The sequence below is a fragment of the Megascapheus bottae genome, chromosome 2 (genome assembly GCF_031878675.1).
Source record: "Megascapheus bottae isolate mThoBot1 chromosome 2, mThoBot2.hap1, whole genome shotgun sequence".
Classification (NCBI taxonomy): domain Eukaryota; kingdom Metazoa; phylum Chordata; class Mammalia; order Rodentia; family Geomyidae; genus Megascapheus; species Megascapheus bottae.
The window spans coordinates 60,610,634-60,682,722 of record NC_143510.1 but is presented as its reverse complement, the minus strand read 5'-3'; the positions used below and the strand labels follow the sequence as shown (position 1 = coordinate 60,682,722).

The window sequence follows — 72,089 nt, the reverse complement described above, 5'->3', positions numbered from 1 at the left end:
GTAAATTGACCTTGGAGGATAGAAACCGTTCTAAGAGATGTGTAAGCAGTAATGAAATTAAACTTGTCCACATTCAGGTGGGCTCTCTGATGAGTTGTACCAGACTTTAGGGAAATACAAGACTAGTTTATGTACCAGTACATAAAATAGGAAAGGAAGAAAGACTGCCAAATTTATTCTATGAAGCCAGTACAGATATGTACAGATAGGGAAAAAACAAAAAGAGAAGTATTACTTACCAATTCCCTTCATGAAAATAAATGAAAAAAATTTTCAATACTTGCAAAACATGGAAGCACACAACTGTGTATGTGTATACTTTGTGAGACGTGAAGGAGAGGTTCAGAGTTCAAATAAAAGTTATTGAGATCTTCTCCCCCAAAATACGCCAGTTATGGTGTCTGAAAGTTTTCACTATAAAGAAAATGTTTTCTAACATTCTCCTCCAATGACCGGTAGGTTGTTATTTTTGTTGTCATTTTCTCTTGGTTTCATGACTAATTCATGAGCTTCAATTATTATTATTATCTGAGCTCGTCTGTTAAATGCTAGCACTCTAATCTTTGGGCCACGGTGCCACTTCTGGTTTTCTGGTTGTTAATTGGAGATAAGAATCTCACAGACTTTTGTGACTGGGCTGGCTTTGAACCATGATCCTCAGATCTCAGCCTCCTGAGTAGCTAGAATTACAGGCGTGAGCCACCAGCACTTGGCCATTTAAAATATTTTTAGATCATGTTTTCCAATTATTATTATTATTTTTTTGCCAGTCCTGGGCATGAGCTCAGGGCCTGAGCACTGTCCCTGGATTTTCTCAAGGCTAGGGCTCTACCACTTGAGCCACAGCACCACTTCTGGCTTTTTTCTATGTATGTGGTGCTGAGTAATTGAACCCAGGTCTTCATGCATGCGAGGCAAGCACTCTACTACTAGGCCAAACTCCCGGCCCCATGTTTTCCAATTATTTTGACTTGGGTAATTCAGTTTAATTATTTTGTTGGTATAATTGTCCATGGAAAAGAAGATAAATGTGATATATATATGTCTTTCCTTTTATAATATCTTCTAGCCATGATATTTAATAACAACCTCTATATAAAATAAGGAATAATTTTAAATATTTTTGTAAGCTTGAATACTATCAGTCTTCAAAGGAACCTAGCAGTTCCCTCATTGGAGACATTTGCCTAATTGCTGTTGATCAAAGTTGAAACTGAAAAAAAAAATCCCAATAGCTTTCAACATTTCTTTATTTACTTTAATTGACATTTTGAGAGCCTGGAGAAGAATTGGTAATTAGAAAGACACATTTTTCTCCATATTTATTTTGCGTAATTACATTGAAAAGTATGATGTTTTAGCAAATAGGGTATTTCTCTATTTCTTGTAGGCAGCCTGATAAATAATTTGTATCATCAATTGCAATTAGCGTCTTAACTTGTGAAACACAGACAAATAGTCATCCTTGTAATTAAAAAAATTTAAGTTCCAGTTTCCTGAGTTGTTAAAGCAAGAAATAAGAAAATGAGATGTTATATTCTTGGATTAACTACAAAGTCCCAAACCCATGTTCTTTTTTATTTTATTTTATTTTAATATATAGAGGGGTTACAGTTATATTCGCCAGACAGAAGGTACATTCCTTCTCACACATTGATACCCCTTCTCATGTTTTTGTCCCCATTTCTCTCCCCCTCTCTCCCCTCATAAACCCACGTTCTTATCAGTAACATTGAGCCCATTCTGAGGACTGAGATTTTTCTAAATAAATAATGTGAGCTGTGATTACCTATATCAAATAATTCTTATAGTTATGGGGAATATAAAAATTAGATAATGTTGGCTGGGCACTGGTGGCTCATGCTTATAATCATAGCTACTCAGGAGGCTGAGATCTGAGGATCATGGTTCAAAGCCAGCCCAGGCATGAAAGTCCATGAGACTTTAACCACCAATAACCACCAGAAAACTGGAAATGGCACTGTGGCTCAAGGGGTAGAGTGCTAGCATTTAACAGAAGAGCTCAGGGACAATACCCAGAGTTCAGGTGCCACAACTGACCCCTGCCCCCCAGAAAAAAAGGATAATGTTTTAACAACTTCCGTTTCATACTTAGTGGATAGTTGAATATTTAATAAGCCTTTGGTTTGTTGAAATAAAAAAAGTCTGATTTGAATTAAGTTTTGCAAGAAAGACAGTTGTTTAATAGTTCAGTCATTCTGTTTCTCAGGAAAACTTGGTTTAAGTAAAGTCAAGTTTTCTTTGAAAAATGGTAATTTTCCTTGTTCTTTCTGAGTTGCTCAGAGACCTATATGGTCTCGATAATTTTGTATTGGATTTTTTTTTTTTGCCAGTCCTGGGCTTGAGCTCAGGGCCTGAGCACTGTCTTTGGTCTTTCTCAAGGCTAGAGCTCTACCACTTGAGCCTCAGCACCACTTCTGGCATTTTTCTATGTATGTGATACCGAGGAATCGAACCGGGTCTTCGTGCATGCTAGGCAAGCACTCTACCACTAGGCCAAATTCCCGGCTCTTAGATGTTCTTAAATCAAATTGCTGGCCTTTTTGTTCTTCAGTCGAGTTTCAGCAATTCAATATGAAGAAAAGGAAATCATTAAAAAAAATTTCCTCTTAAAAAATTTCCTCTTTGCAGAAAGGGTATCAATGTTTGTGAAGTAATGCACCTTCTATCTGGTGAATATAATGTAACCCTTCTATTAATTACAATAAAAATATATGAAAAAATTTCCTCTTTTCTAATAACGTAACTTGAATTGCGGTAGTAAATGCTAGTTGCCCAATTGTTGGATCCACAGACATTTCTAACAGTTCAGGAAGTGGAAAGCTTCCAGGTCACATCTTTCTCTGGGGTTTTTGATAGCATATGGACCTCAGGACACCAGAAGGTATTTCACAAATCACAGTGGCTTCAAGGGCTATGATGGAGTATTGTTATTGTTTTGTTGTTTTTCAACAAACCCTCATTTTCTTCCTATGACAGCACACTATAATTTCATTGAGTGAATTAGTAACCACCAGCTAAGACCCAATAGGACACACAAGTCAACTAAGTACTGCAATTAACTACAAAGAATGACTTAGACACATAACCCAGGCCCCAAAGATCAGAGGTACCCAAGTTTGGTGATATGTCTCTTGCCTGTCTCCAGGACAATAAGTTGACAGAGGACAAATTACAGGAGAGAGATGCAGCTTAGATGTTACCATAGCTAACCTGGTTGTCAACCCTTTACTGAAAATTATATCCTAGCCATTGTTGTTGTTATTTTTTTCTTGTTTGATGAAAAGGGCTCTGTGTCAGTGCCATGGGTTTATGTCTTAACAAATTTTGTCCTGTGATTTGGTCTCCTAGGGTGTGAGTGGACAAATCTTTCCTGAAAGAATATAGTTTTAGATATAGATTTTAGACTGTCAGCCCTTTCCTCGAATTAAATGATGTAACCCTATGCTAGCCCCAGTTCCTGGTCCTGGAACTGCAAGTACCTCTAGCCCCAACGGCATCTGCAGAATGCTGTCCACTGACATCTGATCCCATTGTTGACCTTCCCTAGGCAGCTGTAGAAGTGCCCTTGCGTCCAATGGCTCCAATAGGTGACCCAAGACTAACTGCAAATTTCCCTCCTGCAAACCAGCTTGCTTGTAGACAGGATCAGGGAATGTAAGACCTGCCCCCCGCCCTCCAAGAAGGCCCTGTGGAAATATGGAAGTTCTATGATAGTAAAAGAAAGGAATGAAGGAAACTGAGCATAACTACCTTACTATGACCTTTACACTTAAATGAATAGTTTTTAGTCTGTTTCCAGGAAATTCCAGAAAGAACTGAAAATACAACAGTAGGAATGTGAAAGACCCAGCATGGGGAAATTATGACCTGAGCCTAGAAATGGGCCATTCCAGGTGGTGAGAACTGAAAATGACAGGAACCAAAAAGTGTCATGGCCAAGGCTGGCTTGACCTTGCAAAGGAGAGTAGAGGAAACTCCAGGAATAGAGAAATTTAAGGTAGATCAGTCACATGTTTTCATTTGTTAGATCAGATACAAGTTCTAGTTAGTTGCAGGGAAGATCAATCAAGGAATAAATTGTTGAATGAATGTCAGCTACACCCAGAACCAAGAATTGAACAAAAGGAGGATAGTCAAGAATTTAAACCTTTTCTGGTCCATAAAGTGTAATTGTAATTGCTATTTGTAATCAGTTAACTCCTAATTTCCACTTCTGTGACCTTGCTTTCCTGCGGGTACACACACCACCTGTGAGTGTTTTATGCCTTAAAAAGATCGTACCGAATGGTAGGCTGGCACTGCCCTCTACTATCCGATTAGTGCGTATAGGGACCACACAGCTTACTACAATTCCTAGCTACTTTAACCAAATGATGGGGTGTCTCTCTGTTTTCCAGAATACTTCATTCCCAGAGGACTTTGCTCTTTAGACTGTGTGCTTAGCAACTCTTTCTTTCCCATCATGTACTTTTTTCCCATATATTTTTATTGTAATTAATAGAAGGGTTACATTATATTTGCCAGTTAGAAGGTGCATTAATTCACATACATTGATACCCTTTCTCATGTCTTGGTCCCCATTTCCCTCCGCCCCATCCCCACCCCTCATCTTGTTTTCCCCCCTTCCCTATCCAATTTCAAATAACCAAATACTAATATATCCAATATATCAGATAACAAAGTGAGATACTGTAACAATATGAGATAACCAAGGGACGGCAAAAGAGATGAGAGATAACCAAGGGACAGCAAAAGGGATGAGAGATAACATAGTACATTAAGGGCAACAATCACTCATTATATGGCTTTTGTTTCTATATCCTAGAGGATAGCGTCATACTATATGGCCTTATGTGTCTAGGTTTTGCTCTATTGTAAATCTGTGCTAGGAGGGCCCAAGGTTTCTACTGATTATGACAAATGAGGGAAACCATTGAGCCTATGTTCCTTTGAGTCTGGCTTACTTCACTTAATATGATTTTTTCTAAGTCTTTCCATTTCCTAACAAATGGGGCGATGTCATTCTTTCTGACAGCTGCATAGAATTCCATTGTGTATAAATACCACATCTTGTTGATCCACTTATCACCAGGGACATCTGGGTTGGTTCCACATCTTTGCTATGGTAAATAGTGCTGCAATGAACATTGTTGTGCTAATGGATTTAGTAGGTCCTTGTTTCTGGATGATTGGGTAAATGCCTAGTAGTGGAATTGATGGGTCATAGGGGAGCTCTATGTTTAGTCTTTTGAGGCACTGCCATACTGCTTTCCATAGTGGTTGAACTAGTTTGCACTCCCACCAACAGTGTAGTAGTGATCCCTCCTGGCCACATCCCCTCCAGCATCTGTTGTTATTAGTTTTCTTGATCCTGGCCACTCTAACTGGAGTGAGGTGGAATCTTAGAGTTGTTTTGATCCCATCACGTACTTTTAAAGCAGGTGCCCCATTCTCTCTGCCCTGGCTTTCTATTCAGCAGCTACTTCTTCTGCCGTTCTCATCAGTATATATGGACGCAGGTCTGATCTCTTAAGGGGAGTTGAGAGACCTGGCTGGCTTTCCATCCACAGGGAGGTTATAGGGAGTCACATATAAACTGCCACCTTTCCCCCAGGGCATCCCTCCTTCCTGCTTCTCTTTTCCCTTAGCTTCCTTCCTGCTAACATGCACTCCTGTTTATCCACTGTCTTCATCAAGTCAGTGTATTGACCATGGAAGGCAGGAGTTGGTTTGCTTTATTTTCAGTAAGGTCCAAATCACCTGAACACAGGTTTCAACATAAATTCACAAGGAAAGGTAGTCTAGGTCTGCTTGCTCTTAGGATATGAAACTTGTCTTAGGAGCTGTATCCGGACCATGTTTGAAATAGTTTCTGATTAAAATTAGCCATCATACCTGAGGATCAATGGAATAGAACTAAAGACCCAGAAATCAACCCGCAGACCTATGGCCACATAATCTTTGACAAGGGAGCCAAAAAAAAAAAATTAGAACGGAAGAAAGATAGCCTCTTCAACAAAGGGTGCTGGCAGAACTGGTTAAGCACCTGCAAAAACCTAAAGTTGGGTCCTTCTATGTCACCCTACACCAAGATTAATTCCAAATCGATCAAAGACCTTGCAGTAAAAGCAGATACCTTGAAAACTTTACAAGAAGGAATAGGAGATACACTAGGTCTCCTTGGCACAGGTTGAAACTTTCTTTTTTTTTTTTTTTTGCCAGTCCTGGGCTTGAGCTCAGGGCCTGAGCACTGTCCTTGGACTTTCTCAAGGCTAGAGCTCTACCACTTGAGCCTCAGCACCACTTCCGGCTTTTTTCTATGTATGTGGTACCGAGGAATCGAACCCGGGTCTTCATGCATGCTAGGCAAGCACTTTAACCACTAGGCCAAACTCCCGGCCCGGTTGAAACTTTCTTAATAAAGACCCAGAAACACAACAAATTAAAGAAAGTTTGGAAAAATGGGAGTGAATTAAACTGCAGAGCTTCTGTATGGAAAAGGACATAGCTAACAAGTTAAATAGAAAGCCCACAGAGTGGGAGAAGATCTTACTAGCCATACAACAGACAAAAGCCTCATATCTAAAATATATCTACAGCTAAAAAAATGGAATCTCTCCAAAACAAATCTTCAAAGAAACAACCATCCCTTTAAAAGGTGGGCTAAAGCCTTAAGGAGAGACTTCTCTGAAGAAGAAATATGAATGGCGTATAGACACATGAAAAAATGCTCGACATCTCTGGTCATAAAAGAAATGCAAATCAAAACAACTCCAAGATTCTACCTCACTCCAGTTAGAATGGCCAGGATCAAAAAATCTAATAACAACAGATGCTGGAGGGGATGTGGCCAGGAGGGATCACTACTACACTGTTGGTGGGAGTGCAAACTCGATCAACCATTATGGAAAGCAGTATGGCAGTTCTTCAAAAGACTAAACATAGAGCTCCCCTATGACCCAGCAATTCCACTACTAGGCATTTACTCACTTTTCCAGAAACAAGGACATGCTAAATTCATTAGCACAGTGATGTTCATTGCAGCACTAGTTACCATAGCAAAGATATGGAACCAACCCAGATGCCCCTCAGTAGACAAGTGGATCAACAAGATGTGGTACTTGTACACAATAGAATTCTGAACTGCCATGAGAAAGAATGTCATCACCCCATTTGAAAGGAAATGGAAAGACTTAGAAAAAATCATATTAAGTGAAGTAAGCCAGACTCAAAGGAACATAGGCTCCATGGCTTCCCTCATTTGTAATAATTTGTACTCATCTAGGACTCTCCTAGCGGAGGATTACAATAGCTCAAAACGTAGGTACATAAGGACTTATAGGATAAAACTAAATGAAAGGATCTCTAGGATATGGGAAGAAGAGCTTTATCTTGTGTGATTGTTGTTCTTAATGGACTATGTTATTTTCCTTTTCTTTTTTGTCCTTATGGTTAATCTCATATTGTTACTGTATTAGACTTTGTTTCCTGGTATATTGTATATGTGTTTATTTGTTTATTTGAAATAGGAAAGGAAAGGGGGGAAAACAAGATGATTGGGAGGGGGTGGGGGAGAGAAATGGGGACAAAAACCATGAGAAGGGTTATCAATGTGTGAGAAGTATTGCACCTACTACCTGGTGAATGTAACTGAAACCCCTCTATACATTACCCCGACATTAAAAAATAAAATAAAAGCATTAGCCACCACATGTGGTCTGTATAGATATCTGCACAGTGAATGATGGAGATGGTCTCATGAATCCAGTTCCAATGGCCCTCTCATGTCTTGCAAACTATTCCTAGCACAGCCTTCTGACACCAGCCCAGTCCCTGTTTTATCTGGCTCCTTTCCTATGGTCCTTGAAGATTTTTATCCAAACTTCTTGCTGTGAATGGTTTTTACAGGACACAATCATAGTCCCTTTTCTGGTTATATATTAGTCTGTCTGTCTCACTGGACCATTTCTTTGATTCCCAGTACTTCTGCCTACAATTTTCTAAGGTGCAAGTGTATAGTAAATATTTGTTGAGTAAGCGAATAAAATACTGACTTGAATTAGTCTTCAGATTTCTTCTCCCTTTGCTCTTCTCGTGCCATAATTTCAGAGGTTGGCAGAAGTTTGATGCATAGAATGTAACAGTGCCACCCACTCTAGTCTTCCACAATATCGAATACTGTTATTTGTACAACAATAAATTGAAATCAATAATTGGTAAATTTCCCTAAATAAAAGATGAAGAATATCCTACTAGAAAACCACATTTCCTAACCAAATATATTCTTAACTCAAGCACACTTCCAGGCAACCAGTGGAGAATCATCTTACAACCCTCTGAGTAGAGTGTGTCTTACACATTGGGCAACGCTGCATCTTAATGAATTTCCACTGCCTCATTCTGGTCCAACTTAGAAAATACATGAAATTGGAACCAGGCTATTTTAACCTACCCACAGATACCAGTTTAGAAAAAGTCAAGCCATGATGTGCAGGTTTCAGACTGGTTTCAGAGCTCCTGTCATTTTTTCCAGATGGCTGAGGGCCAAACCTCACTCACCCCCTCAGTCACTCCACCCAGCTGATACAAGCAGTTCTTGACAGTGGATGCCAGGGAAGTTGTCTGTCCCTTGTACTTTTCTATCACCCCGCCAGGGTGCCATGGCAAATACCATAATCCTACAGGAGACCAGCATCCTACAGCTTCCACAGGGAGGGAAACTGTAGGAGGAAACTTCTGGAATGTTCAGACATGTATATGGTATTAGGAACAAAAAGTGAAAGTCCAGTCAGCCAGAGCAGGAAGAGCATGATAAAAATCGCAAAGCAGATGGAGAATGGTGCCTTGAATGACTATACATTCTACAAAATGATAGGAATGGGTATCTTTCACCAGGGCTGTGAGTTGAAAATTAGCTGATTGTGTATTCATTTTACTGAAAGCTTACAGCTACAGTCTCAGCTGAAGCAGTAATGATACATGAAGCTCATTATTGCTAGCAATTTGGAACAGAGGGAAGAAGATATTATGAAGACAGACAGTGGAACATAAGCAGTCAAGGACATAGATACAGAGTACTGTGAGGTAGAGGGTAGCACTGTTTTTCTGAAGAGGTGAATTTGAGATTAAGTACCACGTGAGACTGAGTTTAGGGTTACAATGCCCAATAAGCTTTCCTTGATCCTTCCTGTCCTGGGGTAGGTGACTCTTGAGTAGTTTATTCCCCGGCTTACATTATCAGGGTGGACTGTAGTCTTCCATTTACACCAGGCACATGCTTGAGTCATTCTCAGCACAGTGTCATCTGTGCTTGGCAGAGTTTGCTACATTGCTCTATATTATAAAGAGAGCAGATCTATTAAAGTAAATGGGAAAGAATGCGAGTAAGTCTGGAAAAGGGAAATGGATTTGAGAGATACTTAGAAGATAACTGATAGGACTTGATGAGCAAACAGTTGAGAAGTGATTAATGCTGAGCAAATAATTTAGGGTGACTCTGGGTCCCACACATTCACTTCTTTATCATAAATGAGGACTGTGAGATTCTACAATCTTATTTTGGTCCATCAGATGCGCTGGAGTTTGGACTTTATGGAAGCATAGAATCTCATAATTTGAAAGCTTATATTGTCAGCTTTCCATCTGGTATTAACATCATTACAACATTGATGCTATCCAGCATATATTCTTTTTTTTTTTTTTTTTTTTGCCAGTCCTGGCCTTGAGCTCAGGGCCTGAGCACTGTCCTTGGACTTTCTCAAGGCTAGAGCTCTACCACTTGAGCCTCAGCACCACTTCTGGCTTTTTTCTATGTATGTGGTACCGAGGAATCGAACCCGGGTCTTCGTGCATGCTAGGCAAGCACTTAACCACTAGGCCAAACTCCCGGCCCCTCCAGCATATATTCTTAACCACTTAAAATTAGGGGAGACTAAATACTTCTCTAGCTCTAAATAGCCCTGTTGAGTAGGAAATGGCGTGAATTTGAAATCAATGCTCTTGAAATTTGTATTTTTCCACATTTCCAAACTTAGAGGATGAGGTGAATATGCTTCATTGTCAACCCAGGCAAGTAGATTTGCTTGGGAAGTCAAGGGCTTTGTCACATTGAATGGTTAAGGCCACACAGAAAGAAAAAATGAATTAATCTGGCCATGCTAACTTATTCTTCGCAATCTCAAACATTGTGAAGCTTCAAATTTTTATCAGTAATTAAAACTTACAAGAAACCCCAAGCATTATGTATAAGTCTTCAAACCCCATGTCTGTGAGAGTTGAAATAGAGTGTATGGACTCAGTAGTTAGGACTGTAAGTGATAGAGAATTCTATTCCATTTACCTTAACATAGTGAAGGAAATTAGTTATGCTATCTAAGATTCACAGGAGATTTAGGGAACAGTTAAATTTAGAATCCAGCATTACTTTTTATTTTCAAATGACTCTCTGAGCTTTGATCTCTTTATATCGTCTTCATTCTCAGGTGAAATTTCTTCATGGAAATGAAATGCCTGTTAATAGTAACTAATTGTTACAGTTTGACTCTTTAATGTCCCCCAAAAGCTTTATGTTATGGTGTTTGTGTAGAAACACATTTATTTCTCTTTGCAAGATCGTTTGGTCATATTTTTATTTTATTTTTTTATTATTTTTTGGGTCATGGGGCTTGAACTCAGCCTGGGCACTGTCCTAGAGCTCTTCAGCTCAAGACCACTTTCCTACCCCTGAGCCTGGGTGTTGCCCCTAAGCTCTTCAGCTGCTGCCCTGCTCTTGAGCCAAGCCCCATTTCCCAGTTTTCTAGAGGTTAATTGGAGATAAGAGTCCCAGGTCCTTTTGTGCCCGGACTGGCTTTGAACCTTGATCTTCAGATCTCAGCCTCCTGAGTAGTTAGGATTACAAGTGTGAGCCACTGGGCCGGGCTGGTTTGGTTATTATTTGTTTGTTTTGGGAATAATTTTTCCATGGTGTATACTATGTCCCAGACACTATTTTAAGACTTTTATGTCTGCTAATCTGTCCAATCCACACAATAATATCTTTATTATACTCATTTTACAAATGAAGAAACTGAAGTACAGAGAGCTGGAGTAAAGTTACACAAGGTCACACAGTGGCTGATAAGAAGCTGGTGTGACTATTCTGGAAGTCTAGCTTTAATGTCTGTGCTTTTAACCACTGCCCATTGGTATGATTTTCACTTTAATTTGGTTTGTCATATGTTCCCAAATATTGGTTTTCCATTCATTTCTAGAATCTTTCTCTCCCTCTCTCCCTCTTTTCATCCCTCTTTCTCCCCCCTCAGCAAAATTAAGCTTCAAGGCAGATATTTTTTCCAAACTTGGTTTCATCATTATGAGTTGGATCAGATTATGGATGGATGACAGTCTTCTGCAGACATCAGTTTGTTCATAACTTTCTCCTTAAGTTCTCCATTGCCTGAGGTCTTACAGATTCTCAACAATTCCTGGTTTTAATAATGAGTATTTTGTGTAATGAAAGGGTAATGAAGTGGGGCTCCCTCCTCATCACTTGCTCACTTGCTCACTTGGGGGAGGGATTGAATTCCTCAATCTTAGAAGACGTTGAAGTCAGATGGGTCAAAGAATGCCCCCCCCACTGTTGATAAGGTTATAGGCTTGACTTCTTGATCACATTTTGACAAATGTTTAATCTTCCCGAGTCTCTTGGTAACCCATAATTTTGACCTTTTGGAGAATTTTCCTTATATGGTTGTAGGAGGCAGAAAGAATACACTAGATATGTCCAGATTAGGTCTTTGTCTTTCAAGAAGCTGTGCCATTAAAAAAGCAAAAACAAACACACATGAAGGACACATTTGTGCAATTTTCCAAATAACCAGACAGTTATTATTTGTTCTTAAGATTACTATTATTTTATTCCATTAACATCTTAGTTGGATAGAATATGGCCCATACATTTTCATGTTCGCAAATGTGAAGTCTAAGAAACACAAATATTACCAAAGTAATATTTCTTCCATTGACTGTACCATTAGCAAGATATAAAGGCACAACTTTAGAAAATGTGGTTTTAAATGAAATAACAAAGTATACAGATAGAGATGTTTTGGTCAAACAGAGGTAACTAGTTCATTGATTTTGTGGTTGATGATCCATTTGGTAAACTATAAAAGTAATTGACAATATAATATGCTGTGGTTTGGATGTGCATGTCTAAATGTGTGATGAGTTGAGGACTTTGGTTCCAAAGTCATTGGTTCATGTAGCAGAAGCAAGACTTTTAGAGAGCAATTGGATTTTATCATTAGATTAACTCATTGATAGGTTCATAGTTTTATGGAATTATTGAGAGGCGGTAGAAATTAGGAGGTGGGCCTAGTTACAGGAAGTAGCTTATGGAGACTGTCCCTGGAAAAAGGCCCTTATTGCTTCCTGTCCCTTGCTTCCTCTGCTTCCCGGAAGCTGTGACATGATCAGCTTTGTTCCTCCACACCCTCTGCTGTCATGTTCTGCCTCACTGAAGACCAGAAATGATGGATGCAGACAATTTTGAACTGAAACCTCTGAAACTGCTAGTGAAAATCCCTTTCTCTTTTAAATTGTTTTCTCTCTGGTATTTGTCCCAGCCATGAAAAAAATTAAACATATCACAGAAAAAAAATCAATCGATGGGTACTATTTAATAAAAAAATTAACCCTTTTTATTTTTTTGTGAGTCGTGGGGCTTGAACTCTGGGCCTGGGCACTGTCCCTGAGATCTTCAGCTCAAGGCTACCACCCTACCCTTGAGCCACAGCCCCACTTCCCATTTTCTATGGTTAATTGGCGATAAGAGTCTCACATTCTTTACTGACCAGTTTGAACTGTGATCCTCAGATCTCAGCCTCCTGAGTAGCTAGGATTACAGGTATGAACCACCACACCAGGTTAACCCTTTTTATTTTTGAAACTATTTTGTCACAAATCCAAGAGGTAAAGAACCATGTGGAAAAATTATTTGAAAGATTGGGGCAAAGGTTTAGCATCTTTAATACAGAAAGCATTGTCATGTGCAGGTATAAAAACTGACAAATGATAACATGGAAAAGAATTTTATTTTTAAATTAAGACATTAAATAAGGGAATGTACCAGTTCTTTTATGCCCACAGAATCCTGTATAGTAAGCATGACAGAAGAGAAAGGAAGAAAATATAGGGTGGTTAACAGGAGACACAAAGGACAGCAGGACCCAACCCATCATGACCTATGGCATCGAACATGCTGTCAGGTGGTCCTATTCAACGGAGGGGAATCTGGGAATACTCACCTTCCTACTTCCTTCAGCACTGGCTGCAGGTTGCTTTCAGGATAATTATACCAAGATAATTATCTAGATAGAAAGAAGCCTTTATACTTAAGAATATAAGCTCTCACAGCTAGAAGTAGCCCTTAAGGACAGATAGGGAGGAAGCTCAGAGACACCGCAAGACAGGGAAGTATCAAGCAACTCATCGAAATTTTATAATACATCAGTAATTATTTCCTAATAGCTTTTTCAGCACTTTATTTTCCTATGTCAGTGTTGGTACACTGGCAAGTTAGAATTGTTACAATTTTGGGGGTAGCAAGAAATGAAAAACCCTGCCATATTAGTTCAACGGATGAGAAGAGCTTGTTGGAAGGATACCAAGAATATTATAGGGAGCACAAGGAGAAACTGAGGACAGCTGGAGTCGGGGTGAGAGTTGACAGGTGGCAGGACATGTCTCTCTGGCTCTTGCCTCTGTTTCTGGTGAGACCACATCAATCTTATATCTGTCCTAGAAAGGGAAGTAGTTTTCTTCCAACTTCATTTTTTACATCTGTATTCCCCAAAATAGACTTGCCTTTTCAATTACAGTTTGGAAAACAGAATTAACACATCAAACATTTACTGAGCTCTACACAACATAAAATGCAAATTAAAATGAGAAAGGAATACCATTGAAAACCTATAAGAGTGACAGAAATCCAGAACACTTAGACACAACAGATGTTAATCAGAAAGTCAAGGAACAGGAGCTCTGAGTCATGGTGCAGCTATTTCAAAAGACGCGCTTATCCTATGATCTAGTGGTTATACTCTGGTATTTATCCAAACGTTTGAAAGCTCATATTCACACTAAATTCCTCAAGCAGATGTGTGTAGTGACTTTCTCACAACTGCCAACACTGGCAGGCAACCAAGATGTTCTTTCATTGGTGAACGGCCTATATATGTTGATATAGCCATACAAGAAAATATTTTTAGCACACTACCAAAATATTAAAGAAATCTTAAATGCCTATGGATACGCTAAAGAATCTGAAAGGACTTCTGTTGTGTGATTCCACATACCTGACATTTTTGGAAAAGAAAGACTAGTGATTGCCAGGGTTGAGGAGAGATGAAGAGGCAGAGGGAAGAGGATTATTAGAGCATGAAAATACTCTAAATGTGACTGTACTGAAGGACATGTGTTTTTAGGATTTGTTCAAACTCATATCCTGTACCAGGCAAAGCATGGACACCAATGTAAAATACAGACTCTCTGTGATTTGCATGCGTCGATATAGGTTGGTCAATTACACCATACTGGTGGGGTGGTTGATGATGGCTGTTGTTGTACAGGTTGGGGGACAGGGAATGCATGGGAGTATTTCTAAAGCTTCCCCTTAATTTTGCCGTGCACCTAAAACTGCTCTTATTTTTTTTTTTAGTCCCAGTCCTGGGGATTGAACTCAGAGCCTGAGCATTGTCCTTGGGCTTTCTCAAGGCTAGTGCTCTACCACTTGAGCCACAGCACCACTTCCGGCTTTTCTATGTATGTATGTGGTACCAAGGAATTGAACCTGGGTCTTCGTGCATGCTAGGCAAGCACTCTACCACTAGGCCAAACTCCCGGTCCCCTAAAACTGCTCTTAAAGAAGTGAAGTCTATTCACTTCAGAGAAGAGGTACAAATAGCCAATGAATGCATGAAGAAAATGTCCAACACCCCTGGCCATAAAGGAATTACAAGTTGACTCAATGTTGAGATTCCTTTTCATGTCAGTCATGCTGATAAGGATGTGGGGAACATGGAATGCTTATGTACTGTTGGTGAGAATGAAGTTAGTGCAGGTACTATGGAAGTGAGTATGGAGAATCGAACTCATAGAACTACCCTATAATCCAGTGATACCACTCTTAGGTACCAAGATTTGGGGATCACATGTGGGATAATCCTCTAACCAAGAAATAGCCCCCAAGTTAGTATGGAGGTGCCATTCACTATCATTTCCATTGACAGCTGAGCCTGTGGTTTTGCATTCAGCACTTTTTCCTTATGTGGAGTATAAGATAAAATGTGTTACTCATTTAATAATGTGAGTAATCAACCTGTGGTTACTACTACCATGAAAAGTCTTTCTCAGTTGGAAAGTGTCATTGGCCATTCCTAAGATGTTACACATGAACAGGAAAAAAAAGCGAATACTATAGGCTTTTACATCTTGGCTAGGAAACAGAACTGAGTTCTTCACTTGTGGTTACAGGCAGGTTACTGTGGTAACACATAACATTTTTTTTTTCACTAGGAGATGAGATAAGCAGGAAACTGAAGTTTGAGATGTCTCGGTAGTGAATTTTATGCTCATCTTATTCATTTGGTTTTCAGGTGCACAAATCATGCACATCAGAATTAATGTCCATATACTTAGGTAATTTACTTTTCCTGATTTCCTCAAAATAATACATGCTTAGCATATATGTTGCCTCTTTAAACATTTTCCTTTTGCAAAAATAAAAATCCAGTAGTTTATGTTACTCTTCACCAATGTTACCCTAATTTTTCTAACTTCCTACTGAGATGGGGGAAGAAGATAGAATAGCTAACCTATTTGTTCTGGCAGTCAAGTTTTATTAGAGTAGAAGAGCCCAAGAAAAAATAATTTAGAGTGGGATTCCCATTAAAAGTTTGTAAAGTATGACTTTTCAAGCCTAAAATAATAACTCCAGTTTGGACAGCTTATGTACTAGACATCCCTAGCTTCTTCCAAAGCTTTTTATTGGGGGGGGGGAATCATGGGGCTTGTATTTGGCCTGGGTACTATCCCCGAGCTCTTCAGCTCAAGGCTACTGCTCTACCCTTGAGCCAAGCCCCACTTCTCATTTTCTAGAGGTTAATTGGAGGTAAGTGCCCGGGCTGGCTTTGAACCATGATCCTCAGATCTCAGCTTCCTGAGTAGCTAGGATTACAGGCATGAGCTACCGCACCAAGCTGATTCTTCGGGAGCAAGCCAATCATCTTCTAATTTGCTTACTGTCATTTCTTTCCTACATTTCTTTCAAATATCATCCAATTGACTTCCTATCTTTCACTATGGCAACCAGGGCACTGCAAGGGATATATGTGGAGCCCTCTGTGTTTAGGCAGGGCTTATGCCACACAATTTCTTAATATTTTTTTATTGCTATTGTACCTACCACCTATTCACCTCATAACAGACAGCATGATCTTTGCAGCATAAATCATAGCTTGCCACTGCCCTGATTATAATAATGGTTTTATCTAGCCAACAACACTGGAAACCATTATTCTATCTTAATGTTAAAAACAAACAAACACAAAACCCAATCCCAACCATATATATCTCTTGCCATTATGCAACTGAAAATTCAAAGCACATTATGAAGAACCTTGCCAAAATCTCACAAGGAAGTCTGATGTGTTTCCACAGGCAATTGTCAGCTTTCAAAGAACTCGGGAAGCTATCAGCACCAACCATCTGGTTTTATCAACTAAGTGGTATGAGAACTCCATGTATTTTATTTTCAATTAAACTAAATCACATAGAAAAAGACATTTATCAGATGTTTGGTTTGATTGAATAACTGTTCATTATATGTATAATAATGATACCGAGGTTCCCCTTTTTATTAATGCACATTAGTTATACAATAACATATGTTTCCATGTATTCTTATTACGTGTATTATTTGATCATCTTTGCCTCTCTAAGAAATCTTTCTAAGGTGTGGGGGGGAAGGAAATGGGGAAAAAATATGAGAAGAGGTATCAATGCATGTGAACTAATGCTCCTTCTATCTGGCGAATATAACTGTAACCCCTCTCTATTAATTACAATAAAATATATGAAAGAAGAAAAAAGAAATCTTATTCCTTACACCTTCTGAAGTACGTGTCTAAGTATTTTGAGATGTACTTATCTGGAATTTTCTTTAAGATACACTATGGTGGGAGAGTGGCAGAGAGTGATCTATATTTGCCAAATGTTAGGACATTTTTAAACTGAGTGCTAAACATACTAGGATTTGTTAGTTTGGGTATTTAAAAATAATATTCTAATGTTTCCAACATTTCTTCTTCTTTTTTTTTTGCCAGTCCTGGGCTTAAGCTCAGGGCCTGAGCACTGTCCTTGGATTTTTCTCAAGGCTAGAACTCTACCACTTGAGCCTCAGCACCACTTCTGGCTTTTTCTGAGTATGTGGTACCAAGGAATTGAACCCGGGTCTTCGTGCATGCTAGGCAAGCACTCTACCACTAGGCCAAACTCCTGGCCCTGTTTCCAACATTTCTAACAGAGGTAAAATAATAATAAAAATACCTTACCAAAATATCTATTTTTTTCCCAGGATAGCATTAAAACTCCTCACCCTGCCCTACTCTCCTCTAGATCCTAGTTTCTACTTTTCCAACTCCATGCTGCCCCTTTTCTTTTTCTTGGGTACATCAAGGTATTTCTCACATGAAGGCCCTTGCATTGGCAATGGACTTTCTCCAGTAGCAATAGCTGCCTCAGCTTTGATCTTCTAAATCTCACCTTAAATATCGATGACCCTACATCTTGGGAATCTGCTGTAAACATCCAATCTGAAATAACCTCTTTCATACCCAACCACCATCAGTCAGCTTCTACTCATATTACCTTAACAATTTCCATCTTAGAACTTACCATATTCTGAAATTACCTATTTCTCACCTGCTTGCTTGTCTGTCTTCTATGCTCCCAGTTTTTTACACTGTAAGTTTCTTGAGGGTAGAATTATTATCTATTTTAACAGCTGTATCTCATTATTAGAAAATTACATAGCACACAATGAAGATTCAGTGAATACTGTTAAATAAATAAATGGCTTGGTAAAAACTAGAAAACAATGAAGAAGAACCAATATCAGATACCCTGAATCAGCTAATCAGTTAATCATTGCCTCAAATGAAAAGCCTAGACAATCAAAAGTGGAATGTCCAAATTTCATGGAAAAAATGAGGCAAGGGGATGACTCAGAGTATTTGAAGATTTTTTTTTTCAGTTGGCCCAGAGATGACTGTTCACAAGTGAAATCCAGACTCTCCTGTGTCAAGATCTGAACAACACATGACCTATACAGTAGTCAATTAATAAGAAATGGTCTTGACGCTGCTGCTGCACGATCGCGACCAGGAACATCTAAGTAACAGCTCATCAAGTCTACAATTAAAAATGGCCTCTAACAAGACTACATTGAAAAAAATGGGAAAGAAACAGAATGGAAAGAGTAAAAAAGATGAAGAAGCAATGCCTGAAGAATTTGTTGTGGAAAAAGTACTGGACTGATGTGTGGTGAATGGGAAGGTGGAATATTTCCTGAAGTGGAAGGGATTTACAGATGCTGATAATACTTGGGAACCTGAAGAAAATTTAGATTGTCAGAATTAATGGAAGCATTTCTTAATTCTCAAAAAGCTGGTAAAGAAAAGGATAGTAGAAAAAGAAAATCTTTATCAGTAAATCTGATGACAGCAAATCAAAGAAAAAAAGAGATACTGCCGACAAACCAAGGGGCTTTGCTAGAGGTCTAGATCCTGAACGAATAATTGGTGCCACAGACAGCAGTGGAGAACTGATGTTTCTCATGAAATGGAAAGATTCAGATGAAGCTGACTTGGTGCTGGCAAAAGAGGCAAATATGAAGTGTCCTCAGATTGGAATTGCTTTTTATGAAGAGAGACTAACTTGGCATTCTTGTCCAGAAGATGAAGCTCAATAATTGTTGGAATTGGTATATATATATATATATATATATATATATATATATAAAATCTGAGTCTTGGTTTTTGAATTAATGGTATGAAACAACTACACTCTAATGAAAATCAAGTTTGATCAAGTTTGATATGTTGGTTCTGAAAGTAGTATTGGGAGTTGTTGAATTTGTTTTTTTTTCCCCCTCAATAGCACTGGTTACTTTGAACAAATATAATTAAGGCTGTCTGTAGTTGCTTCCTTTATCAGAAAGAATATTTAATACCATGGTATAATTCCTCTGTATTCAGGAACAGATTTTTTTAATAAGGCAACTTTTTCTGGCCATTACTTAATCAGAACAACTTGTCTTTAACTGCTCTGTTGAAGGACCATCCTGAATTTTTTTGTGTGTGTTTGTGTGTGTGTAAAGAAAATACATAGGTAATTTTTTGTTTTGGAGATTTTGCTTGTTTAGAGGTGTTGGGCATCAGACCCAGAGCCTTGCATATGTAGGCAAATGATGTATCACTGTGTTCCCTGGCCCTTGTTTTATTTTGTTGTTGTGTAAGACAGGGTCACTAGGCAGCTCAGGCTAGCCTTGAACTTACTAGGTAGCCAAGCTAGCCTCAACTTTAGGTCCTCCAGCCTCTGCCATAGATAGCAAATGCAATACGTTTGCAAAATGTCTTGAAAGGAAAAGTGTCTTATCAACAGCTTCCCTCACCCAGATGAGACAACTAAGATAAATTTTGATTTTGTTTCATTAAAAGTTTGTGTAATGACTATGGAAAGCAATATGGCAGTGCCTCAAAAGGCTAAACATAGAGCTCCCCTATGACCCAGCAATTCCACTACTTGGCATTTACCCAACCATCCAGAAACTAGGGCATACTAAATCCACTAGCACAATAATGTTCATTGCAGCACTATTCACCATAGCAAAGATATGGAACCAACCCAGATGTCCCTCAGTTGATGAGTGGATCAACAAGTTGTGGTATTTGTACACAATGGAATTCTATGCTGCTGTCAGAAAAAACGACATCACCCCATTTGTTAGGAAATGGAAAGTCTTAGAAAAAAATCATATTAAGTGAAGTAAGCCAGACTCAAAGGAACTTAGGCTCAATGGTTTCCCTCATTTGTCATAATCAGTAGAAACCTTGAGCTCTACTAGCAGAGATCTGCAATAGAGCAAAATCTTGATACATAAGGCCATATAGTATGAAGCTAATTGAAAAGACCTCCAGGATATTGAAACAAAAGCCATATAATGAATGATTGTTGTCCTTAATGTACTATGTTATCTCTCATCTCTTTTGCTGTCCCTTGGTTATCTCATATTGTTACTGTATCTCACTTCGTTATCTGATATATTGGATTTATTTGTATTTGGTTATTTGAAATTGGATAGGGAAGGGGGGAAAACCAAGACGGGGGGTGGAGGGGAGGGTAATGGGGACCAAGACATGTGAAAGGGTATCAATATATGTGAATTAATGCACCTTCTATCTGGCAAATATCATGTAACCCTTTTATTAATTACAATTAAAAAAAGTTTGTGTAATGAGCATTCCTTTACAGAGTATTAGAATCTGTATACTAAAAGCTCATAGATCATGAGCTATCTAAGACTCTGCTCATGGAAATGTAAAATCAACTGGTTAGAGATTTCAACTATTTAGGACCTGCTGGCCTAAATGGGTGGACAAAATTTTATAATTGTTGACTGCATGCTTTTTCTTTACCTTAACTCATTCCTAACATGTAGGCTCAATTTTTTTCAGTATTGGGTTACTGGTTCCACAAAAGGCAGAAAAACAACTTTATAGTAATCAGAATGTTACCCAACTGTATATTGTTTACTTTATTGTAAATAATGGTGAACAGTGGTCAATAAATAGTTTTATATTCCTTTAAAAAATAAGAAATGGTCTACTAAATATGCTATCCTCATACCATCACCAGGTCATCATTCACAGAGCAGTGCATTACTTCTCCATTCCTCCAATCCTTACACTTTCAGAGGCCCGTGGAACTGTGGGAATCTGATGTATTCAAACTCCTCAAAGAAAATGCATGTGTGAATGAGCAGGAGAAATACGGCAAATTTGCATGTGATTTAGCAGGAGTAATAGAGCAGTTATATCTTCCCCGTTTGTCTATACAAGTATTATTGAGTAAGATTTAGGAGAAGATAGGACACAACTTAACTTTTGTACTGACTTACTACTCCCATGACTCTTGTCTCAGTCCAAACTTGAGAACATCTTACCTGGAGAATGGATTTCTGACCTGAAGAAGATCAAGAAGCATTTTTTTCCCCAGTTCTAAGAGTGCATTTCCCAAGACCAAAGATGGCTCGAGAGTGTCACTGTTTTGTCACTGACTGGGCAGTCTTAGCAAGTTTCATAGGTGGTTATCTTCTCAGTAGGTTCAAACTGTCACCCAGGTCTGGTGACCTGTTGTCACTATTCCCATGGGATAATATATGGGAGTGAGTGAATAATAAACTCTAGCCATTCTCTGAGACCCTGTATAGAGTAGATTAGTGCCTCAGTTCTTTATTAATCATCACATTAGAAATATTCACTCGTGTTCCTTTTCTGTATTCCAACCACTGTCTCAATAGACATTAAATAAACAGAAGTCTAACATATGCTATTGGATCTGGTTTGATCTCTTGCATGTCATTCCTTCCCCAACAAGGATATGGCCTATAGGACTATATTTTACTGCATGAAAGATGTGCAATGTATTCCTCAAACAGGACAAGCAGCCTCAAGCCCGTAGCAGAAGAGTCTCCGTTGACCTAAGGGCCCCTGAACAATGCCTCATTCCAAGAGCTTCCTAGGTAACTCACACACACCATAAAGTAGATGCCATGATTGTTAAGTCTGAGTTGAAGAAGCAGCCTCAGGTTTACCTAGCTAGGAAGAGATGGAGCCAGAATTCAAGCTCAGTTTAGCCCCTATGTCTATAATGAAGAAATAATTTAAAAGGAAGATTTATCAGTAATGCCAGGATATCATGTAAAATTAAGTCATTTACACATAGTATATACAGATACACGCTAGACAGAACAGTATAGGAAACAAATGAAATTGGATGTCATTGTAACATCAACAAAGAGGTCCACCCCACACATGAGTAGTTAGAAATGAACTTTTCTTTGAATAATCCCTTTAAATTGATGCTACTCGTTTGGTTAGCTTCTATTGCTGAATGACCACAAGTGACAGCTTCTGTAATTGACAGCAATATAGCTTCTAGGGAAAGAAAAAAGGGCAGATAAAGCTGAAAGTTAAAATCAGCATGTAATTAGGTTCTACTCTGTTCCCTGTGTGGATCAGGACTGAACAACATCAAAACCATTGAGGTTTAAGACTTGGCCCCTTTATAGTCCAGAGTCATTAGATTCTGGCAGCTGCCACTCAGAGGGTGTGGTGACCTCAGAAGAGGGAGGATGCAAAACCAACTGTCAAGCTCTGGTAGTCTGCAGGTCTTCGGACAAGAGGAAGTACTACCTCTTAAGTCTTCAGAAGAGTTCTCTGTCTGGCTTGCTGTCACTCAAAGTCTCTGCTTTCTGCTCAGGCTGGAGTGTCTGTGAGGAGCATTGGATTCCATGACCAGAGCAGCTGAGATAGGAAGTATGACATCAGTGTGACAGGGGAATGAAGAGCAGTTTCTTTTCTGTGTGTGTCAGGGTGATCCACTGGAAGAAGATGGAAGTCAGGTCAAGATAGGTTTGACACTTCTGTCCTGGGAAATCCTATCATGTGACTCAGAAGAAAACCTGAAAAGCTAACAAAGCCACCAAACTTCTGCTCATTGCCATGGGAGGTGCTCTACACCTCACACCTTGGAGGAAATCCCCGACCACAGACCAATAGAACAGAAGGCTGACAGACTTGCTGAAAAAAAGGCACATTGAAAAGGTTTCAAATCCACCTGGGGATGACAGGAAGGATTTCCCAGTCTTGAGTAATTTTTTTTCTTTTTTGCTAGTCTGGGGGCTTGAACTCAGCGCCTGAGCATTGTCCTTGAGCTTTCTCTACCACTTGAGCCACAGCACCACTTGCAGCTTTTTCTATGAACGTGGCATTGAGGAGTTGAATCTAGGTCTTTGTGCATGCTAGGCTTGCACTCTACCACTAGGCCAAACTCCTGGCCCTTGAGGGCTTTTTGTTTTTGTTTTTCTGATGGAAGGATAGAATTGTTTTGGTGGTCCTAGAATTCGGAACTTATGATTACTAGGAAGGCTTTCAATTACGTTGAAATTCTTGGACTTATATTTACTAGGCAGGCATTCAATTACTTTAAAATTCAGCCTCAGTTAAGGTTGTCTTGTAATACATCATTTCAATTTCTTCCCTTTTGATATTTACTTTTTTCTTAAAGAAAACATAATGTGGAATGCAAGGAATGTGCTTTTACTATTTTTTAACTTTCATTGTTTAATATGCTTTTGAATATAGCCATAACTGTGACCAGAATTATTAGTTTTGATCTATGCTTCTAATTAGCAAATGATGTTTCTAAGTTTCAAATATAGCAAGTCATATATCATTGCATATGGGATGCCCAGTTTTAATTAAAGGAATGAATACGTGTTTAAAATTTCCTAGAGTAAACATAGAGCTCCCCTATGACCCAGCAATTCCACTAGTAGGCATTTACCCAACCATCCAGAAACAAGGACATACTAAATCCATTAGCACAACAATGTTCATTGCAGCACTATTTACCATAGCGAAGATATGGAACCAACCTAGATATCCCTCAGTTGATGAATGGATCAACAAGATGTGGTATTTGTACACAATGGAATTCTATGCTGCTGTCAGAAAGAATGACATTGACCCATTTGTTAGGAAATGGAAAGACTTAGGAAAAATCATATTAAGTGAAGTAAGCCAGACTCAGAGGAACTTAGGCTCAATGGTTTCCCTCATTTGTCATAATCAGTAGAAACCTTGGGCTCTCCTAACAGAGATTTGCAATAGAGCAAAACCTTGATACATAAGGCCATATAGTATGACGCTAAATGAAAGGAACTCTAGGGTATAGAAACAAAAGCCATATAATGAATGATTGTTGTCCTTAATGTACTATGTTATCTCTCATATCTTTTGTTGTCCCTTGGTCATCTCATGTTGTTACAGTATCCCCCTTTGTTACCTGATATATCAGATATATTTGTATTTGGTTATTTGAAATTGGATAGGGAAGGGGGGAAAACAAGATAAGGGGTGAGGATGGGGGGGAGGGAAATGGGGACCAAGACATGTGAAAGGGTATCAATGTATGTGAATTAATGCACTTCCTATCTGGCAAATATCATGTAAACATTCTATTAATTACAATAAAAAATATGAAAAAAATTTCCTAGAGTAAGCAATCTGCTATAATCTGAAAGAAGCAAGCTACCTGAAGTAGAAAAATAACTGAAAACTTTAGTGGTTTAATCTAGCACTGTAGTATTTGTTGCCTTTAGATGTCAGCCACCACAATTCCTTTGAGGAATTAGGGAAATTGTCATGAAAACAAGCAAGGAAAAAAAAACACAAAAAATGGTAGGATGTCAAAACATCGAAATTTAAAACCTCGATGAGTAGGAAATGAGCAAAGTCATCTTATAAACTTTTGAAATTATTTAAAAAAAGAGTCTGAAGACAGTACTCCCCAAAGGAAAACATATGAACAAACATATGTCAGTAACTATGAAGTGAGTGGGTTTTAGAACAATGCAAGTCTAACTAGGCATAAGAGCATTCTGTGTGTGTGTGTGTGTGTGTGTGTGTGTGTGTGTGTGTGTGTGTGTGTGTTTGATGACCCTGTGGCTTGAATTCAGGGCCTCGGCACTCTGAGCTTCTTTTTGTCCAAAGCTGGTATTTTACCACTGGAGCTATAGATCCACTTCCAGCTTAGTGGTGGTGATTTGGAGACAAGTCTCCACTTCCAGTTTTTGAGTAGTTAATCAAAGATATGAATCTTTAAAGTCTTTTCTAACCAGGCTGGCTTTGAACCATGATCCTCAGATCTCAGCCTCCTAAGTAGGGAAAATTGCAGGCCTGAACCATAGGCTGCTGGCTAAAATGACTTAAATGTTTACTTACTAAAACAAACCTACATATTTCTCATTTAGGTAAATGTTACAGTTACTAAATATAGTTTCAATAATGCTTGGCTAATGTAATATGTTACCTTAAGTTACACTTGTACAGCATGTGAAGGGAATATGATTGTCCTTGAATGTGCGATGGCTTTAACTTAATTCAGGCTTATTTCTTGCTCCTGGAAAGTTCCAATTGCATCTACCAGAGCAGCAGGCTGGATATGTAGAAATTCATTCTGTGACTATCATCTTCAATGTTTCCATGGATTCACTATACACACTTGTATCAAGCTGGTCAACAGAGAGAGGGACCAAGGAAGTGACTCATATGAACAAACTTCACTGAGAGAGAATCTGGGAAAGGTAGGTGAGCTCTGTCCCTGGAAGAGGAAACAGATGAGATGAACAACAAACCAGCCCTTCCAAAGTCTGCAGGTGGAACGTTCAGCTCATGTTGATTTTGTATGTGGGCAATTTTTGCACTGACTATCCTGGTGGCTGCTCATTACAATAGTAACAAGTCAAGGATTTAAGTGCAGAATTAAAAAAACAAACAAACATGAGAAGGGGTATCAATGTGCCAGAAATAATGTGCCCACTACCTAACCAATATAACTGTAACCCCCCCCTCTATACATTACCCCGACAATAAAATAAAATAAAACAAGCAAACAAAAAACAAAGGTATTTTTGTAAATTCCTTTAAAGATTTGACTGTTTCAGGAGCTCTTCTAAAAGCCCCATTAAGGTTATTTTCTTACCTTCTAGGCTACCAAACATCTTCTTTTCTAACAATACCCTAATTTTCTTTGGGGAAAAAGCTTACCACCTTCAAAATGTATCATCTGGGATGAGAGAAGATCCTTTCCATATATATATATATGCACACATATATATAGTAGAATATTTATAATATATATTATATAATACATATTTATATATTATATAAATATAATATATATATTCTAAAGAATATATATATTCTAAATATATACTGCAGAATATATATAGATATTCAAAGCACTGTAGCATTAATACTAAGGGCATGGTTAATGATCCATCATCAAGTTGCGGATGGGTTGAGCGCCGAATTCTGGAGCAGAGTGGTACAAAGATGGGAACAAAAGTGTTAGATACTAGGTGCCAGTGGTTCGTGCCTGTAATCCCTGTTATTTAAGAGGCTAAGATGTGTGGGCCAAGGTTTGAAACCAGCTTGGACAACTTTATAACTTGAATGGCTACTTCCTCCTTCAAGATGTCAGACTTGAAGGCCTTTGCTCCTGGTAGAGGATATCTTTATCCCAACTGACAATCCCATCTGAGATGTAGCCATTTTCAATAATCTGTTGTTTTTAAACACTAGGGAATATATATATATATATGTATATGTATAAACAGTTTCTTGATACTTGCTTTTTTCCTGGATTTTTCTCTGGGCAGTATTAGGGAGTCAACTCAGAAGCTTCATGCTCTACAACTTGAACCATGCCACGAGCGTAGCCCTGTGCTGGGTATTTTGGAGATGGAGGACTAATAGCAAGAGCAAATGCATGATTGTCTTATTACAGAGGTTTTGGACTTATTCACTACACCATTTTCCCTTTCATTTTTAAACTGATGAAAGTATATTTGAAAATAATTTTGTGCTAGACACTGTGAGGTACATAGAAAAAAAGAAAATTATTTGTATCAAATGTAACAATGTTAACTGCTAGTGATGTTTTAGGTCATTTTATTTTCCTTTCTTTAATGCTCTTCTGGATTATTTGTTTACTCTTAGTTATGAAGTCCTAAATAATTTTTATAATAGTTAAAAGTGATGGATTGGAATTTGTTTCAAGTACTTCATGAACCTCACTCAGAAAATGGGGATACAGTAACAATGGTACATTCAAACATCATGAAGAAAGACTTTATTTATGGGCTCGTAATGAATTTAGAATTCCTCTGTTTAGTAACTTAAGGAAAATGTGAATTTTCATGTCTGATGTATAAACTTTATGATGGGAGGTAGACTAACTGGTCTCCTTTGGAAAAATGCACATGTTTTTAAAGTATTGATGGACACTCAAAGGATGAATTCCATCCTGAAACATTGGAGAAAAAATGCATCACGTAGAAGATTGAAAAGAAGGATGAAGTGACATTCCTTTCACTATCTTAAAAGTTCTATGTCTTTTTTTCAAAATGCCTAGTTCAAAATTAAAGCTCAAATTCAACTCAAAATCTCAAATCACTGGTGAAATCGCTTCAGCTTTCCCATCCAATTATTTCTCCTTGAATTCTTTATTATGATGTTACATGTACCTCATATCAACTTAGTCCTTAGTGATGTATTCTGGAAAACAGAGAGACAACCCATCACTCAGTTGAGGTAGTTAGGAGTTTTAATAAACTTCGATGACTATACCCACTAGTCAGAGTGCAGTTCTAGTCTTCCATTCAGTCGGGTTTTTAAAGGCATAAACCACTTTCAGGTGATGTGTACCTGCAAGTAAGCAAGGTTATAGAAGCAGAAATTAGCAGTTCAGTGATTACAAATAGCAATTACACTTCATGGAACAAAACAAGATTTACATTCTTGATTACCCTTTCTTTGTTCAATTCTTGCTTCAGGTCAGCCTGATCCCATACTCGGCTTCCAACAACCTTGGGCCAGAGCATGAGGTCTATTGGAGCCTTTAGGAACAAGGGCACTTCCGCAGTTGACCCTGGTCATCAGAGATATCACCTAGCCCAGGGAAGGGGAAGGTCAGCAACTGTGATCGGACCTGGCTAGACAGCATTCTGCAGATGACACTGCAGGTGAGAGGTACTTGGAGTTCCAGGACCAGGAATTGGGACTAGCAGAGGGTTACGTCATTTAATTTGGGGAAAGGGCTCACGGTCTAAAAACTATATCTATTTAGTAATGTCATAGTCCTGGAAAACCATAATCATAGAAACCGCAGTAATTGGATAGAACTCATTGGAAAGACAATGTCGTCTAGATGTCCGGTACGGTAACTGCTTGCTCCAAGTTCCACATCATGTCACACGAGGTTGAGGAGGCATTATAAACTGAGGTCTTAATATTGGGCCTAATAGAAATAGAGATTTTAATGTTAACATTGGGCATAATAGGAAAAAATGTTATGCATCTCTAGTACCACATAAGTGACATAAAATGGAGACTATTGATAACTGAGAATTGTTCCGCCTGTCTTCAGTGTTCTTTGAAACACTAGGCAGAGTTGCTCAGTTGGTCCACAAGAAAACTGGAAAATGGTCATGTATTCAGAAAACTCTCCGCTAACCCATGGGAGTTTTCTGAGTCAAACGGCGGGGAAAATGTGACTCCGTGTGGACTTCCATTCTGTATGTTCTTCCGCAGACTCAGCCCACATGATGTCAGGAGTAGTCGGTATTGTGTGGGACATGGGTCCAATATTGACTCATAGTGAGCGGAAGGAAACGACACTGCTGCCTGGATGAGATGGCCCGGTTGTGAGTGTTAGGGATCTGCCTGCTGATGGCAGAGTAAAAGAGCCCCCGAGGTGGAAGGTTTGCCTTCTGACTTCCTCCTCAGTTGAGGCAAAGGATTGCATGAGGCACGCTTGACCTCTTCCTGAAGCAGAATGCATGACCATAGCCGGTTTTCAGAAAGAAAGCTGAGCTGCAAAGAAAAAAAGAAAGCTTTAAATTCCCCCGGTCACGCCTTGGCTTTTTGAAAGGATATCTTGGTGGTGAATTATTGTGTAGGTTCCGCATTGGCCAGATGAACAAGGTGTGAAACCTCTAGTTTGCATGTATAACATCCATGCTTTACAGGCAACACAAAGAATGAAGTTTCTATGTTTGCAAAGGTGACAAGACAGGAAAAGATCATAAAAGGATATATACCAACTGCAGTGACCACATTCTGAATGAAACAATTGGAGGTAAAAAGATAAAAACCTAATAGTAGACTACTTATTTTCAATATGGGATGCAAGACCAGCCTATATAACTTGCAGGAAAGAATGCAAAATGGAATAAATAGGAGCACCTTGAAGTTGGAATTTCTGGGATTCCATTTAAGAATTTAGAAGTCTTTGTTTTTAGTTTTACTATATACATTTCTTTCTGGCCTTTAAAAAAGTACATACAAGTTGTGCAAGGTTTTTGTTGGGACATGGCCATTTATGTATATAACGAATGCAGATCAACCTCACCTGATCAGTCACTTTGCTTATCCTACCCCTGTACCCCACCCTTAAAATAATCTCAGCAGCTTTCAGTGTTCTCTTTTCATACATTCAAGTGAATTGCTTTGCTCATGTTTTTTTGCTATTCATCCTCCTTATTAGTCATTCTTTGTTTTTTCTTCTTATGTTTGTATTAATTATGTCTAATGGTTTAGCTATATAGTCTTATCATTTTTAAGGAGTTGAAGTAGAACAAATCCTGTAGGAAAAAGTTCTCAGTTTTTTTTTTGCCAGTCGTGGGGCTTAAACTCAGGGTCTGAGCACTGTCGTTGGACTTTTCTCAAGGTTAGAGCTCTACCACTTGAACTACAGCACCACTTTCCAGCTTTTTTCTATGAATGTGGTACCGAGGAATCGAACCCGGGCTTTCATGGCATGCTAGGCAAGCACTCTACCACTAGGCCAAACTCCAGGTCCCTGAGTTAATTATTTAACTCATATTTCTAACACACAGAGGCACACACAACAATTTTAAAATGGATTGGTCAGTTAGAGGATAAATTGCTTAATGAAAAGATTTTGGCTTTCATTTTTGCTACTCATTCACCAGATAAATGAATGTAAGCACATTGCCTTTTTAGTGTCAATTTACAAATTCAGAAATTAAAGGCATAGATCATAAACAATCTCTATCATTCAATAATTCTGTTTGATCATTCCATCAAGAGTTATAGAAGCTTGGGTTTTAGCCATATGGTAATTAACTCTAAACATTGGTCATATTGTAAATACAGTCCTAATATATGCCAAATTTTGAATAAGTAGTTTTAAATGTTGGGGCTCTATATAATTCCATATTATAGATCCCACTTTACAAAGTTTCTCTTTTCCAGACCCATATTTCAGTGGATAAGTCAAAAAGTAGGTAGGGCTAATTTTTAATCCTTTCTACAAAAGTTGGAACATTTGTTTCAGAGTTTGGCTATTGGTTTCCTTGGACAAATTGATGGCTAATGCATATCTCAAGTATGCAGTAAGGCTTTGTCATGCATGGTTGTGTTCCCTGCAAGGATTTCCTCTGGACAATATTTTTCTTAGAGAGAGTGGAAGTATTGCTATGCACACAGCAATATAATTTCTACACTTTTCACTTGCTTGAATGGGAGGCTGTGATCTTATAGATTTGTTTATTTGAGAAAAACAACTCCTCCCACCCGGCAAAGTCCTTTGTTTCTTTGCACATATAAAATAATGCATAGAATTGTCCTAGCTCACAGTATTATCGCACATAGCATGATGTTTCTAATATTGACAGCAAATCATAATTAAAACCTAGTTTCCTATAAAATGGATCTGATGGCCTTAGGATTGGAAATTGATGACAAATAGCTCAAAAAGGATCCTGAAGCAAGCTTCAAAGTCTATATTGATTCAGTGGTGTGTCTGTAAGCAAATCTCCATATTGCAATGCAATGTAACAGTGATACTCACAAGACAATACATTGGAAATGAACTTTACAACTTGGAGGGTGAGGTGGGGGGAGAGAAAGTGGGAGAAAAACATGGGAGGGAGTAACAATGTGTACTCATTTCTTTATGTATGTAAGTATAACCCCTCTATACATCACCATGACAATAAAATTAAAATTAAAAAAGAGAAAAGTGTGAGGAAGAAAAGGATGCCATAGATACAATGAAACAATATCTGATTTGGGGAAATTTAGTCAATCATGGGAAAAGCCAGGTATATATATATCTATTTAACTCAATATGAGAACAAAGGAGGACTCTGTAAAAAGTATGAGCCACGTGCTAGATGTAAGCCTAATTTTAAGTGGAAAAATTTGGGGAGGAATCATGGAGATGATTTTTAGGCTGGACTTGGATGGGTGGGTACCACTCTCAAGAGTGCAAATGAAGACAAAGGAAACTTAGGGACAAAGAAATTGCATGCACAGAGTTCAGAGGTTTTTTTTTTTCTTTTAATTTGAATCATCCAATTTGCCCAAATAACAATAGACAATATTTTATCTACTATTAGGATTTCCTGATTAAACTTTCAACTGAATCTAAGGAGATACGTGTAAAGCCTAGAAGGAAACTGAGTTACAGAAGAGTTAAGATGCTTCCTCAAGATCTTAAAGCTTGAAAGTAATTGAGCCAGAATTGAAGATTGTAGCTCTGACCACTGTATTTTAATGTACACAGTGCAGGTAGAAATGCAAGGTGTGTTAGAACTAAAGAGTAGAGGGAATCAGTGCTATCCTGAAGATTTATTCTTTTTTTTTTTGTGGGTCATGGGACTTGAACTCGGCCTGGGCACTGTCCCTGAGCTTTTCAGCTCAAGGGTATCGCATATCCCCTGGGCCTGGGAGTTGTCCCTGAGTTCTGCAGCTGAAGGCTACCACCCTACCTTGGAGTCAAGTCCCACTTCCCGTTTTCTAGAGGTTAATTGGAGATAAGAGTCTCAGGTCCTTTTGTGCCTGGGGTTGGCTTTGAACCTTGATCCTCAGATCTCAGCCTCCTGAATAGCTAGGATTACAAGGCGTGAGCCACCATACCCAGCTTGAAGATTTATTCTTTATAAATAAATTACAAAGGGAAGGAATTCTGTTTTTCTGCTGCTGAGAGGAAAAAGAAGCAAAGAGTTAAAAAATTCTCTGTATTAACAATTATTTGGATAATTGATTTCCTAGAGCTCTAGATGCAATATCACAAATGGCTATTAAGTATTTGAAATATAGCTTGTCTGTGTGGAATGTATAGAAAACATACTGGATTTTAAGGGTTTAGTATGGTACATAAATGTAAAATATCTCTATTAATGTCTATTGATACACATTGAAAGCATCCTGAATATGTTATTTTAAATATAATAGTTCAAATTATTTTTCTGTGTTTCTTTTCACTTTCATCAATGGGAATATTAAGTAATTTAAATTTACTTATGTGGTTTGCAACATATTTCTACTGGGCAGTATTGATGTACAGCAATTTGAAACTTGTGAAAGGTATTATACTAAACTCTGATGAAGGATTTCCTCACCACATTGAGTTTTTTAACCATATTCTTTCCTTGCTTTGTGGTGATTTGCAAGAAAAATTGAAAAAGGATTCCCCTTTCTAAAAGTTTTAGAAGCCCCAGAATTTCCTTTTTCACCCCTTCCCAACCACAAACAAATGATTGGTGTGCTTTGCGGATGAGGAGTCAATATTTTACAAGAGTAAAAGGGGGAGATGCAAAAAGGAAAAAATTTCCAGCCCTTGACTGGTGTGAAGTAAGAGTGCTTTCAAAGAATCCCACAAGAATGGCACAAGTGGGAAAATGGGTAGTCTATCTCATCATCAAGCGACCTTAGGAAATGAAAGGAAACTTTAACTACAACACCAAAATGCCACAAACCCTAAGTAATAAATGCAAACGAATTAGCATCCCTGCCTATCTGTCACCATCTCATCTTGTAAAACGTGTGAAAATACACAATCCTGATGAGCTGCAACAGGTATAAATACCAGCAGCAAAAGGACATGCAGTGCATTGTTTGATCACCAGCAGATCAGCTATTAGGAAAGAAAAATCAGCTAAGGCCACTAACTTCTTCAGCCTGACTCCTCTAAAGATGAAATTCACAAGTTGTGCCGTGGCTCTCCTGCTCTGCCTTGTTTTGGATTCTTCAAGCTGTTTTGAACAAGGCATATATTTTAGAGAAATAGACAATCTAAAGAACTATTTTGTAAGTATGATTTTAAAATATTTGGCTTGTGACTAGAAATAAGTGAATGTTGCTTTGAATTTTAATACGCCACCATCTTCAATACATCGTCACTTTGAAAAGATGTAGTGTTATATTGCTTGTTGTAGATAGGGTGTTTCTTGACTTAACTATCTAAACATTTATTGAGCTCTTTGCCCAATTTTCTACAGAGACTTAGAGAACATTTGTGAATCTTCCAAAATTTGGGCATAATATAGGCATAAAGTGTGATAATATTGATAATCTTGTGGTAAGAATCCATTCAGTTGTGATGTCAAGGAGTATACTTAAAATGATTGGCTTTAATGTCTGATTTTAGACTACAACTAATGTGACTGTAAAGAATGAAAAGCACCAAAATTAAGTAGTAGGAAATAATTTATCAATTAAAAGTCAAAGGAAGTTTAGTTCTTAAAGTTTGAGCTCAAAAATATGTCAGATAAGGCTGGGATGTAGCTCAGTGGCAAAGCGCTTGCCTAGCAAGTGCACAGTCCTGGGTTCGATCCCCAGTGCCAAAAGACAAAAAAAATATGTCAGATACTTTCTTCAAGAGGTGATTTTATAATTCTACTTGTGAATTATTCTTGAAGTCATTCACTCACTGAGATTTTGCAATTTGGGATTCTAGCTTGGGGTTTAACATTTTATATTTATGAATATCCTTTTGTATTTTATTTGGGTTAATAAAATGCTTTTTTAATTTATCATGTCATTTTTTCAAACATTTAAGCTGCTTTATTATACTATTCTAATAATTTCATGTACTCATAATCCATTTTATTTTCACAGTATAAATTAAACCTTTTGTAACACATATATTTGGAGCTACAGTTGAAGCTGATATTAGGACACAGGGAGATGTTACAGAAATCTATACCAAAGGGGGGCAGTATCTTATAGATCAGATAGTGGGATGGCATGGCTGAATTTATTTAAAATTATGTTTGAAATACTTTATTTACCTTACTACTGTTATTTGGGACGCTTAAAGTGCCAACAACCTTGTTAAGTTCATTTGCAATAATACAATTTAAGGATTGTATTCATGAATGAGAAAACTAAAAGAATGTAATAGTCTTTAGCTAAATCTAGCATAAAAGCTTATGTCAATGCACGTGTTTAATACTAAACAGAAGGGCTGAGAAGGCACTCAGTGACTATTGTCAGCCTTTGGGTTAAATGGAATAATGTAACTTTTAGGATGTCGTCATACATTTATGGGCACATTATAAGACAATTTTCCTGCTTTTCTCAGAATGCAACAAGTTCAGATGTAGCAGATGGAAAGCCTCTTTTCACAGATATTTTGAAGAACTGGAAAGAGGTAAGCTGAACATGTAGTGAACTTTCTGTTTGCTGATTTTTCTTGTGGCTTGTTTGCTGATAAAAAAAAATCACATTTTCTTTTCTTTGTGCTCTTTTCTAAGGAGAGTGACAAAAGAGTAATCCAGAGTCAAATCATCTCCTTCTATTTCAAACTCTTTGACAACTTAAAAGACAACCAGATCATTCAACACAGCATGGACATCATTAGGGAAGAATTCTTCATTAGATTCTTCAACAGCAGCTCCAGCAAACTGAGTGACTTCATAAACGTGACTCAACTTCCGGTAGGCTTCATTCTTTCTTTGGTTTCATTGCAGAGGAATTTTGCAGAGCATTTAATTCCCAGAAAGTAGAAATTATTTGCTTAGAAGTTGCTGAAGCTGGGCTGGAATGTAGCTCAGTGGCAAAGCTCTTGCCTAGCAAGTGCAATGTCCTGTGTCGGAACCCCAGTACCAAAAAAGAGAAGATCCCCCGAAAAAAAAAACTAAACAGTTGCTGAAGCTGTAAAAGGGACCCCTGCCTAAAAGGCTCCTTTGAATCATTCCACGTGTGCATTGGATGAATGTTGGGTTGGCAGGGGAATCATTTAGATGTATTGGTTGGAAGAACACAGGCTTTAAAAAACCATCACACACACACACACACACACACACACACACACACACACACACACACACACACACACACACACACACACACACTGGCCAAATCCAGTGAGGAGGAAGTAGGTGATTCAGTAGTGCGAGGAGTATTGAGAAGTGATGTTCTCATGGCATCTTGTTTGTGTGGTGGAAATTGTCTCGCTTTGGACAGGAGGCTGTCTCTTAGTGGAAAGAGCAGTGGGAGGGAGTGAGAAGACCTGTGCTCGCCTTCCAACTTGGCCAAGAGGAACTGTGATCTCAGATGAATCACATGCCGCTCTGGGGCTCCATTTCCTCATCTTGAAAGAAAGCTGTTGGGTTCACTATAGACATTTTGTCATTTCCTTCGTGATCTCTGGTAGCATTTCTATCTACAACGCTGCACATAGGAGATGAGAAGGAGAGAAAAGAAAGCTGTTGCCTTTGAGGGGAGTCCAGGGAACCACTACCAATCTCTCAGTTTCTGCAACTCAATGTACTTTTAGGAGAAAAATAAAGGTAGAATTTCTATCTCATGAAAGGATAGTTTGGTTAACTTTTTGAATATGAGAATCCTTAGGCTTACAAGCTCTATCTCATGACATTGTCTTAAGTCATTAATTTATGGCTTCTAGTATCCGAGGGATGAAAATTAAAAGTATAAAGACAAATCGTGATTCTAGAATTTTATCTAGAGCACTAAGGCTTCCAACTCCTTTGACTTTGATACAAATGGATTCCACTGAGAGGAACTCATTCCCCTGCCTGACTTCTGTCCTGAGAATTAGTGCCAGCTTTCAATATATCCATGTCTATCTCTCATCCAGCTCAAAGTCTGAAAGGAGAGATGTGCCACAGGTTAGAGACTAAGAAAATATTTGTTCTTAACCCAGCGTCATCCCTGTCTTATTGTTGAGTCTGGGATATATCTCTTAGATTCTGGTTGATTTTTTTTCTTTGTCAGTTGTGGGGCTTGAACTCTGGCTCTGGGCACTGTCCCTGAGCTTTTCAGCTCAAAGCTAGTGCTCTACCACTTTGAGCCACAGCACCACTTCCAGTTTTCTGGTGGTTAATTGGAGATAAGAGTCTCACAGACTTTAGTGCCTAGGCTGGCTTTGAACCATGATCCTCAGATCTCAGCTTCCTGAGTAGCTAGGATTTCTGGCATGAGCATCTGTGCCCAGATTCTTGATGTTTTAAATATGAAAACAAAAAGAGATGACAAGGCAGCGTAGAAACTTTTTTACGCCATGCAAACTGGACCTTGAAAAGTTAGAAAAATAATTCTGTTTTTTTATGCCCTGGAAACACTAGACCTCCTGGTTCATATTATTATACTCTTTTGCAAGTGAAGACATATTTTATATATGCTATACTCTTTACCAATAAGTTCTGCCACCTAGAAATTCCATAGTCATTCACAGCCACAGTGTTTCCATCACTGGAAGAAATGAAAATGAATGTAAATAGTCCTCATTTTATTAAGCATCAAATCACCTAAATGACCCCAATTAGTCAGAATGAAGAAATGTAATTAGTGCCATTTGCTGTGACAGGAGGCATATATATGTGTGTGTGTGTGTGTGTGTGTGTGTGTGTGTGTATGTGTGTGTGTTCTATGTCAGTAAATTGATTATCATCATAAGAATATAATTGGAGCTTATTTTGAATCACAATTTGGAAATGATGGTATTGATTTAATGTGGAAAACAATTAAATTATAGTTTTCAGTTTTCTTGACCTTGATGTTTTCCAAAGTGCTTAGTGTCTCACACATGAATGGGTATCAGAATCACTGGAGGAACTCAGTGTCCATACAACAGCAAGGGCTTTCTCCCTCATGAACCTGGATTTCTGAGTTCTTTGTTAGGTCACCAAAACTGAGGAGCATTGCCTATAGAAGTCATTGATGCATGCTGCAGATACTAACCCCTGATACAGCTGTTAGACTCACCAATCTCTTCATTGTTTAGATGAGAAACAGAGGTTGAAAGAAGTTAAGTGACTAGTTCAATGTCACTGCATGGAGAATTTGACCTCACCAACTTTTTTCCGTTCCACTGAAAAGCTATTTCCAATATATGATTCTGAGAATTCTGCAGCAGTAAAGGCTAACGTGTGACCTATCTTCTATTACTGCACACTTGAAATTTAATTATTCTTTAGTTTTAAGTGTTGAAAAAGGAAATATTATATATTGAGGAAATATATTGCTACTCAGAAATACATCTAAAAAAATGTACTTTCAATTTTAAGGACCATGATAGGATACAAGGTGGATGTCCTGATGGCTTCCTCACCTAAATTAATTTTGCTGTCTTTCCTATTAGGTAAATGATGTGCAGGTTCAGCGCAAAGCAATGAGTGAGCTCACCAAAGTGATACATGATCTGTCACCAAAATCTACCCTAAAGAAGCAAAAAAGGAGTCGGCTGTTTGGGGCTTCCAGGCCAAACAAATAGTGATCATCCTGCCAGCAGCTTTCGAAAAATCTAAATCTATTTATTAATATTTAACATTATTTATATGGAGAATGTATTTTTAGTTTTATCACTTACAAAAATATTTATAATTGCAATTGTTATGTAAAGAAAATACTTATCTATTAATATATGTATTATTTATAATTCCTGTACCTTGCAATGATTTCACTTGATGCTTTCTTCTCTGACTAATTAGCCAAGATTATTAAGCATTGTCTTAAGTGCTAATAAACAGTTGACCTAAGTTAGACAGTAGGTCATGCGTTTGTTTCACTTGATGGCAGACATGAAAAAAAAAAAGAACAAAAACACCTACTTGCAACTTGAAATGGCATCATATAGTCACTGCCTATCGGAGAACTTCTATCTGCACTTTGAGCCACTGTTTTCCTGGCATGTCAGACGGCACTTGGGTGTGTCAGGTGTTATGGCCTGTTCTCTGATCAAACCAGCATCTGAGGAGATTTCACACTTGTTGCTTCTGAATATGATTAACAACTGTGACCTCATCCAAAATGGAATGTAACTTTGTTTAGTTAATTATAATCTAATATCTATGAATAAAGTAAAAGTATACTTCCACAGTCAGTCATACAGTGTCAAGTTTTTTTCCTATCCTGAAGATTGTGGTAGTGATTGACATACTAATGAATTAAAAGAAAGTCAGTTTTAGTTTTGGAAATCTCAGAGCTGAGTTAAAATCCCACTAACTGTGTCTCTCCCCTGGGGATTTATTGACTTTCACCGATCAGGTTGGCAGACATTTGCATCACCTAAAATATGGATTAGATTATGCCACCATTCAATATATAATTCTTTTATGGAAAGTATCTGTAAGGTCTGTGGAAAGGAAACTTCAGTTCAGAAGAGGGTTTATTGCGTTAAGAAAGAGCAGACTCCTGCTGCCCAAGATGGAGTTGGGTGGGCAAGAGAGCTTAGGGCGGGAAGTGAGAGATTATATAGGGTGAGGGGTATAGACACAGCAGGAGTGGATGTGATCTCAGAGGATGGGGAAATACCTCCCACTGTCCCCAGACATGGCAGTTGCCATGGTTACAGGTGCTGGGCTGGGATTTCCAGGGTGCAGGGTGAGAGAGCCAAGGGAAGAAGTCATTTCTTCTAGTCGGACCTAACATTCCCGCCTTCTGATAGTTGTAAAGGGGTGCAGACTCTTTCTGGCTACTTCCTGCTGACAAGGGGCATCGACATTGAGGGTAGAAGGTGGGGATGCTGTCTGTCCAGAAGGAGTAGTAACAGTTCCATGGTAGTGAATGTGCATATGTGTCCCCTTGGATGAAATTCAAAAGAAGTCTTAATAGGCAGGGGTGCCATCTTCTTCAGGGATGTGAGACACCTTGGAGTCATAGAAGGGGTAAGAGCAGGAGCCTTTTTCACTCTTGACAGAAGAAACCACTGTGGCTGTCCGTTGAGCTAAACTGCAGTGGGCCCTGATGAGGGCCTGTCCACTTAGGATGTAAACCAGACAGATTAAGGGTCTTAAGAGACTCAATCCTCAGGCAAAATTGGGGGAGAAGGAAAAGGGCTTTAAGGGGCTGAGAGAGCCTTGGATATGGGACAGTGGGGTAAGATTAGAAAGGAATGTAAAAAAGGAAAGTTATCTATTCTACATGGGTAGTTGCAGAGCAAGTAAGAAGGCCATCTACACCCACCACTGAGATCTGGGAGGGAAAAAATAGGCTGGAATACTCAGGTAACAATGACTAACTGGCTTCCATATCCAAAAGAAAGGGTGCAAATAGCTTGCCTGCAACCTGGAGACACACCCTGGGCTCCTCCATTGTGATGTTTGTGGGATCCTGTGGCCCTGGGCAGCATCACACTTCTGTTGCCAAACTGAGTATCCTGGATAAGTTTGGCTCCTCCCCATGTGTGAGGGGTATGGGGGGGACTGGCCCACCTTGTAGAGACAAGGAGGGATAGTCTAATCCCCAGTGTTCTGTCTGTCCACACTTCGGCAGGGTCCAGATGGTTGTGGAGTAGGGCAAGGTCTTCCCAGTGGCCTTCCTTGCCACACTTAAAGCATGGTCTGGGTGGTTTGCATTGGGCACTTCTTTGAGGAGCCCAAAGGGCAGCAGCCAGGAGCTGGCAATTTTTCCTATTATGGGCAGCTTTATCAGCTTTTTTCTGTTACTCCCGGTTGTTAAAAACTTTAAAGGCCATGCTCACCAGATCTCCTTGGGGGGTTTGAAGGCCATCCTCAGCCTTTTTCAACTTTTTTTTAAATATTGAGAGCTGATTGGGAAATGAAATGGGTATTAAGGACCACTATACCTTCTTTTGACTCCGGGTCCAGCTTAGTATAACACTGGAGTGCCACTGTAAGGCGATCAAGAAATTCGCCCAGGTTTTCAGTGGCTCTCTGGGTAACCTCCTTTAGTTTATCATAGTTGACTGCGTGGTGGGCTGCCTTCTGGAGGCCAGTTACTAGGCAGGTTACCATCTTATTTCTGCTAACCCTTCCAGGTGCATTATTTTCATAACCCCATTTGGGCTCTTCCCTGGGCACAGCCATTGCCCCTACTGGGAAAGTATTGTCTAGGCGGTGGGTTTCATCAGCATGTGCCTGGGCTGCAACCCAAACCCTTTCCTTTTCTCCAGAGGTAAGGGTAGAGAACAGGACTGTATATAAGTCATTCTGGGTGAGGTCATAAGTCTGAACAAGGTATTTAGACTCTTTGGTATAATTATTAGCATCTTGGGAGTAAGATCCCAGTCGCTTCTCGAGCTGGGAAAGATGGGTCATTGAAAAGGGAGCATGAAAAACTCTGTCTGCCCCTGCCACCTCTTGCAGAGGAAATAAGGGGGCTGCTGGAGGCTGTGAGCCACCAGTGAAGGATTGGGTGTGAGCTACGGGAGGTGAGGAAAAAGGGAAGGAGAAGGAGAAGTAAGGAAAGGTTCAGCTTGGGGAGGAGAAGCAGAGTCTTCAATGTTGAGTAAGGGATCAGGCACTTTAGGTTAAGGAAGAGACTCCAGGCTCTTAGTTGATTTGGCAGGGACAGGATGCCCCTGTGCCAGTAGGCTAGGGGAAGTTGGAGCAGGATTGGTAGAGAGAAGGGCAAGCATGGAGAGCAAAGAAAGCCTGAACATATAGAACCTCTGGCCATTTACCATTGCGTCGGCAGAAACTATCTAAATTCCTAAGAATATTGTAATCCAAAGTCCCATTTTGGGGCCATTGAGACCAATTGTCTAGCCTATACTTTGGCCAGACACGATTGCAATAAAAGATGAGCCGTTTTGGCTTTATGGAGTCTCTGAGTAGAAGAACATCTAAAGAGCTTAAAAGATATCCCAAGGGGGTGTCCTGGCTTGGGTGGGACTGATTAGACTCCATTGTAATAAGAAACACTAAGAGGAAGTAAAGTCTAGTGAGGATAGTGAGTGGTCAGTGAGGAGGTAGGGGAAGAGTTAGTGAGGACATGGGGGGGGGCCAGTCTGTGAGGACACCAGGGAGGGGTGGAATCAGTGGTGACTGGGGGTGGAGTCAGTGAGGACATCATGGGTAGAGTCAATAAGGATGTTGAGTGGGAAAGTAGAGGGTGTGTGTGTGTGGGGGGGAATCCAATCTTACCAGAACAGACTGCGGGGTGGGGGTACGGCGTCTTAAACTAGACACAGGGAGAGAGCCCTAGGCAGGGGTGGGTTAAAGGAGACAGAAAAGAGGCCTGCAGGCAGGAGTCACTCACCAGGCACAGACAGGAAACATTGTAGTGAATGCACCTCCAGCAAAGGGAAAGGCAGAGGTCTGGGAGTGGAGTTTCCTTTCTCTGGTCCGAAGGAGGGAGGGCAGAAGGTGGATTGACCCTCAAGAAATGGAGGGGATCCAGCCACTCCTGACCCTCTCCCCCATCTGAGCCACAGCACCAAATGTAAGGTCTGCCGAAAGGAAACTCCACGCAGTTTAGGAGAAGAGGGTTTATTGCTTGAGGAAAGAGCAGACGCGTGCCACCCAAGATGGAGTCCAGCGAGCAAGAGAGCTTAGGGCGGGAAGTGAGAGATTATATAGGGGCAGGGGTATAGACACAGCGGGAGTGGATGTAATCGCAGAGGATGGGGAAATACCTCATTGGGGAACTCCCACTGCCCCCAGGCATGCCAGTTGCCATGGTTACAAGTGCTGGGTTGGGATTTCCAGGGTGCAGGGGGAGAGAGCCAAGGGAAGAAGTCATTGCTTCCAGTCAGACCTAACAGTATCCAAGTTGCTTAGCTTGTCACAGAGATTTATTCCTAATTTCTCTTTCACTTCCTACCCCATCTTAGTTTTCCTTCTTCTGGCCATGTTAGACAAACATTGTTGGATTTGGGACGGTGTTCATTCTAGGAGAAGATTGGTCTGGGCATGGGTTATGCCATTGCAAGTAGCATCACCCTTAATGATGTATTCATATTCTCCAAGTGTGGGGAGTCCTAGCTAGTGGTGTGGAAGCCCAGGCTGCTTGCTACCTGTGCTTCAGCATGTACACACTCATTGACAAAAGCAGTCCAGAGCCAGAGGGTACCTGGCCCCTACTGCCTGGAGCAGGAGCCCCCTGATACTCCAGGTGAGCAGAGCATGTCTCAGGACACCATTGACTGACAGTCGCATTCGGGAAAGACCCAACAACTGCCACCGCTCAATCTGCATTTTAGCTAGCAGGTTTTCTAAAATAAAGTTAGATCTGCACCAAGAGTCTAGTCTCCAGAGTCTGTGTTCCTGGGATTACTCGTGGGCTCCGTCTTATCCCCCTTGTAGATGTCCAAGAAGGACCCCAACAACTGGCACCCAATGTGTGGGGAATGACTAGTGGGTAAGTAGACCTCTTCAAGCAATTATGTGGAAAGGGAGCTTGGAGAGCAGGCACCTTCACTTTTCTGATGGAAAGCTTGAGCAATTTTATGAAACTGTTCTGTCCCTCTGCCTGTGGGGGATTGCAGGCAGGATACAGGATGAGTCCACGTGGGAAAAGGTGAGAGAGAGGAGCACATTGGTGATTTTCCTCCTTATTTCTTCCCCATCGTGGCCGCCGTTGTGAGTTGCCTCTGGGGTTCGGCCACCTTGGTCCTAGCGCTTGTCGCCATGACTAGGGGCTCCCTGGGAGAATGCTCTGCCGCCCCTGTAGAAGGCACAGCCTCACCCACGATGGCTGTGGCACCGTAGATAAAGGACCGACCACCAACCCTGGCCAACCTGCCCCTGTAAATAAAGGTGCGGGCCAGCAAATTTATCCATCTCTGATTGATCTCAAGCTCAAAAATGAAAGCAGACCTCCCCCACATCCTGGCCAGTCCTCCATGGAGGTTCCCTTATGCCCCTCGGCCTCCTCAGGAATCCCCTGGGGTGGGGAGCCCTTCCCTCAGTAATCCTCTCCCATGCTTCCTGTACTTGAGGCCAAGTTGAACCGTCAACATGGCCTTCTGGAAGTGTTCCCGGTGATGGTTACTTCCCAGGCTTCCTTTACCCTCAGTCAGACAGCAATCCGGCCCGGCAGATCTGGGAACCACACAGCCTAGAACCACTTCAATATCGGAAGGCAGTTTACTTTCGGAGATACGTTTTTTATGATGGAAACCCACCTTTTATGAGGTGAGGTCGGGCAACACCAATGCCTCGCATGGAATTCAGATCTCCTCCCAGGCCTTAATAGATACTGGAGCTAAAAGAACTTGCCTTAGGAAGCAGGAAGTTCTCACCTTCTAGAAACTCTGCTGCAGGACCTGGCTCCAGGGCTTGGGCGGCCTAGCAGCATCTTCTCAAGGGCACGTCCTCTGCCCTGGCCAGAGCCGTTCAGCTGCTGGTCTTAGAGGACCTGCCCAATAATCTCTTCGGAGAAACATCTTACAAAATATGGATGTTGTGGCATTCTACATGACTGCATTATCTATGAGAAAATAGACATAAAACTGCTCCCCCAATTCTAGGGGCCACAGTCTCCCACAGTTTCCATTTTCCCCCTAACTTGGAAATTGCTTGACCCTGTATGGGTGGAACAGTGGCCTATTGGCAGGAAAAACATTTGGAGCTACTAAAATTAATACAGGAACAGCTTCAGAATTCCCCATTTTTGTTATCATATCAGGCAAATACAAGTTTCAAATACAGGTTTTTTCAGTAAATATGCCCATGGGGGCCACCCAACCAGGGCTCCGAGTCTTTCATCAATTCCTAATAATTTGTATATTTATGCTATTTAGATAAAGGATTGCTTTTTTTTTTTCCTATAAGCAGTGGTCTTCCTTTACTGCTCCCCCACCATTACAACCTTTCTCGGAAAAGACATCCAGGTTAAAAGCAAAGGCCTCCGGAGGTAAGTAGAAGTCGGTCGATCCCCCTGTGTGTCTGTATTTTTTTCTAGAAAATGAACTGTGGGCCTAAAACAGAGAGGAAAAGCTGCACGCAGGAAGCTCTCTAAGGCATGAGTAGTCAAGGGACGCCTTGACCTCCTTCCGGGTTCTTGTTGATAACAGGGCACATTTGAGAGGACGTGGGGTTTGAGTCCCACCAGCAAGATACGTCTAAATCTAAATAAGCTGTTTTGTGAGAATATTCATCTGATTTCATGTTTTTGTGCTGTGTATCTGACCGAGCCCAATTTTCTTGTTGTTTTGCTTTCCCTCTCGCTTGAGAATGGCCTCTGCTGGCCAGCTACCAGAGAACGGAGATCTCCATTGGGGAGGTGCCCCCTGAATTCAGGGCCTCATGGTCTTTCTGTCACTCTGATAGTTCAAGGCCAGGCATGCCATCAGAAGTTTGGGGGTTACTTAAAGGTCTCTGCTTCTCTGTCTTGTCCATGTTACATGTTTTCCTTTGGGTATTTTTTCTTGTCTGGTTTTGTCTTTGAAATTGATACCAGTCCTAAATATGGATCCTTGTGTTTTTTGTGTGTGCGCCTGCGCATCTTTGTTAAAATGTACGGCCGATATTAATTTTGCAAGCTTTAAGATGTTTGAGTGTGAATGTGTGTGAGCAAACATGTTCAAGATTAAACAATGGGGAGTCTATACTTAAAACTAACATACAAAAAAAGAGGTAGTTGGTTAAGTCTAAGTCTAAACTCCAAGCAAAGCCAAATGCCTCAAGGGATTATTGTATTGTTTTAAAGAGGAACTACTTTAATATGTAGTATTGTATTGCATAGAGCTGTTTACATTGAAACATTGTACTCTGTTTAGCAAAAAGGCATCAGGGAACTTGGAATTTATTTCCTTGAATTTAAATTTGGAGATAAGTATCAGAAATTTAAATGTGAATTTATCAGTTTCAAAAACTTTGCCTGTCTGCTTTTCAGAAAGAACAGGGTTTCATCCTGTCTCTTCCTTGCAGACTGACACTGAAAATCTGATGGTAAAGTGGGTGATGAGATTAGTATTTCTTAAACTTACCCCTAAAATGTATTAAATTGGGAAAAAGGATTTTTAAGAAAAATGTTTAACTAAAGTGTTAAGTATTAAAGTTTTAAAGAAAATTAGAACTGGGTTTCTGGACAAAATTTGGAAATGAGATTATCCTAAATGTTTGTTTCTAAAAAGAGTAAAAAGGAAAATTAGGGCTAACAAAATGATTGTTTAATTGCTATTTCAGTTTGCCCTTGTAAGTTTGTTTGTAAGTTTCCAGCAGTTCACCCTTGTAAGTTTGTTTATAACAGTTTCCAGCAGGCCCACAGAAAAGAACAGCAGATCCTTGTTCAGATGTAATTTTGGCCCTTACCAAGTTCCAGATAAGAGCATGCTTAGACTGGGGCCGGGAGTTTGGCCTAGTGGTTAAAGTGCTTGCCTAGCATGCATGAAGACCCAGGTTTGATTCCTCGGTTCCACATACATAGAAAAAAAGCCGGAAGTGGTGCTGAGACTCAAGTGGTAGAGCTCTAGCCTTGAGAAAATCCAAGGACAGTGCTCAGGCCCTGAGCTCAAGCCCAGCACCGGCAAAAAAAAAAAAAAAAAAAAAAGATCATGCTTAGAGACTATTTTTGTGTTGACCACCTTGTTGCTTTAATTGGAGTAAAGTGGCCTTTATAGGACTCCTTGCAGTTCTGAGCCAGCCTGGGCAAAGCACAGTCCCCGTGAGACTGTGGTGTCTAATCTGCCAGCAGAGTGCTGGTGATGCAGAGTTGCTTTGGAGCTCAAAGTGGCAGAGCTGGAGAGCTGAGGGACAGTGCCCAGGCCCTGAGTTCAAGTCGAGCAACCAACCAAGTGAAATGTCGATGGGACATTTATCCCTGTGTGAGAGATGGTGCCAGATCCTAGAGTCATTTGCGCTTGGCCATCCAAAATTATCAGAGCCAGGAGGTCATAAAATAGTTTGTAAGCATGCCTTACTAATGCCTGTGTCTACTGGGCAGGAACTTGTCAGTGTAATAGTGGGTAGTTAAAACTTAAGGTTGTCAAAATAAATGGGTAGTTTACAATCATAATTTTGCTCTAAGCCCTAACTGAGCAGATTTTGGGTTGACACTGGCTACAAATTCAGGAAAGAAGCTTGTGAACCTGAGGCTAAGCTTTTAGAGTCCCTGGCCAAGGCCCCTGTGTCAGCTTGAAGAAGTTACAGAAGATGGATCTTCGCTCAGATTCCACTCCTGGGACTTTAGCTAGCCCACTCTTGCCTCTAGGCCCCGTTAAAAAAAATATATAAATGGGGGGGGATACAGGTTCCTAAGGCATGAGGCCTCAAGATTAGCTTGTTGATGCTTTATTTACATTGAACTTTTACAGTTTCGATTCTAAAGGATTTTCCCCTGCTTATAAGCATTGGGGCACCATGCTACCTCGCCCAACCCCCTACCCCTTGTCTGATGGAAGGACCTGATCACTAACACCTGGCAGGAGCCAGCCCCTCTGTTAACAATGGGGTGAGGGTTTGCTTGTGTTTTTCCAGAAGAAGCAGAAAAGCCTATCTGGATTCCCGGCTGATATATACATCCCCACACAGCCCAGGGAAATGGAATCAGTGCAACAAGCGCTGCAGAAGATGAGTCTGATGGAGATGATCTCTGAAGCCCAACTTGAGGACAGCCCTGGATCAGAAGCCCATCAGATTACCTGGGGGGATTTTAAAGCCCTGGTCCTACAGGTGCAAAAAGGACCAAATACTGGGCCTTATATTCACATTCAGACCTTGTGTGATCAATAAGCTCCTTCAGTTTCTTAGAGATCAGGTTAAAGCTGTTCAGTTAATGGTGGTCCGACAACAATATGCTGTGCTACGAGATGCGGACTGGGAATCCTATGAGGTTGGCCCCGGCCCTTACCAAGGTGTACAGGAGTAGACCAGAAAATAAAAGGGTTTCCTTTGTGGATGTCGGCCGTCTCCCCTACTTAAAATCTCCATTTGGGTCTGCCAGCCCTACAGGTGAATTGCCTGAAAAGCTAGAGTGGTAGTCAATGACGGGTAAGATCCCTGGAGGGGGACAACCTAAGACAGGCACACTCTCGAGTAAGGCAAGCACCTGCTAATGGAACAAAATAGGGGGAGATGTGGAGCACAGTCACATCAAGGAAATGGAAACCTATGCTGTAAAAGGAGGCCTAACTCATGGCCCAGCACTCACCTCCTGGTCTTGGGATTGCACCTGGCTGAGATGGCAGCTGCCGCCTAGTCAGAAGGCATGAGTATGGTAAAGAAAAGTAAGGCCACCTCTGGGATAGGCCCCAAACCCATCCGCCTTCTCAGACAGCACATGATTCCCCTTCTCTGCATAACTTCTAACTCTTAAGTTTCAGGAGCAGGCAATCTACAAGTTCCTGCCACCATGAAATGGCCTCTCAGTGACACCGCTGCCAGCCACAGCCAGCTGGCCTGAGTTCTGCCTCCACTTTGCAACCTCACCAGTATGGCTGAGGACACCGACCTATCCAGAAAAACTGCCCTGAATGACTGCTCTGCTGGTAATGGATGCCACAGATGCTGCCTCCACACTCTTCTCAAAGCTACCTCATCCCATGTCTACCCCCGCATGGGAACCAGAAGAAACCGGAACTGTGGATGCCCGGAGTAATAAACTTGACTCCCAAGCAGGGGACTGTGATACGATTATGAACAATACAATCAGAGGAACTGCAATCCTATTGTCTTCCTTCAAAGCATGCTAGGGAGGACATGGGGGATGTAATTCCCATTTACCCCAATCCCATTTAAAACCCACCTAGACCTAGTCCTCTTTGGCCTACCATGTTCATTTCCACAGCAGTAGGACCCATGTTTGCTTTAGCTAAGTTGGTTGAGTCTATCCAGGCTTGCCTGGATGCCATACAGCTAATGCCTTTGCACACCATTCGGGCCCCATCCTACATTCTGTTATGAGTGTCCATAAATAATGCAAAAGGGGGAACTGCGGGGACTCCTAGTTAGTGGTGTAGGAGCCCAGGCTGCTTGCCACCTGTGCTTCATCATGTACACACTCAGTGACGCAAGCAGTCCTGAGCCAGAGGATGCCTGGCCCCTCCCACCTGGAGCAGGAGTCCCTGGATACTCCAAGCAAGAGGGGAGTGTCTCAGGACACCACTGACTGACAGTCACATTTGGGAAAGACGCAACAACTGCCACTGCTCGATCTGTATTTTAGTGAGCACGTTTTCTAAAATAAAGTTAGATCTGCACTGAGAGTCTGGTCTCTGGAGTCTGTGTTCCCCAGATTATTCGTGGACTCCTTTGCCATTTCCCCCTGCCTCCTAGACATCCAGGAAGGACCCCAACATCCAAGCTCCTATTTTATCTTGTTGGAGAAAAGAAGTAATTGTATTGTTCTCGTATACAGTAGGGAGAGTCCATTCTGTCAACAAAACATAGAAATATCTGTCCTTGGAGAATTCGAAACAGAGCAAGGGAGAGATAGGCAATAAATAAAATACAAAATAGGTAAGAGTTAGAAAGTGATTGATCCTATGGAAAAAAAAGTAGAACTAGAGTAAATCCTGATGGGAGAGTTAAGAATGCTGTAAGTGGGATGGTGACCTGGATATTCTCTCATTGGAGAGAAAATGTTTGAGGAAGTACATGTAGGGACTTCATTTGGAGTCCAGGCAAGGCAAATATTTGAGGAAATATAAGTACTTATTTCATTTGGAATCCAGGCAAGGCAAATAACCTTGCAAAAGTTCTGAAGTGGAAATTTGCCTATTGGTGGAAGAAGACTCAACAAACCCTTACAGTGGTCCCAAGAGATGGAAGGGGAAAATAGCCCCTTGCTGGGAATGCAGTTAAAGCATCTCCCTCAGGGGAGAGTCACTACATCTTTAAAGTAGGAGGAAATTGAGTTTTTGGTCAGGTCTGTGTAGTTCTGGATCTTGTACTCCTAAAGATAACATGAGTTGGTATGACAGGAAGCCATTAAATGGATTATGACTAGCAATGTGTTATGGCTTGACTTTCTTATAATCACTGGTATAAACAAGGATAAGGGGTATAGTGAGATGATTTCTGCTGGCTTTGGGACATAGACTTTTGAGAAAATTAAGAATGTCAAGGTCAGAGGAGATTAGGTATCTGGAGATTCCTACTCAATGATTTTAACTTAATGTTTTCATAGCGTAGGAATAAGTAAAGTAGTTCATATGAAGGCATCACTCTGGTCCTTAAAAATAGTCATAGGTAATTATATTATTCACCAACTTAAGTGACAGTACATGAGACTTGATTGAAAGAAAAACTTCCATTTTTTTCCATGGGACAAGAATTGTTTAAGATGGGTCATTTGGGGATTACTGATGGATGTAAAACATTGGTAATATCTCTGGCTAATATTAAAGGTTTATTGAGATAAACTTTAAGGTATCTACAGCTGGAAGGTTAGTGTGAGATTGTGTGGGCCATGGAACCAGATCATACCTTAGGGTATGATTGCCTATGATCTTAAGAAGTGATGAGCTAGGCAGTAGAAAATGAAGCTTCAGGAGACATTAATATAGGGGCAGGTTAAATGTTCCTTTCTCTCTCAAGTGGCTGTCAGATTCTGAGACACGGAAACATAAATTCCAGTACAAAGTATACAGCTCTTTCACCTATAACCCACAGTTATTAACAAAGTCCTACAGGTGCCCTGTGAAGCATATGGAGAATCTTCTATCATCTTTCAACGAAATCTCAGTATTTAAGAGGGCCTGAGTCTCAGAGTTGTGACCTTCACAGGTATTTCCTCAGAAATATTTCTTTTCATATAGCTTTGGGTGAGAAAGAAAGACTAAAAGAGGCTAGGGTTAACCAAACATCCTTCCCCATACCTCTCTTTTATGACTCTGAGAAAATCTTTCTTGCTGAAAAGTAGATCTTGTTTCTGGACACATTTTGCAAGGATTTATCTTCTTTTCCTCCTATCCTGAAAGGCCCCTCTTTCTAAGATTTTTTTGGCATTATGATCTGGTGTGATCCCAAGGTTGAAGCCCATTATTGCACACAAACATCAATGTCAACTCAGCACTTTTTCTAGAGGCTTCACATGGCATCAAAGGAAAAAAAATGACCATTTTATACTCATAGATTTCCATTTTTTAAAAACTCTCCTCGGTTGTGTGTTCACATGGGATAGGCAGTTTGGCTGTGTCTCCATAAAGACCCTAGTTCTCTTCCCCTACGAGGATCTCTTCCAAGGACTTTCAGTTCACTTCTGTTTTATTATACATGGAAGCTTCTTTGTTGAGGGTTTGACTACAATGGAATCTATTCCTTATGGCTCAGCTGCTAACTTAAGGCTTAATTGATCATTTCCTCCAGAGCCAGGCTTCTACTACAGAATATTTGCTACTTAGGGACAAGAACATAGCCTAGTGGTAGAGTGCTCGCCTAGCATGCATGAAGCCCTGGGTTTGATTCTTTAGTACCACATACATAGAAAAAGCCCGAAGTGGTGCCATGGCTCAAGTAGTAGAGCTCTAGCCTTGAGAAAAGTTCAATGATAGTGCCCCCCCACAGACACGTAGTAGCTATTTCAAGATGTAAGTCTACTGTCATAATGTACTACTATTACCAGAGACTCAAATCAATTGGACTGCCTTCCCAACCTTGGACTGGAACCTCTAGGATCATGAATCAAAATAAATATTTTTTTCATTATAAGTTAATCACTTCAGCTATTTTGGTTTAGTAATTTGAAACTGATTTATAAAATAAGTAACCCATCTTTGGTAAGTTGGAGGCATCAGAAATTCTAGGTGAGTGAAACTTAGCTACCTTTCATTTTAGCATTAAGTTTAGGGATTATGACCAGAGTAGAAAATGCTGAGTAATTGGAAAAAATGGCATGGTGGAAACTCTGAATCAGGAGTCAGGAAATCCCCACTGTCAATTTCCTTAGGCCACTCTAGTGAGGTTGATCAGATGTAATTGAAGGGACCATACTCCAAAGCCTATCAGTGTGTGACAATGAATTCTAGTCAATTGATTGTAACAATAGTGAGTCCATTTGTATTAATATTGTTAAAAGCAAGTTACTTACATAAATCCTTTTCTTATATTACTTTCATTCCTGAATCAGTACTAACAAGTTGTGTCGGAAAAACAGAAAGTACTTAGAGAAAGCAAGAATAAAGCTGAATGCACCATGAGTCATTGAACAACCACAGTCTTTCAGAAGTCTGTGAGACTTTCAACCTTGATCTCTCAACATATGAGACCAAAGCATCAAATGATCAGACTCTTAAGTCATGGGCCTATGGGAAGAAATGAACTGTCTCATTTAATCTTGCCTGGGTTCCTGCTTAGGTATCATTTTTCAGGGTTATCAGACGGTTGCTGCTATCTGTTCCTATATCTGCTGCTATTTCATGCCCATTGTCTGTGGACTTAAGTTAGATAGGCCAGTCCTGGAAGCTAGAAATAGCTGGTTGGTAACTACCCCTTCCGGTAATAGGACAGCAATCCTGGCTCCCTTTGAACTAGAATGATACAGTGGAAGATTACTTCAAGGGATGCTACTCCTGAAGTGAGAAGAAACTGAACTGGGAAATAAGATTCTATAATTATGAGATTGTTTTTCCCTAATGAATATTTTAAATGTCACATACCTATTATTATATAAATGTTTTTAACCACATGAGTTTCGGTATAATCAGAATTAAATGCTAATGAAAAAACCTAGTCTTTAAAAAAATTAACATGAGATTTGCACATAAAAATGCTAGTCCATTGGTCTGAGTGGCTTGAAGATCTAAATGGCTTGGGAGGCAGTGCCAGGGAAACCACATAATGGATTTCCTACCCTAGAATGTGGGAATGTATTTCTTTTCATATCTCAAAGATGAGAGAGCAATGGTGATATTAGAAACTGATTCATACACGACTTACCAAAGCATTTTGCTCTAATGAAAACAGACTCACCCTTGGCAACACACCAGGACTTCAAGTACATATAGAGAAGAAGCAGTTCCTAGTATGCTGATCAGAAAGACTGGACGTGGTGTCTGATTCCTAATTAGAAGCAGTTATTGGAGAAATAGTAGATTTGAACAGATCTCTGGAAACAGTTCCTTAGGAGTTAAATAAGAGATTTATCACATGATGTGGTGGTGAAAGTTTCTTGTTAATACAGGCATCATACGTCAACAAAGAAGGGTTGAAAGATACTTTGCTTAACTGCAGTATCTTGGACCCTGAAGAATGGAGTTGGATGAGGTAAATTACTTCCTATCTCTGGGGAAGAAATTTGGATTTTGCAACATTATTTCTGAAATGCAGCTGAAAAGAATATTTCCCACTCCCTTATCATGTCTGCTCCTGTTGTCCTCAGAGTTTTGGTTTGAAGGAGTAAGAAGACAATAGTAATCACTAAAAATATTATCATAGTTCCTGGAACAAAATTAGCACTAAGTGAAAGCCTTTATTTTATTATTAATCAATTTTTATTTTAATGGGATTTTTTATTCCTGTAAATAGCTTCTTAATTAGCATGTGACAATTGGTGGCTAATTGGAATAGTAACAATAGTAACAATAGCATCAAACATATCATTTGGATTTGCAATGTGTGCATTTACTTACTATAGTGAGTTCAGAAACAACATTGAGTCCTTTGCACGTAGCTCAATGAGATAAGTATTTCCTTTTATAGGTAAAGGAACTAAAGCCCAAGATCACACCAGAAGCAGTACAGCCAGGGCTCAAAACCAGACAGCCTGACTCCAGAAGCCATACTTTCCTCCAAGACACCTTATCTGAAAGAAAAAGAAGCCATCAGAAGCTAGATGATTTTGATATCTTCTTTGGTGATTTTTTTGGGTGGGGCAGAAAGTCCTGGAAAAGAAGAGACAGGTGTCCCTTATAGAACAGAAAGTCACTATATCTAACAAGTTGTGGCAGAAATAGTCTGCAGGGTCAAAGGCAGAGTCAATCACCACTGCTTTTCACTGGGAGAAAAAGAGAAGGATTTGGCAGCCACTGCAGCCAAACTCTACAGTAACCCTGGGGAATTTAAAGCCAATTTACAGTCTCTGTCATGTAGGATCTATGCAATTTTTGTCAGCACTACTCTAACTTGAAAGAGGACTCAGAGACTCCAAATCCATAACCTCATTTGTGCCTGAACTTTTGTACCTAATTCAGTAAGTACTTCTACGCTCCATTATAGGGGGAAGTCATATCCACAGTGAAAGTAACATATAAAATCTTCAAGAGATAACCACTGTGCCAAATGTACAGATTCAATGCAAAGCAACAAGAAACATGAAAAACCAAAAATATGACACCACTCAAAGAACACAATAGTATCTTGATAACTTACTATGAAGACATAGAGGTGTCTAAACTTCCTGATAAAAAATTCAAAATTGTTTTCATAAAGCCGAGTGAGCTTCAAGAAGACACAGAAAAGCAATCTGAAACTCAATGACCTATTATCTGAAATAATAATAGAGGGAAAAGGAGAAAGGAATGAAAAGGAATGAGAAAAAATCTTACAGAGTTTATGAGCTGGAATAAAAGTAGCAAATATTCAAATCAGAGGAGTTTAAGAAAGAAGAGAATGATAAAGGGACAGGAAGCTCATTTAAAGAAATCAAAGCAATCTGGGTGCTGGTGGCTTACACCTGTAATTATAGTTACTCAGGAGGTCAAGCTCTTAGGATCAAGGTTAAAAGTGAGCAGGGACAGGAAAGTCCTTAAGACCCTAATCTCTAATTAAAAACCTGTACCAAACCAAACCAAACCAAACCAAACCAAAATATAGATAGAGCTGTAGCTCAAGTGGTAGAGCTCAGGAACAGTACTCTCCTATGTCTAAAAAAAGAAAAAAATCAGAAAACTTTCCAAATCTGGGGCAAAACATACTCAGGTATATAAATGTGAAGATTTAATTCCAAAAGACTAAACTAAGACACATTCTAACAACAAGGGGAAAGAAGAAAATGGCACATAAGGTATGCTTAGTAAGTCAAGCTGTGATATTCTCAACAGAAGCCTTGTAAGTCAAGAGAGTATTACAATATATTCAGAGTCCCGAAAGAAAAAAAAAAGTCAACCAAGAATGTTACCCAGAAAAGATGGCCTCCAGAAATAAAAGCGGTCTGATTTTTTTTTCATAAAAAAATAAAAGCTAAAGGAATTTATCACCACTTGGTCTCTGATAAGAAATGTTAAAGGAGTTATTCAAATTAAAAGAAAGTGGAACAGCAGGAAATTAATTAGCATCATTAAAACATGAACTTATTATCTCATATTGTTACAGTATCTCACTTTGTTATCTGATATATTGGATATATTTGTATTTGGTTATTTGAAATTGGATAGGGAAGGGGGAAAACAAGATGAAGGATGGGGGTGAGGGGAGGGAAATGGGGACCAAGACATGAGAAAGGGTATCAATGTATGTGAAGTAATGCACCTTCTATCTGGCGAATATAATGTAACCCTTCTATTAATTACAATAAAAATATATGGAAAAAAACATGAACTTATCAAACTCACTGGTAAAAGTAAGGACATGGTGAAATTTAGAATACTCAAATTGCAATTGTGGTATGAAAACCACTTCTATCTTTGGTATAAATGCTAAAGGAAGTATTTGCATTGAAGCCAAGCTTTCCTGCATGCTTAGCAAGAACTCCACCAGTCAGCTACATACTGCTTCCTGTAAAGTTTTTGTGTGATTAAATTGAAGTTTTTGTACTAAAATATTCTCTTAAAACTACAAGGTGTTTTTTGTAAGCCTCATAGTAATCACAGAACAAAACTATTTAACAAGTAAACCAAAGACATAAAAGAGAAAATTGCCAGTTCAGTCCAGCAGATGCTCTATTGGCAGATAAAGGATTGCACATGCAGTAATATGCTTATATCCATGGAAGGCAAGGAATGAATTTAATTAACAGACATGAATAAACTGTAGAATCTTCTCTGTCTTCCCCTTTTAATAAAGCCCAGTGAACGTCAAGAAAATACAGAAACTCAAACAACCTATTATCTGAAAATGTACTATTGGAGGAAAAGGGGGCAAGGCATTCACCCTGTCTTTTGACAGGATTACTGCAGAAAATCAACCATTCATGAGCCTATATCTTTACTCAGAAAAAAGTTAAGCAATCACACAAGTAAAAGTTTTCTGCTGGCATCAGGCATTCTTCATGTACATTGGCCACTCATACTTCCAGTACAAAGCTCCCACAGGGTCCTAGGGTTTTCAAAGAGAGTAAAAACATATCTTGAAACATAATCACCTAATCACAAAAGCTCTGGGGGAGAGAGTGCTTCTGAGAATCAGGGGTCCTCTCACCAGTCCTGGAGCCAGAGAGAATGAAAGGTCAGCTCAGTTTTTTGTAATAACTTGTTTCTGCTAGAACAAATTCAGGATTCATGTAAGAACATTCCTAAACATGTCCAAGCATAATATGCCAATAACCCGGTTCTACCTCAAGAAACCCAGGTTTCTGCCACACCTACAATGTTAAACTGAAATGTAGCAACACTTGGGTGACAAACTACATCTAGAGAGAAAGAAGATGGCGCCGAGACAATAGGGACGCTGACTAGGTCTCTCTCACAAAGAGAGAGAACCAGGGACAAACTACATCTAAGCTTTGGCACCATGTACTAGTAGCAAGATGCTCATTCTTCCCAACTTCTCATGGGACATTATCCAGAATAAGTCCTATGTTACATTACAAAGCAAGTTTAAAACATACATAGAAAAAAAAAAGCCAGAATGGTGCTGAGGCTCAAGTGGTAGAGCTCTAGCCTTGAGAAAGTCCAAGAACTTTCTGAGCTCAAGCCCAGGACTGGCAAAAAAAAATAAAAGTAATGAGTATTTAAGAAAATTCACAAATTAAACAATATGCTTCTAAACAATGAATTAAAGATATTAAAATAGAATGTAAAAAATATCTTGAGACAAATGAAAGTATGACAAATCAAGTCTTAGAGAGGATATAGCAAAAGTAGTTGTTGTTGTTGTTGGTCATGGGAGTTGAATTCTGGGCCTGGGCGCTGTCCCTGAGCTCTTCAGCTCAAGGCTAGAACTTTACAACTTGAGCCACAGCAACATTTCTAGTTTTCTGGTGGTTATTGGAGATAAGAGTCTCGTGGACTTTAGTGCCCTGGCTGGCTTTGAATCATGATCCTCAGATCTCAGCCTCCTGAGTATCTAGGATTACAGGTGTGAGCTATCAGTGCCCAGCACAAAAGAAGTTCCATGAGAGCACTTCATAGTAATGTGTACCCAAACCAAGAAAGAAGAAAGATCCCACAAAAGTAGCCTGAAGTTGCCTCAAGGAATTGGAAAATAACAAAGCCAGTAGAAAGAGAGAAATAATAAAGCTAGTAAAACTATAGAAAGGATAAACAAAACTGAATAGATGTTTTGAAAAATAAACAAACCTTTAGAGAGTAAAATATACAAATCAAAATTTCAAATAAATAAAATTATTTATGAGAGAGGAAATAGTATAACCAATACCTTTAGTATTACAAAAAAATCACAAGAAACTACAATGTAAAGAATAATACACAAACAAATGGAATACCTAAAAGAAATGGAGTTAGTGAGTCTCATGGGTTTGCGTTTCTGGGCTGGCTTCAAACCTCCAGCTTCAAATTTCAGCCTTCTGAGTAGCTAGGATTATAGTTGTGAGCAAGTAGTATCCAGTTCTCTATGGATTTCTTTTCTCTTTTCGTTTGTTTTCTCTTTCTTCTTTCTTTCTTTCCTTCTTTCTTTCTTTCTTTCTTCCTTCCTTCGTTCCTTCCTTCCTTCGTTCCTTCGTTCGTTCGTTCCTTCCTTCCTTTTCTCCATCCCTCCTTCCTTTCTTCTTTCTATCTTTTTCTTTCTCTTTTTTGCATTCTTCTCACTAAAGAAGTAGATGGTGTAAACAATATCCTTAAAGACTGTCATTTTTTAAAGATGATAAGGATCTGCATAATGACAAAGATATTAAAAAGAAGTTAAAAAATAGCTATTCAAGCTATCTTCTAGGAAATAAAAATCCTAGATACATCTTCCTGACTGATTCTTATAAAATACTTGTATATCACTAATCTCAGCTTCCTTACAGTTTTTGAAAGGATTTTAAGTTTTTTCTTTTTCCCCCTTTTTTTCTCCTCTCCTCTGGTCCCCTTATCTCTCTTCCTCTTGTGTTTTCTTCCTTTCCATTCTTTATCCTTTCCTGGCTTCCCTTTGTTTCTTTATGCTAGGGATCAAACTTAGGGCTCCATCACTGAGCTACGACCCTAAACCATAAGGTTTGATCTTAATCAAAGTATTATTGTTTTCTTCACCCATCTCAGGGGCTATTTCAAAGAACTTTCTTCTTTATCTCCTTTTTATTTTTAGCACAGCCTAGTTGTAGAACAGTGGTTGACAGAAATTTACTATGTGCTCAGGTATATACATATCTAACCCAATAAACTTTTTGTTCTTAAACTCAATTACTGCCACTCTTCACCTATAACTAAATTTAGAATTGTTGGAAGATAACTATGTCTTTTTAAAAATCTATTCATTCAGAGTTAACTAAGCATCTAAATAATCAAGCATTGTAACACTGTAACATACTTTGGTGACATTGATACTTCTCAGAGACAATCTCTGCCCTGCAAAAACTCGAAATCTAGGGAAAAGAAGACACACACACACACACACACACACACACACACACACACACACACGCGCGCGCGCAAGATTATGATATATTGTGGTGGAAATATATAGTGCTCAGATAGATTGGGTGAGGCAGAGGAAGGACCTGGTTGGTATAGGTTAATAGATTTCCTTCTTTCATTTCCTGAAATCAGGCACAACAAAAATCCAGGAACATAAAGTGTCATTCTATGAAAACTCAAGGAGATAAGGCAAAGAATTTTATTTCCACACTTTCATAAGCTTCAATTAGTAGTAAAAGGAGATATTATTTTGACTTGCCCACATATGCCTACAATATATCTTGATTAGATTTACCTTCTCTGTCACTCCTCTCTTCCCAAATCAATCTCAACAAGCTTCCTTGTTCTATTTTCACACACACACACACACACACACACACACACACACACACACACGACACAGTGATTTTTTTTCCCCCCAAACCATAGTCATTCTCCTTCACCTTTTCTGTTACTTGCTCCTCTCCAACTGGTACCTTCATTCTGGACAGAACCTGCTTTACGTGCTTGGACAGAGTTTCTTGTAGCTTGATAACATTCAGGAAAACCAAAGTAGAAAGCCATCTTGATGGTAATGTAAAGTCTTACTGTATTATTGAAACACTTTCAACAACCTTCCCTGCTACCTTTTGTAAAAGGAAGAGAATGGAAGTGAACAATGCATTGAGTTCAGAAGGAAGAGAAGGGAGTGTTGGGAAGATTTGGGGCGAAGCTGTCATGAGAGTTGGCTTTAGATGCTGAGGTTGGAGAATTCCTTCTTACTAAATCATTGTGTACTCTGAACTCTGGAAGCTAATGACTCAATAAAAAGTTCTTCCTTCCCCATAGTGTTTGTGAGTGTTGACTAATTAACTATTATGTTATTACAGATTATGTTAATGGCTCACCCTGCCATTTTGCAGACACATAGAGCAGAATGTACAACAGTAAGTAGTTAAAAGGAAATTAAGCATTTCTTTATTTCTCAGTAACACTCCTTAACTCTCAGTCTCTAATCTCTCCCGACTAGAGTCTAGAGTCTGGAAGCAGATTAGATGGTGATACTTTTTATTTTCATTCCTTCTGTCATATTGTTGTCTTAGCCTTCTTTATGATCATAAATTAAAATTTCATGTTATGATTTTTATCTACATATATCCTTTTATCAGTTAATTTTCTCATCATTGTGATAGAATGTTTGGCAGGACCTAAGGCAGGAAGGCTTTATTTTGGAGCATCATTTCAGGCATGTATTGAGGCAGAAAAACATGGTTTCAGGAAAGTGTTACTGAGGAAAGCTTAATGGAGGCATGAAAGAGAGAGAGAAGAGGGATCTGATAACTCCACAGAACCTTCAAAGGTATGCCATTAATGATCTACTTCCTCTGCTCTTAGACTTTCTATAACCTCCCAAATAGAGCTACCAGCTGTGGATCTCGCAATCCCACACAGTAGCTGTGAGAGACACTTCATGTCCAGACTATAATAGTTCCATAGATTATTTCTCTTTTTCCTGAATTCTACCCAGTACAGGATGGTTAGAATTGTTGGTGCTTTCAATACTAACAGCCATGATACTTGAAATGTCCTGTCCTCTCACTCCTTTAACAGCCTTTCTTCCAGTGATCACGTTTTCCATGCCATTCTAGTCACCTATTTCCATAGTGATGGTAAACCTCATCAGTGCCAACAGCTAGAATCTTTCCTATTTTGAGGTACCTTCCTTTGAACAATGATATTTAGAAAACAAGATCTGGGATTATGTGTGCTAATTACTTCAGAGCCGTCCTTGTCTCTGGTTACTTAATCAATAGAATGAAGAAATGTATAGATGTATTTTGCACACGCATACATATATATTTGTGTAAGTATCTATATCTATTTAAACATATGCTAAACATAAGACAGCAATTCATGTTTTTTTAAGTTTTAAAGTACTTTATTTCAAAAATATTAAATGTAATATTCCATTAAAAAAACTGTACATGTTGCTAGTAATATATCTTCTTAAGTTCTATTAGTCTTACTTAGACTTTAGGTATAACATAGAAAAGGTTTCAGTAGGTTGAAAGCCAGAGGATCACAGTTAGAAGCCAGCCCAGGAAAAAAAATACACAAGACTCACCCCATCCTCAAAATAGCCAGCAGAAAGCTAGGCTAGATGCATAACTCAAGCAGTGAAGCACCAACTGAGCAAGAAGCTGAGTAAGTGCAAGGCCATTAATTCAAACAGGTATTGGGAAAAATATAAATGCATGAGCACACACACACATTATAATCATAAAATTTATGCAACATACAGAAAATTAACTGATTATATATATATACATACACACATATATATATATACACACACAGAGAGAGTTGCTGTTATCCATCTAGATGGAAAAGTTCATAAACGACAATGAATTTTTTAAGTCTTTGTAGTTTTAAATCTAATATGAAAGTGTCAAAAGGCTATTTACATATTTATCTTAACGAAGACATTCCATCTGGCTAATATCAACTAGGAGACAATGTCAGACTCCATGACATTTTTACAAAATTAAGGTGGAAAAACAATTCAGGAAATTCAGATCCTTTCACTGGATCTTAGGAAAATTCATCAGAATCTGTTGTAGGCCAATAACCAGTCAAAGACTCTTTACCACCATCCACAATCACATCCATAAGCACATGTGGTTTATCATAACCAGAAGATGTGGGAGCATTTCTCAGCATTATGGGCTCTTGTCCTTCTGAGTTCATTTCAGCTTTATTTGGGAGGAATTCAGAGTCAGATACAAAGCTGTCCGATCCCATGAGGCCACTGTCATAGCCATTTCTGGAGTGATAGGAGTTGAAGGTGAAGCTGTGCGGCTCTGACTGATTACTATCCAAGGGGGAAGAATTCTCTTTGTTTAATGGCGTCAAAGGGCCACAAGTGGTCAGATCAGAAATACTTTCTTCAGTAGTGTGTACTTTTGTTTCTCTAGAAAGTTCTCTATTTCCTCCTGGATTATCTTCTGCATTCGGGCCTGGGATCTTTACAGGAGATGGCTGCTCTTCGCTGATCCTGGTCTCATTGTCTAGAACCAATGTCTGGCACGATGTGATGTGATGTGTATTTTGATTCAGGCTTTGTCTCTGAGGTGACATTTCTTACCACAGAGATCAAGGACTTGGGTAACATGATGCTTTTTTTTCCTAAACAGATTCTTCATAAGACAATACACAAATAATGAGACAATGGCTAGAAAGAGTATCAAAGCAGTAACAACTGGAATTCAAACAGAATCGCCTGTACTGCTTTTGGAAATGGTGATACACACTTCTTTTGTCTTTTCAGTTTTTATAGGCCATTCATTTGAGACTCCTTGTGCTGAAATACAATACTCAGAATCCAGAGGAGACATGGGAATGCTGAGCTGACACATGGTCTCATTGCAATTGCCTGCACATACGTGTTTTGTCATGATGTTCTTGCTCCCATTCACTCTCAGATACACGTTGTAGTCAAATGTGTAGCAAGAGCCTTTGTACATAGCCTCAGATATAACTCCTTGTACTTGCCCATTTACAACCACTAAGGGGTGAAATATATCAGCGATGATCTGGTCTTCCTTCCTTCTGACATTCAGTCCAGGGAGTCCAATTTCTCCTTGTTTGCACAAAGTAAATTCTTCGGACTGTACATAGGCAGATTCTCTTTGTCCAATCTTAGCTTTAACTCTGGCCCAGAGAGGATCTTCTGGATCAGCAACAGTATTGATGAGTGATACCGGTGCAGGTATCAACCCCATTCTCCATCTCTGTACGGTAAAAACTGGGTCTAATGTCATGTTCTGGTACTCCCAGCATAAGACAGGGTTCAAGTTATAAGACGTAATGATCACACTGGTGGGTAAAGGCACGGAGGACAGCTCTGGATGCGTGTGGCTCATCACAGCCCCACTCCCGGCCTGCACCAGAAGAAGCAGGAAAACAATGAGAGCCGTCACCCTGCCACCCATAGTCCCGGGGTCCAGCCCGGAGCCACCGGGAGCAATTCATGTTTTATCTTTGATAGTCACCCTGCCACCCATAGTCCCGGGGTCCAGCCCGGAGCCACCGGGAGCAATTCATGTTTTATCTTTGATACTTTCCTTCATAATTGCTCCAAAATTGAGAAATAGTCCTTTCATGACCTGCAGTATGTTTATATTTTTTCAAATGTACTATACAACTAAGACAATTTTAGGATTGTAGAGTCATACCCCTGTGAAGAACATTTGTGAACAGTTAGAGTACAATGTCAAAACTCTTCTTGTGTTGAGTCTTATTATCTCTTGTCAAAGTCACAGTTTCCCAAAGTCACTTAGTTGGGCCTACTCTCACCCAATCCTCCTTCAGGGTCTTGTAAGACATTCTACCTTTCCTCATCACCTGTTTTCCCCCATCAGCACTAGTTTTATATGCTTTGGGAATAATTTTTTGGGGGGTCGGGGGAATTGAATTCAGGGCCTGGGTTCTGTCCCTGAGCTTTTTGTGCACAAAGCTAGCACTAGAACACCGAGGCACAGCCCCACTTCTGGATTTTTTTGGGTGGCTATTTGGAGATAAGAATCTCATGAACTTTCCTTCCTGGGCCAGATTTGAACCATGATCCTCAGATATCTTCCTCCTGAGTAGCTAGGAATACAGATGTGAGTCACTGGCAACCTTCAGGGAGAACTTGGTGTCAGTTTTTCCCCCCTAGAGTTGAAACTTTGTCAAAAGTTAAGCTTTTCCAGAAAAAAAAGACACCTGAAATGATGTGGATGGGGAAAAAGAAGATCTTTGGAGATTCTTAGGGATAAGACTCAGGCAATTTCTCCCTCCCATCAACCACAGAGTGATGGATAAGAAAGAACAGATGGACAAAAGTAATCTCCAAAAGAGGAACTTTTTCAATTATTTTGTATAGCAGGAATGCTTTGAATAAGCCCTGAAGAGTGTGATTGGACCCACTAATGGAAAGCTGTGGTACTGAGCAAGAGAAAAGAAGAGGTGGAGGACAAGGAAGAAGAGGAGGAGGAGGAGAGAAAAAGAGAGAGAGAGAAAAAAACAGAGAGACAGGGACAGTGACAGACAGACAGAGAGAGAGAGAGAGAGAGAGAGAGAGAGAGAGAGAGAGAGAGAGAGAGAGAGAGAGACAGACAGAGAGAGACAGACAGAGAGAGAGAGACAGAGAGAGAGAGAGAGAGAGAGAGAGAGACAGACAGACAGAGAGAGACAGACAGAGAGAGAGAGACAGACAGAGAGAGACAGAGAGAGACAGAGAGAGAGAGAGAGAGAGAGAGAGAGAGGGAGAGAGAGAGAGAGAGAGGGAGAGAGAGAGAGAGACAGAGAGAGAGAGACAGAGAGAGAGAGACAGAGAGAGAGAGAGAGAGAGAAACAACAGAAGATCCAGCTGCAGTTGGACATGGTGGTTCTTAGTTCAGGAGATGACTCTGCTCTAGACTGAGGATCTCTAGGTGGAACAAAAAGTCTTAAAAGTAGTTCAGATCATCAGACAATGTATATAGAGTGAGAAAAAAGGTCCAAGTCTACAATTCACGGTTACAGAAGCATACAGAGACAGGACAGCAAGGGGTGGGGGAAATGGCTAGAGGAAGCTGAGTGCCAGTAGAAGGGAGAATGGACTCTAGAGACAAAGGAAGAGGACTTGGCCAGTAACATGAGATGCTGGAAAAAACAAGCCCTGTGACTGGCAAGCAGTCTTCTGATTTTCCAATTTGTGGTCATTGGTGACCTTTGCTGGTTATAGAAGATACTTATCACTTTTCTATCTTCATTAAGATGTGGAGATGCAGTGCAGATCAGTAGTAATGCTAGGAAAATGCCTGGTTTGTTTTTGTTTATTGTTTTACCAAGCATGGTGCATATGTTGACATTTCATTTCCAGTTTGTGGTCCACTAAGATCTTCTGACTATTAAAATTTGCATAAGCCAAGATCATTCTACCTCAACTGCACATAATTAGTTTCTTAAAAAAATACTTAATGAAGATCTTTAATATTGATCTTTTAAAAAGTACCTTATTAAGTCACTTTATCCCCTAAAGTTACTCTGAAACCTCATTTCAATGTTGACTTTATTGCCTTGCTTTCTCCTTTAGGAACCAGACATAGAGGAATTGCTGTTCCTTTGGCATGTGAAAAATAAGAATTGAGTTCATTTTCATGAAAAAGTTAAAATCAAAACAACTCTTTAAAATGAAATCTTAATCTTACCCAGAAGTTAAAAACACAGAAAGCTTTCAAAACAATGAAATTGTGAAACAGAAAATGATCAAAACACATGTACTGTTTAATGCTGTGATTCCAAATCCTCAAAACACAAATTGTCAGTATACTAATTCAATGGTATCCTATACTTTTAGAAGTCTTTGATACAAGACTGCAAACAGACTTAAATTTGAAAACCAAGAAATTGTGTTTTCCCCATATGACTTTATACCTTTTTTGTTTTTTTTGCTTTTCCCAAAGACCATGAAACTGTGAGGATGATTTTCATTTTATTAGTGGGAAGTGTTTGCCAGTTAATTTTGAGTATAATATGCATGGGCAACACATAACTCAGACCTTCTTATTTCTCCCTCAGAGCCTTTGCTAAAAACTTCCCAACACTGAAGACAAGTAGAGTAGCTTTATCCACAGATTTTTTTTTAAAGCGCTGTATCTCAAGGAGAAAAATTAAAGTAGAGGCAGACAGCAGTGGTTTTATATATAGCTTAGTGCACTGTGTGAAGTTGGCGGTCATGAAACTGTGGGCCACCCACTGCTGGTTACTGTAATGTGGGCAGAGAATGCTTCTTCCAGGCAGCAGGGTAAACAGCACAGTATAGCACAGTAAAACCCTGTCTGGCTGTTTTGGCTCATTTTAGAGCAGTCACAGGAACTCCAAACCCACCAGCTCATTTTCTGCACAAAATGGAGACTTCACTCAACTCTGAGAAGATGTATACCTGTGATCCGACTGCAAGCCCTCTTGACAGGCTGCTAGAAAGTGTTTACTCACAGAGAGAGCAGCAGCTGAGGTCTATCTGGGGACCTGCAGCCTGGGTGCTTCTGCTGGGTGACCAAATGCTTAGGTGTGTGCTGACTCATTCAAGAACAACTGATTTGCAGAGCTGCTCAAGTTGTGGGTGGTACAATGAGCTGTGATCAATTTTTCTGATATGCTACCAGAAAGCAAGGGATGGAAGAGGAGAGTGATAAAGGCAAAGCACTGTTTCTGTATGGCTTACAATACAGCAAGCTGTTTTCTTCCTTCATCTGCCTCAGTCATCATTCTCTGGATTTGGCAATATTGTGAAAATATTCCAGTATTATTGAGTACTAGAACCACTTGCAAAGTATTTTTCTATTTATGTACATATGTGATAGACAAAGCTTATCCATTTACTATGAAAGTGTGCACCAAATTGTGATTAAGAAGGAATATGAGACAGGAAAAGTATAAAGAAGGAAGTATGATCTTTTCTTCAATGAGATGAATGCCTAAGGCTCTTGAACTCTTCCATTTACCTGCTCAAGGATATGACAAAGAACTCCTCTCATTCCAATCACAGAAGGCAGTTCTGTGTGGGATGATACAGGATGGTCTTGACTTGGCTTAGGTTGAGACCGAAGGATCCTATCTCGGGTCATTGAGAACTCCACAAGGAGATAACTGGAATAACAGTGGCCTCACGAATGACTCTGATGGCATAGCTCAGTATTTCAGACACGCATTCTATCATCTGATTGAGAATTAGTTATTGGACCTATTTTCCATGGCCCTATTACTATTGGACAGCCTAAAGACAGGGCCAGTTTAGAAACAAAAGGCTTTGATATATGTGTATCCTGCCTCAGCAGTGTGACTCCAAAGTAACTTATTATCATTATTACTGTTGTTGTTACTTTCATTTTGTAATTCCTTAAATATGCCAACTGTTATAATGCGGTCCAAATATTAGAAGTTATTGCTCCCTACCTCTGGGTCCCAGATTGCTGTCAGCGATCAGTGTTACTGTCACTTTACTCCTTAGGTGTGCAATCCTCTCCTCTTCTCTTCCTGCCCCTCAGGGCTGGATGTCATGTTCCTAGTTGCTATCTCCCAGAGATAACTCTCACACTATCCTGCTGACCTTGGGAAATGGGCCTCTGATGAGCCACTTGCCAGTCTGAGGGGGTGGTGGGGCAGGCCCTCCTACAAGTCCATAGAAGAGACTGAAGGCCTGGCTCAAGTGGTAGAGAGCTTGCCCAGCAAGTGCAGACCCTAGTACCACCACCAAAAAATCAAAACATAATTCTATATAGTACAACTGAAGACAAAAGTACAAGACATCAAATTGAAATCAACACTGCTCCAACCAAGGCCTTTCTCAGGTTCCTCTTAGCTCCCGCTTAGCCTCCACCAGGCAGGGACCAAGTCCTCTATCATTACTTCTAATTCTCCCAGTTTCCAGAGGTAGGAAACCTTCAACCTAAAGTGCAGTTTCTGAGCACACTCTCATGGAAATGATATCTGGCCACCGTGACTGACCATGGGTATCCACTTCCTTGAAGAGAGCTCTGTGTCTTCTTGCAAGGTGTATTTGGACTTAAGCTCAGTTCTCTTCAGTGTCTTCCCACGAAGGCTCCAGTGGGCTTTGTATATCAGTTTGGGACATGGCAGGGACCAAAGCCCACTGCAGTTGCTTTCTTAGATTTTGTTTCCTAAAGAGTTGGACAAACTTACACATCCTTCTAGGTCCCAGAAACCCACAATGAAATCAAACCCCACAAGGAGGATGAAGTGGAGAACAGGTTAAACGGAGAAGTCAAGGCGCAGTGTCTGCCTCACTTTAGCACCTGGCATAGAGTTTCATTGAGAAATGATTGGCACACAGATGGTCCCTAGTAAGTATGCAGTGAATAAGTAAACCACCCATGTTAGAGTATTTCAGTGCATCCTAGTTTTTTCAGGAACGTGTGCCAGATGTTTGCTGTCCCTTTTTGGAAGAACACAACTCCTCTGTGCTGCTTCTCTCCCCCCACCCCAACCTTTTCCCTGCTCACCTAAGTCTCTAGTGTACAGGACTGAGGCAGTATGCTAGTTTTCAAATGCCTATCGCCTCCATTTATTTCAGGCATAGTGTCATGGAAGTGGGACAACAACGAGTGTGGAATTGTGAACATTCATACTTTCTTACCTTTAGGATCTTCACTTTGAGGTGAAATTCCTTCATCTGAAAATGGGAACAAGCCAGGCACCAGTGTCTCATGCCTGTAATCCTATCTACTCAGTAGATCAGATCTACTGAAGATTGAGGATTGAAGCCAGCCCAGGCAGGAAGGTCCTTGACATGCATCTTCAAGGCCAGAAGAGGAGCTGTTCAAGTGGTGGAATGCCAGCTTTGAGCACCAAAGCCCAGGCCCAGGCCTGGAGTTCAAGTCCCAGGATTAGTATACAAAACAAAAACAACCCCTTCAACAAAACCCCATGAGAACGATTTGATTATTACAGTAAGTATATATAGGATATGGAGATAATAAAATGGAAATACAGAAATTAGATGTATATTACTATTCTTATTTATGTTGTCATTACTCAAGTCTTCTCCAATGTTGGGATTTCAATCTTCATCATATTTTCAGGCAAACCATTCAAGGAACAATAAAAGTCTAACAATCTCTATTCCTTTGTAAACCCTCCATGTCTTGTTCCTCATATATCTCCAACTTTTCCTCCATGAAAGCGCTACTTTCTCAGCAGTTACTCCAGGGCAGATACTTTGTAGGCACTAAAGTCAGTGTGTCGTCTGGACCTTGAACAGTTATAATCCGTCTGGGAAGCAGATTTCACCATATGATTACTTGAGTAACTAAGTCCCTAATTAACTAATCACTTAATTACAACTGAGTAAACACTGTGAATGAAAAAGGACTGAGATTCATTATCACAGATCATTCAGCAGGAGACACTGCAGCTGCATTGCCCTCTCTTTCCAGACCTGGCTAGTGTCATTGGCAGCAGCCTCACCGTTTCTGACACTAGAAGGCTCTCAGGTGCTTCTTCCAGTCAAAGTCCTACTGAGACTCTGTTTTTGTTTAAAATAAATTCTGGGTTCTTTGGAACTTGGACATCTATATATTTTCTATTCTACTTGAAGTTTTATACCTACCAGAAAATTTAATTGTTTTAAGGAATTTGGTAAAGAGTTTTTTCTGCCTCCCTTCCCTTCCCTTCCCTTCTCTTCCCTTCCCTTCTCTTCCCTTCCCTTCTCTTCCCTTCCCTTCCCTTCCCTTCCCTCCTTCCCTCCCTCCCTGCCTCCCTCTCTCCCTCTCTCTCTTTCTTTCCCTCCTTCCTTTCCCTCTCTCCCTCCCTCCCTCCTTCCCTCCCTCCTTTCCTCCCTCCTTCCCTTCCTTGCTCCCCCCCCCCCCGTGCTCTCTTTCATTCTTGTACTTGGGATTGAAGCAGGGTATTTCACTCCATAGGCAAACGCTTTGCATATCCCACATTCATATTTCTGACAATCTAGATTGTTCAGAACTTGAATTTTTCATTCTTGTAATATGTGTTTGCTTAGTCACTGTAAGACATAAAGTCTGACATTACATAATGTCACTTTTCATATGATGGTAGTTCCACTATCATCATATCTATCATCTAGTGATGCTGTGGCCTTCTTAGTTTGTATAAGTATACTAGATGATGTTCTCAGTGATGGTTTCATCCAACAATGATTGTGCAACAATGTATTTTTTAAAATTTATTTTTAAAATTTTATTGTCAGGATAATGTATAGAGGGATTAGACTTACATTTGCCAGGTAGTAGGTACATTACTTCTCGCACATTGATATCTCTTCTCATGTTTTTGTGCCCATTTCCCTCCCCCTCCCCCTTCCCAATCATCTTGTTTTCTCCCCTTCCCTTCCCTATTTCAAACAAACAAATAAATGTATATACATTATACCAGGTAACAAAGTCAGACACAGTAACAGCATGAGGCAACAAGGTATATATATTTAAAAAATGCATCCTGATTATTAAACAACATGAATGTGTTCTTCAAGCTTCGAATTCCCAGCACAACAGTATTTGAAGGTGAACTTGTGCACCAAACACATGCCTCCCTCTGTTGCAGATGATGAAGATAGATGCCAGGTAAAATGAGGCTGTCTCAACACCCATCATCTCACAGTCCAGTTGGGGAGGCAGAAGGAAAACAAAGTAGGTTAGAGTGATGCTGGCTTAGAGGAGTATGTCACTGAGGTCAATGGAAGATGCAGGTACTTAAAGTCATTTATCAGGCAGAGCACAGAATTGAAGCTCTCATTTAAGCTGCTATTCTTGCTCCTCTAAAATGATCAAAAACTTGTTAATTCATGAGGCTCAGTGGTTGGGTGGGTGTATCTGTGTGAACTGAACTAAGTTTTCCATTTTCCATAAAACATTTGTCCTGATGAGGCTTCAGAGGTTTTAACTTTTTTATTACTTAATTCTAATTTGAAGGGTACATCCTAAAATAATCAGTCAGGTACACAAAGATTCATGTCCATTAAAAATGGGTCACAGTGCTTAGGACACTGTACAGAGGTTGATCTTAATTGTCACTGAGTTCAACCGGTTTTCCAGAGCTTCTGACTCCACTGTGAATGGATCGAAGGCAAGCAATCTGAGTTGGAGTCACCATCTATTTCTTGGTTGGGAAGGGACGTCATACTATAGTGATTCCTAACCTACTCCAGAGAGCTGCCCAAGGCTTCTTTTACACCAGACACTGGGTCTTAATGCAGCTGCTGGAGGCTCTCTACTGCCATCTCCAGTCTTTTCTCTTCCTTTTCAGTCTTGCCCAACTCTGGCCTAGAGTTTAGAAGATTAGAATCTGGAATCAATAATATTAATATTATTAATAATAGTGATAGTAATAGCAATAATTAATGATGTTTATATAGTCTACATCTCAGAAACTGATACAGATAGATATAGACATAGCTATCTGTCTATCTGGATAGTTTATCTACCGAGACAGTGTATGCATCTGATAGATATACCAATCTAGTCCACACAGTAATAATATAATCAAATAAATGTTAAAAATAATAGAAGTTATTGACATTATTTCCATTTTATATAAAGAAAAAATGGAGGCATGGTGACTTGACCACTGTTATATAGCTACTGTGATGGATCTTGTATTTGAATTTAAGAAATCTGAAGGCAGAATCCTGAGGTATGGTGTATGTGTGTGTGTGTGTGTGTGTGTGTGTGTGTGTGTGTGTGTGTGTGTATGCCAGTCCTGGGGCTTGAACTCTGGGCCTGGATGCTGTTCCAGAGTGTAAGAATACAGTTTTAGATACAGTTTTAAGACTTGTAGCCCTTTCCCTGCATTAGATGATGCAACTCTGGTCCTGAAACTCCAAGTACCTCTAGCCTCCAGTGGCATTTGCAGAAAGCTGTCACCCAGGTCTGATCACAGTTGCTGACCTTCCCTGGGCTAGGTGATATCTCTAATATCAGGGGCCGCTACTGAAGTATCCTTGCCTCTAAAGTCGCCAACGGATGATCTCATGCTCTTGCCCAACACTAACTGCACATTTCTCTCTTGTAAAGCAGCTTGCTTGCAGGCAGGATCAGGGAATGTAGGACCTGCCACCACGGCCCCCCAAGAAGGCCCTATGGAAATATGGAAGTTCTGTGATAGCAAAAGAAAGAAATGAAGGAAACTGAGCATAGCTACTTTATTATTACCTTCACACATAAATTGCATACTTTTAGCTTATTTCCAAGAAATTCCAGAAAGAACTGAAAATACAACAGTAGGAATGTGAAAGATCCAGCATGGAGAAATTATGACCTGAGCCTAGAAATTGGCCATTCCAGGTGGTGAGAACTGAAAATGACAGGAACCAAAAAGCAGCATGGCCAAGTTGGCTTGGATTTGCAAAGGAGAGTAGAGGAAACTTCAGGAATAGAGAAATTTAAGGTAGATCAGTCACATATTTTCATTTGTTAGATCAGATACAAGTTCTAGTTAGTTGCTGGGAAGGTTAATGAAGGAGATGAAATTGTTGAATGAATGATAGCTACACCCAGAACAAATGAAGGATAGTCAAGAATGTAAGTCTTGTTTTGTTCCATGAATTGTAATTGTGATTGTTATTTGTAATCACTTAGCTGCTAATTTCTGCTTCTGTAGCCTTGCTTTCTTGCAGGTACACACCACCTCTGCGTGGTTTATGCCTTAAAAAACCCTACTGAGAAACCTTGGGCTCTACTAGCAGAGATCTGCAATAGAGCAAGAAGCTAATTGAAAGGACCTCCAGGATATTGAAATAAAAGCATATAATGAATGATTGTTGTCCTTAATGTACTATGTTATCTCTCATCTCCTTTGCTGTCCCTTGGGTATCTCATATTGTTACAGTATCTCACTTTGTTATCTGATATATTGAATTTATTTGTATTTGGTTATTTGAAATTTGATAGGGAAGGGGGGAAAACCAAGATGGGGGGGAGTTGGGGGGAGGGTAATGGGTACCAAGACCTGTGAAAGGGTATCAATGTATGGGAATTAATGCACCTTCTATCTGGCAAATATCATGTAACCCTTTTATTAATTATAATAAAAATTAAAACAAAAACAAAAACAATAAAGTGGTACTGAGGAATCAAAAAAAAAACCCCTACTGAATGGAAGACTAGCATTGCATTCTACTCTCCAAATTGTAGGTACAGTCAGGCATGGCTTATTAAAATTCCTAGCTAGTTTAACTGAGTGATTGGGTATCTCTCTCTTTTTCAGAATAGAATACATGACTGAGCTTTTGTATTTGAGGATAGACACAACTATCTATGATGGTTAATTGGAATCTCCTGGGTTTTCCTGCCATAGCTGGCTTCAAACTGTGACCCTCAAACCTCAGCCTCCTGCATAGCTAGAATTATGGATAGGTGTGAACCACCAGTGCCCAGCTAGATTATCTTTGTAATCCAATAACAGGAAATCATGTTCAGACTCTCCTGCTCAACATTTGAGTGACCAGGAAAGACAATAGGCATCTCAGAACCTGGGATTCCTATTGTAAAATGGGTACAGTAACACTGAGCATGCTAGACATTGTGATAATAAAGTGAAATGATGTGTGTAGAATTCCTGACAGATAACAAAAATTTACCTGGCATTATTATTCACAAGTACATTGTGATTAGAGTGAAGGCAATCAATATTTTGCAAAAATAAACACAAAAACTTGTGCAACATGGTACAGACTGAAAGACCCAAGAAAAACATTTTTATTTCCACTTATACTTTGGGGCTTATGAGAAATCTACCTTCCTCTTTTAGCTTAGACCCCTTAGTCTGAAGGGTCAAAATGAGCAAATGATGAACACACAAGTGAGATAAGGTAGGTCAGGATATGCTTAGAACTGCACTGGTGGTTGGCATTCAATTCTTCCCCACAGTTATTCTTTAGAAGCCAGCTCCTGATATCAAAGAGACAAGTCATGGAAACTATGTCAGGTGACACACCTGTAATCTTAATACTTGGGAAGCTAAATCAAGAGGAGCTATATTTAAAGCCAGTGAGA

General features: G+C 39.7%; 1 protein-coding gene and 1 pseudogene across 1 annotated transcript; one reads left to right on the top strand and one right to left on the bottom strand.

Annotated features, from left to right (window-relative positions):
* Positions 1–32,915: 32,915 nt before the first annotated feature.
* Ifng (interferon gamma) lies at positions 32,916–37,470 on the top strand. Its single transcript, XM_090357068.1, has 4 exons — positions 32,916–33,029; positions 34,306–34,374; positions 34,478–34,660; positions 37,327–37,470. Exons 1-4 carry the CDS (start codon positions 32,916–32,918, stop codon positions 37,456–37,458), a joined length of 498 nt encoding a protein of 165 aa, XP_090213194.1. The 3' UTR covers positions 37,459–37,470.
* A 22,420-nt stretch (positions 37,471–59,890) lies between these two features.
* LOC150067182 (interferon gamma receptor 1 pseudogene) lies at positions 59,891–61,514 on the bottom strand (annotated as a pseudogene).
* Positions 61,515–72,089: the final 10,575 nt, after the last annotated feature.

What these genes read in the sequence shown, in the direction of transcription:
- Ifng (XM_090357068.1), top strand. Translation starts at nt 32,916, where the DNA reads ATGAAATTCACAAGTTGTGCCGTGGCTCTCCTGCTCTGCCTTGTTTTG. An exon ending in TTTTGAAGAACTGGAAAGAG is followed by an intron (nt 34,375 to 34,477) that starts GTAAGCTGAACA and finishes CTCTTTTCTAAG; the next exon opens with GAGAGTGACAAAAGAGTAAT. An exon ending in TAAACGTGACTCAACTTCCG is followed by an intron (nt 34,661 to 37,326) that starts GTAGGCTTCATT and finishes CTTTCCTATTAG; the next exon opens with GTAAATGATGTGCAGGTTCA.